This window comes from Oncorhynchus tshawytscha, linkage group LG09 (genome assembly GCF_018296145.1).
Source record: "Oncorhynchus tshawytscha isolate Ot180627B linkage group LG09, Otsh_v2.0, whole genome shotgun sequence".
In the NCBI taxonomy this organism is placed as follows: Eukaryota; Metazoa; Chordata; class Actinopteri; order Salmoniformes; family Salmonidae; genus Oncorhynchus; species Oncorhynchus tshawytscha.
In genome coordinates this window covers 64,301,004-64,372,591 of record NC_056437.1, presented here as the reverse complement: position 1 = coordinate 64,372,591, position 71,588 = coordinate 64,301,004, and the positions used below count along the sequence as shown (strand labels likewise).

General features: G+C 42.4%; 4 protein-coding genes and 1 long non-coding RNA gene across 7 annotated transcripts in view; 2 read left to right on the top strand and 3 right to left on the bottom strand.

Annotated features, from left to right (window-relative positions):
* LOC121847188 overlaps positions 1 to 896 on the top strand; it is a 4,271-nt gene extending 3,375 nt beyond the window's left edge. Inside the window, exon 4 of one of the 2 annotated variants that reach the window (XR_006084136.1) lies at positions 114 to 896. This is a non-coding gene — a long non-coding RNA (uncharacterized LOC121847188). The other variant, XR_006084135.1, reaches the window with a different exon arrangement.
* A 15,854-nt stretch (positions 897 to 16,750) lies between these two features.
* pax10 (paired box 10) lies at positions 16,751 to 21,373 on the bottom strand. The gene is given in 9 exon segments (XM_042327222.1): positions 16,751 to 17,639; positions 17,779 to 17,863; positions 17,865 to 17,918; positions 18,129 to 18,199; positions 18,311 to 18,467; positions 18,683 to 18,765; positions 18,926 to 19,093; positions 19,436 to 19,587; positions 21,020 to 21,373. Coding segments are annotated over 8 exon segments (774 nt in total). The 5' UTR covers positions 19,524 to 19,587; positions 21,020 to 21,373; the 3' UTR covers positions 16,751 to 17,571.
* An 8,287-nt stretch (positions 21,374 to 29,660) lies between these two features.
* Positions 29,661 to 35,642, top strand: rcn3 (reticulocalbin 3, EF-hand calcium binding domain). 2 transcript variants are annotated; one of them, XM_024422987.2, is made up of 8 exons: positions 29,661 to 29,768; positions 30,311 to 30,533; positions 31,886 to 32,079; positions 32,629 to 32,801; positions 32,925 to 32,985; positions 33,353 to 33,444; positions 33,589 to 33,696; positions 35,414 to 35,642. In XM_024422987.2, exons 2-8 carry the CDS (start codon positions 30,319 to 30,321, stop codon positions 35,522 to 35,524), a joined length of 954 nt encoding a protein of 317 aa, XP_024278755.1. In that variant the 5' UTR covers positions 29,661 to 29,768; positions 30,311 to 30,318; the 3' UTR covers positions 35,525 to 35,642. The 2 variants fall into 2 exon arrangements, with proteins under 2 accessions (XP_024278755.1, XP_024278764.1); XM_024422996.2 differs by having other exon boundaries at positions 34,617 to 35,642.
* An 83-nt stretch (positions 35,643 to 35,725) lies between these two features.
* Positions 35,726 to 39,583, bottom strand: LOC112261532 (nitric oxide synthase interacting protein). Its single transcript, XM_024436948.2, has 10 exons — positions 39,418 to 39,583; positions 39,159 to 39,234; positions 38,981 to 39,086; positions 38,799 to 38,880; positions 37,819 to 37,954; positions 37,574 to 37,740; positions 37,022 to 37,138; positions 36,333 to 36,403; positions 36,119 to 36,227; positions 35,726 to 35,987 (listed from the first exon to the last, which is right to left on the bottom strand). The coding sequence occupies exons 2-10, from the start codon at positions 39,226 to 39,228 to the stop codon at positions 35,916 to 35,918; spliced, it is 930 nt and encodes a 309-aa protein (XP_024292716.1). The 5' UTR covers positions 39,229 to 39,234; positions 39,418 to 39,583; the 3' UTR covers positions 35,726 to 35,915.
* Positions 39,584 to 43,760: 4,177 nt separating this feature from the next.
* On the bottom strand, positions 43,761 to 50,706 carry LOC112251997 (serine-aspartate repeat-containing protein F). Its single transcript, XM_024422870.2, has 6 exons — positions 49,300 to 50,706; positions 46,965 to 47,152; positions 46,611 to 46,679; positions 46,169 to 46,220; positions 46,001 to 46,037; positions 43,761 to 44,151 (listed from the first exon to the last, which is right to left on the bottom strand). Exons 1-6 carry the CDS (start codon positions 49,952 to 49,954, stop codon positions 44,118 to 44,120), a joined length of 1,035 nt encoding a protein of 344 aa, XP_024278638.2. The 5' UTR covers positions 49,955 to 50,706; the 3' UTR covers positions 43,761 to 44,117.
* Between the last annotated feature and the right edge of the window lie 20,882 nt (positions 50,707 to 71,588).

Below are 71,588 nucleotides of genomic sequence, written 5' to 3'. Positions count from 1 at the left end.
CATGGGCCCCCTAAGAATGTAATCAATTAAATCCCAAACTACTTTCACTTAAGAGTATTGTGTTAAACAAGTTACTTATGGACTTTAATGTCCCCCACTTTCCTTTTTTTCAGGGGGAACACATACCCTTTAACCATGGAGAAGGTTTTCATTTTCACTTCGGGGGCTTCAGCATTCCTAGGGTGGGATTGCCAGTGGAGCCACAGCTACAGTTCTCTGCAACCGCACGGCAAGCTGTACCTAGAGCACCAAGTCTAGGTCCAAGAGGCTTCTAAACAGATTCTACCCCCAAGCCATAAGACTACTGAACATCTAATCAAATGGCTACCCAGACTATTTGCTGATACTCTATCTATGCATAGTCACTACAATATCTCTACTGTTGCGCCCTGACCATAAAGAGACATTGTTTCTCTATGGTGAAGTAGGTCAGGGTGTGACTGGGGATGATCTAGTTCATTTATTTCTGTGGTGTTCTAGTTTATTTTCCATGGTGGTGATTTGTATGATTCCCAATTAGAGGCAGCTGGTAATTGTTGTCTCTAATTGGGGATCATATTTAAGTAGTTGTTTTTCCTACCTGTGTTTGTGGGATATTATTTTGTGCATCACTTAGTCCCGTTTCTTTATTGTTTTGCTTAAGTTTCACTTAGAAATAAAGATGTGGAACTCAACCTCCGCTGCGCCTTGGTTCGTCTCTACACACTATCGTGACATCTACCTACATGTATATATTAACTTGACTAACCAGTGCCCCTGCACATTCTGTACCGGTATCCCCTGTATATAGGCTCACTATTTTACTGATGGTCTTTAATTATTTACTTTTCTTGACACTGCATTGCTGGTTAAGGGCTTGTAAGTAATTTAATTAATTCATTTACTTCGCATTTCATTCGTTGTTTTTTGTGCGTTTCATTCAATAAACATGTGGAACCCATATCACGCTGCGTTTTGGTCCGAATGTTATTACAACGATCGTGACACTGAGTGAAGTAACTGAGGGCAGAAAAGGATATCAGGGTGCCCAGGAACTTGAAGCTGCTGATCATCTTCATGTACAGTAGATGGGAGAATGGTCAAGTATCACCATCTACTTTGTTTTGCTTATGCTGAGACTTGTCCTATCCCCATTGTCATTTGTTGGGACAATAGGCAAACTGGAGTTGTACATAGTGTAGCACAATCTATTGTTCCAGTTTTTTTTATCGTTATCGACTGGGCTGCAGTGGACACGGTAAGAAGCGGCTCTCCTTCCTATGGTGGCTGAAGACATTTTGCCTGACGTCAAACATTAAGTGTCAGATTGGAAAAAATGTAACCAGAACCATAAGAGCAGATTACTTTCATCTTTACTGGCAGTTTTAAAATGTGTAATTGTAGTCACTTTCAATTGATTCATTGACTCCAAGAACCATTGATTGTTGTTCATAACATTAACACAACTGACAAACGTTGCTTGACTGTAAATTGGGATACATGTTTTAATAACATTGCATATTTGATTGGGCTTAATGTTGTATACCTTGTCTTGTGCATGCATACCAACCAGGTGAGAATCACCTAAATGAATTGATACTTGATGAATCAGGTCTTCTCCGGTGCTTTATCAGCCTCCCCCTTGCCCACTCCAATCTCTTCATGGTTCCCTTCTGCAAGAGACAACTGTGGAAATAAAGCAGTTCTGGGTATATATGCCTGAAGTTATTTTACCCTTAATAAGCTTTGATGGAATATATTTGAAAAGGGAACGTGCACAGTAAAGTCTACTTTGTTCGAAAGCTGACATGTAACGTTCGATGTTAAAAAGGTTTAAGGTTGTCACTAGCCAAATTTGCTTTGTGTGAGCTTTTCTGTGTCTTCATGCAATCGCAAGCTAGCGCAACTAACGCTAGCATTTAAATGAAAGCCAGTCAGGCTGATGTTGCCTACCTTAAAACCTCTTGAGCTTACTTGAGACGCAGACGTCCCACCTAGAGCTCTAGAAATGCACATGCGCGACGCTACATGCTAATAGTATTAGTTAAAACGCAAACGTTCATTAAAATACACATGTTTGGTATTAAAATAAAGCTACAGTCATTGTGAATCTAGCCACCGTGTCAGATTTTTAAAATGCTTTTCGGCGAAAGCATGAGAAGCTATTATCTGATAGCATGCAACACCCCAAAAGACCCGTAGGGGATGTAAACAAAAGAATTAGCATAGTCGGCGCTACACAAACCGCACAATAAAATATAAAACATTAATTACCTTTGACCATCTTCTTTCTTTGCACACCTTGATGTCCCATAATCAATACTGGGTCTTTTTTTGGATTAAATCGGTCCATATATAGCCTAGATATCGATCTATGAAGACTGTGTGGAAAACGGAAAAAAGAGCGTTTCATAACGTAACGTCATTTTTTAAAAGTTAAAAATTCGACGATAAACTTTCACAAAACACTTCGAAATACCTTTCTAATGCAACTTTAGGTATAACTACACGTTAATAAGCTATAAAAATCATCAGGAGGCGATGTAAATTCGATAGCCTGCCGTGTGGAAAAATGTCCGGAAAAACACAGAGACAATGCCTCGGGTCGGTGGTCGGAGAGAATCGGTTCCCTTTGGTCGGATCTACCAAGAATCAATTCAGATTCAAATGAGGAGACTCTATACACCCTGTGGAAGCTGTAGGTACTGCAAGCTTGGCCTCATATATTACGGTTCACCTTTAACAATTCATGGGAGTGGCGCATGGATATTTTTTCCCATCTCCAGTGATCAGATTTTCCTGCGCTTTTCGATGAAACAGACGTTCTGTTATAGTCACAGCCGTGATTTAAACAGTTTTGGAAACGTCTGAGTGTTTTCTATCCACACATACTAATCATATGCATATACTATATTCCTGGCCTGAGTAGCAGGACGCCAAAATGTTGCGCGATTTTTAACAGAATTTCCGAAAAAGTAGGGGGGAAGCTTATTAAGTTGTTTTGCTTAAATACAAGGCGTTGGGCTAAAAACGTACCTCAAAAACAAGCAAAATAAAGACAATAGTCCAAAAATCGAGAACTACCAGGATTGTCCGTTGTCTAGTCTATGTATGCCTGGCCCTGCATGCAAGCAACAATCTTGCTAGTATGTAAATTAATTTACCTTGATAGTATTAACACAGTCCAATGTGTTTCCGTGGCTGTTATAGTTTACATGTTTTTTTCAGCAGGGCTTTTAATAAAACACATGACGGTGCCATTCACTGCTGCTAGTAGTATGACCGTTCGAAGCTACGGTTAGCTAAATTAGCTAGCAAAATATGACTTAGTTTATGCTAAGCACTGCTGATCCTGGTGCGAGATTAATGTTAGCTGAATTGTATTGCCAGTGATGAGAAACAGATCCTTCCAATGTAAACTAGCTGATAAACTTTACGATTCAGTAACAACAAATTTCAAAGACAAAACCGTTACCTTGTAAAGGTTCAAACTCTGCTTGCTGTGGAAAAGCAAGTTCCTTCAAACTGTGAAATCTGGTTGAAATGAGGAGCTAGGGAAATTGGCTAGTAAAATTAGCATATTAAAGGAACTCGTTAAATTAGCGTGTGCAGGTGCATATTTAGCAGCTGTTGGCGTTAACTTGACGTGTGCGGGACCGCTTACAGACGTTTATTTTGCACATGTTGAAAAGCCTGCAAGCACATTTGGACGCGCTTATTTGACGTGTGTGGGCGTTAATTTAACGCCTGCGCCTGTTTACTTTACACACGCAGCATTAAAAAGATCGCGTTTTGACCACGTGCCTTTAAGACCCAAACGGCGTTCCATAGTATCAATTCAAATCAATGAGAGAAGCTAGCAATGCAATGTTGCATTCTTTAACTGGCAGGGTGTTCGTGTCTACCGTCTGAAAGGCACTTGAAGCACGTAGCTAACATGAGGTTAATCCAGTCAAACATTTGCTAGCTGACTAGCTTGCAGATCGAAGCCCATTATGGAATGTTACTAGATGATAGAAACCCATATCCTACTGTAAATAACCTGCATACTGTATGTATATATATATATATATGTGTGTGTGTGTGTGTGTGTGTGTGTGTGTCGCCAGCCAGGTAGAAAAATTGAAGAAGAAGACGGTCATCAGAGCATTTTTCAGTACACCAAAACGCAAAGTAAGAACCATAGTAGTAGCCTAATATCGCAAAGACTAGTTGATAAAATGTTAATAAGAAGAAGTGAAATGCTAATGGAAATGTTGCATAATGATGTCATTTGGCAGATCAGACAACAGATGGCACACAGACAGCAGAGCTGGGGACAGATAGGCAGGGACAGACTGGCAGAGACAGGGAGTCTCAGGTAAGTTTGTTGAGTCTTTGTTTGGCAACATTATGTAAGGTTCTCTTTTTTTTAGACTTGTAAAATAGGGACATAATTGGAAAATACCATGGATACCCCTACTCTCAACTTAAACTGGTGACTGAACCAAGATTTGTTTAGGGTAATGGTATTGCTGTTGTGATTACCCTTGTAATCACAATACCCTTGTGATAGTTTTGGGTACCGGTAGTTAGGAGTATGGCAAACACCTTATTTATTTTCTAGGACACCTGGTGTTGTAGGTGTCCAGGAGGACAGGCAGTGTGCACCTAATGATGCATTTGGTTGAGCATACTGCCCTCTGTAAAACCTTGCAGTCAGTGGTGGTGGAGTTGCCGTTGTGATGCAGCCCAACAGTATGCTTTCGATGGTGCTCCTGTAGAACACCGAGGGCCCTCGGGGACAGACCAAATTTCTTCAGCCTCCTGAGGTTGTGTCACTGTCATGCCGTTTACCTGGCACCACGCCATCAGAGTGCATTCCTCCTCTCTGTAGGCCATCTCATCGTTGTTGGTAATTAGGCCTACTGCTGTCATGTCTATAGCGAACTTGGCCACGCAGTTGTGGGTATACGGTAATTCCAGGAGGGGACTGAGGATGCACCCTTGTGAGGCCTACCTTCACCTACCTTTAAGATTGCCTACCTTCACCAACTGGGGACAACACGCCAGGAAGTCCAGGACCCAGTTGCATAGGGAGCTGGTGATACTCAGGCTGCAGTGTAGGCCTACGGGTTTTCACTACCACCGGACCTTCAGAGACACTCAATCTTTCTACCCTTTTGACAGCCTCCACATAGGAGAGACTCTCCTGCCTTGATTTTGGCAACCTCTCACCCTTATAGGGCTCTCCAAGGATTGCACTTCGTGCTCTCCAACACAGTTACAATATTTTGCTCCATGGCTATTCTCTTCTACTAAAAATGTGAAATCTCCTTCATAGTGATCTTTTCCACATTTCAGCTTCTCTCGTCTGCAGACACTTCTTACATGTCCAAATATTTTACAGCAAGAACATTGTAAAGTTGGTTTACAAAAGCTCTGACAGAATAGTACACATATCACAGCTGCACTAGAGTAGGGCAAGACTCCACATAACAAAAAAACACTAGAACAGACAACACTTCTCCTTCCTGCTATTAACCTTACGATTCATCCTACGCGCATCAACCACTCCTGGAATGTTCATTAATAGAGTAATGTCAGCATTATCCGAGACTCCAGACATTTCTCCATTGAGAGGTGCCCCGCGCCATAGTGCAAAGCATGATACATAATATCCATCAGCTCAATTGATATCCAAAAATTTTTTCTGATCCGCAGAAACCAGAACAAGCCTACTTCTCGTGATCTTCACTGATTCTACTTTACCTAATGCTTTCTCCATACTTTTGGATGTTTTGAATGGGTTCCACAAGTCGGCATGTCACAGTTTAGTGTGAACCCCTTATAACTCCATCCAACACAGGATTTAATGTTCTCAGGCACACAACCCCAAAACAGAAGACAGGACAGGTAAGTTTTATTTTCAATTCATAGGTTAATATGGATTGTACCCCACCTCCCACAGCAGACTGTACGTTTTCCAGGACTGTGTCGACACAATAGACCCTCCCCCTTACTCCCCCAGGTAAATATCGGGCATGTAAAAGTGATACACTGCATTATTCTGATATGGCACTGCAACAATATGGTGAAAGGCACTACAAATCTCACTCCACTGAACACGGAATTATTCTGATGTGGCACCGCAACAAGATAGTTATTCTAAGGGAAGGCACTGAAAACAATATGGTGAAAGGCACTACAATCTCACTCTGGTGCTGCACACAATATGGAACCCTCCCCTGGCCCTGCTCTACTCTGCCAACCTCTCTAAAGGACAAAATAGGGAGGGGGAAAGACAGACAAGACAACATATACAGGGTGGAGATAGGTTCTGGATTTCTCGGGCCCGATGAGAACCATATCCCCACAACAATAAAATAGTAAACGTCTCCATCTAGCGATAAACTTCCGGCGCCGACAGAGATGGCCGCCTCGCTTCGCGTTCCTAGGAAACTATGCAGTTTTTTTTTTATTTTTACGTGTTATTTCTTACATTAGTACCCCAGGTCATCTTAGGTTTCATTACATACAGTCGAGAAGAACTACTGAATATAAGATCAGCGTCAACTCACCATCAGTACGACCAAGAATATGTTTTTCGCGACGCGGATCCTGTGTTCTGCCTTTCAACCAGGACAACGGAATGGATCCTATGCGGCGACCCAAAAAAACGACTCAGAAAAAGAGGGAAACGAGGCGGTCTTCTGGTCAGACTCCGACGGGCACACCGTGCACCACTCCCTAGCATTCTTCTTGCCAATGTCCAGTCTCTTGACAACAAGGTTGATGAAACCAGGGGTGGAAAGACCTTGGATCATTGTTACTCTAACTTCCGCGACGCATATAAGGCCCTGCCCCGCCCCCCTTTCGGAAAAGCTGACCACGACTCCATTTTGTTGATCCCTGCCTACAGACAGAAGCTAAAACAAGAGGCTCCCACGCTGAGGTCTGTCCAACGCTGGTCCGACCAAGCTGACTCCACACTCCAAGACTGCTTCCATCACGTGGACTGGGAGATGTTTCGTATTGCGTCAGATAACAACATTGACGAATACGCTGATTCGGTGTGCGAGTTCATTAGAACGTGCGTTGAAGATGTCGTTCCCATAGCAACGATTAAAACATTCCCTAACCAGAAACCGTGGATTGATGGCAGCATTCGTGTGAAACTGAAAGCACGAACCACTGCTTTTAATCAGGGCAAGGTGTCTGGTAACATGACTGAATACAAACAGTGCATCTATTCCCTCCGCAAGGCTATCAAACAAGCTAAGCGTCAGTACAGAGACAAAGTAGAATCTCAATTCAATGGCTCAGACACAAGAGGCATGTGGCAGGGTCTACAGTCAATCACGGACTACAGGAAGAAATCCAGCCCAGTCACGGACCAGGATGTCTTGCTCCCAGGCAGACTAAATAACTTTTTTGCCCGCTTTGAGGACAACACAGTGCCACTGACACGGCCTGCAATGAAAACATGCGGTCTCTCCTTCACTGCAGCCGAGGTGAGTAAGACATTTAAACGTGTTAACCCTCGCAAGGCTGCAGGCCCAGACGGCATCCCCAGCCGCGCCCTCAGAGCATGCGCAGACCAGCTGGCCGGTGTGTTTACGGACATATTCAATCAATCCCTATACCAGTCTGCTGTTCCCACATGCTTCAAGAGGGCCACCATTGTTCCTGTTCCCAAGAAAGCTAAGGTAACTGAGCTAAACGACTACCGCACCGTAGCACTCACATCCGTCATCATGAAGTGCTTTGAGAGACTAGTCAAGGACCATATCACCTCCACCCTACCTGACACCCTAGACCCACTCCAATTTGCTTACCGCCCAAATAGGTCCACAGACGATGGAATCTCAACCACACTGCACACTGCCCTAACCCATCTGGACAAGAGGAATACCTATGTGAGAATGCTGTTCATCGACTACAGCTCGGCATTCAACACCATAGTACCCTCCAAGCTCGTCATCAAGCTCGAGACCCTGGGTCTCGACCCCGCCCTGTGCAACTGGGTACTGGACTTCCTGACGGGCCGCCCCCAGGTGGTGAGGGTAGGCAACAACATCTCCTCCCCGCTGATCCTCAACACTGGGGCCCCACAAGGGTGTGTTCTGAGCCCTCTCCTGTACTCCCTGTTCACCCACGACTGCGTGGCCACGCACGCCTCAACTCAATCATCAAGTTTGCGGACGACACAACAGTGGTAGGCTTGATTACCAACAACGACGAGACGGCCTACAGGGAGGAGGTGAGGGCCCTCGGAGTGTGGTGTCAGGAAAATAACCTCACACTCAACGTCAACAAAACTAAGGAGATGATTGTGGACTTCAGGAAACAGCAGAGGGAGCACGCCCCTATCCACATCGATGGAACAGTAGTGGAGAGGGTAGCAAGTTTTAAGTTCCTCGGCATACACATCACAGACAAACTGAATTGGTCCACTCACACAGACAGCATCGTGAAGAAGGCGCAGCAGCGCCTCTTCAACCTCAGGAGGCTGAAGAAATTCGGCTTGTCACCAAAAGCACTCACAAACTTCTACAGATGCACAATCGAGAGCATCCTGGTGAGCTGTATCACCGCCTGGTACGGCAACTGCTCCGCCCTCAACCGTAAGGCTCTCCAGAGGGTAGTGAGGTCTGCACAACGCATCACCGGGGGCAAACTACCTGCCCTCCTGGACACCTACACCACCCGATGTTACAGGAAGGCCATAAAGATCATCAAGGACATCAACCACCCGAGCCACTGCCTGTTCACCCCGCTATCATCCAGAAGGCGAGGTCAGTACAGGTGCATCAAAGCTGGGACCGAGAGACTGAAAAACAGCTTCTATCTCAAGGCCATCAGACTGTTAAACAGCCACCACTAACATTGAGTGGCTGCTGCCAACACACTGACAATGACACTGACTCAACTCCAGCCACTTTAATAATGGGAATTGATGGGAAATGATGTAAATATATAAACAATGCTACCTTATATAATGTTACTTACCCTACATTATTAATCTCATATGCATACGTATATACTGTACTCTATATCATCGACTGCATCCTTATGTAATACATGTATCACTAGCCACTTTAACTATGCCACTTTGTTTACATACTCATCTCATATGTATATACTGTACTCGATATCAGCTACTGTATCTTGCCTATGCTGCTCTGTACCATCACTCATTCATATATCCTTATGTACATATTCTTTATCCCCTTACACTGTGTATAAGACAGTAGTTTTGGAATTGTTAGTTAGATTACTTGTTGGTTATTACTGCATTGTAGGAACTAGAAGCACAAGCATTTCACTACACTCGCATTAACATCTGCTAACCATGTGTATGTGACAAATAAAATTTGATTTGGTGTCCTGGAATGCGCCCAGGCTGACACTGCTTGGCGACTTCTCCGATGGCCCCGCCTCCGGTGCTGAACGAGAGGGAGACAGACGGCAGAGAAACCTGCCAACGATAGTGGTTTTCAGTGGCGTGGCAAAACAGCCCAGAGAGAGAAAGTAGTGTAAGAGGATCACAGGAAGAAACACGTCCCTTACTTAGCAGAGCTAAATCTCCTAGATTTGCGTTTTACCAATGCCTCTCTCGGTCCTCTGCTCTCGGATCACCAATCAGCTCCAGTCTCAGTTTGTGGTCAGCACAGCCTCCCACTTCCTCACTCGAATTAGCTGGTAAGACTTCTTGTCCCACAGACAGTGGTCCAGTGCAAACACCCATTCTTTACCTCCTTTTTCTCCCCTATTTCATGATATCCAATTGTGATCCAAATACGATCTCATCTCATCGCTGCAACTCCCCAACGGGCTTGGGACAGGCACAGGTCGAGTCACAGCCTCTTAACACCCGCCTTCTTAACCCAGAAGCCAGCTACACGAATGTGCCGGAGGAAACACTGTTCAACTGACAACCAAATTCAGCCTGCAGGTGCCCGGTCCGCCAGGTGCCTGGCCCGCTATGGGACTCCCGGTCACGGCCAGTTGTGACACAGCCTGAGATTGAACCCAAATCTGTAGCGGTGCAGTGCCTTAGACCGCTGCGCCACTCGGGAGGCGCACGACATGGACACTTGCATTGGGGCTCGATCCCCATGGAGAGACATTCTCCGATCAACTCCCAGCACCGAACAACACAAAACACAGCGCTTTTAAAGGAAATGATAGCCAATTCCCAGCTACCTGTCTGATTAGCTAACTCGCTGCAGGCGCATATGATCAATCAATCAATCAATCAAATGTATTTATAAGCCCTTTTTACATTAGCCGATGTCACAAAGTGCTATACAGAAACACAGCCTAAAACCCCAAACAGCAAGCAATGAAGCACGATGGCTAGGAAAAACTCCCTAGAAAGGCAGGATCCTAGGAAGAAACTTAGAAGAACCAGGCTCTAAGGGGTGGCCAGTCCTCTTCTGGCTGTTCCGGGGTTGAGATTATAGCAGTACGTGGCCAAGATGTTCAAACGCTCATAGATGACCAACAGGGTCAAATAATAATAAGTGGATGTAGAGGGTGCAACAGGTCAGCACCTCAGGAGTAAACATCAGTTGGCTTTTCATAGCCGATCAATCAGAGTTAGAGACAGCAGGTGCGGGACATGGCAGCACGTCCGGTGAACAGGTCAGGGTTCCATAGACGCAGGCAGAACAGTTGAAACTGGAGCAGCAGCATGACCAAGTGGACTGGGGACAGCAAGTCATCAGGCCAGGTAGTCCTGAGGCATGGTCCCAGGGCTCAGGTCCTCCGGGAGGGGAGGGAGAGAGACAGAATTAGATGGAGCATACTTAAATTCACACAGGACACCGGATAAGACAGGAGAAATACTCCAGACATAAGACTGACCCTAGCGCCCGACACAAACTATTGCAGCATAAATACTGGAGGCTGAGACCGGAAGGGTCAGGAGACACTGTGGCCCCGTCTGACGACAGGGCCAACCAAGCAGGATATAACCCCACCCACTTTGCCAAAGCACAGCCCCCACACCACTAGAGGGATATCTACAAATCACCAACTTACTACCCTGAGACAAGGCTGAGTATAACCCACAAAGATCCCCCCCACGGCACGAACCTGGACAGGAAGATCACGTCAGTGACTCAACCCACTCAAGTGACGCACCCCTCCTAGGGGCGGGATGGAAGAGCACCAGTAAGCCAGTGACTCAGACCCCGTAATAGGGTTAGAGGCAGAGAATCCCGGTGGAGAGTGGGGAACCGGCCAGGCAGAGACAACAAGGGCGGTTCGTTGCTCCAGTGCCTTTCCGTTCACCTTCACACCCCTGGGCCAGACTACACTCAGTCATAGGACCAACTGAAGAGATGACTCTTCAATAAAGACTTAAAGGTCGAGACAGAGTCTGTGTCTCTCACATAGATGGGCAGACCATTCCATAAAAATATAGCTGTATATGATGATGATAACATGATAACACCAGCCCCACCACCCACTTATCTACCAATCCATCTCGTGATGGGTATATCATTTTTTTCCCACAAAAAAATTACTCCTACAAGATACAATGGTGTATTATCAGAACTACACATTATTTCCCTTTTTTTTTCAACAATTTTGCTACTTTTCCATTCTTCTGGACCAACGTCCATTCATTCTTATTTCCACCGCCGTGAGGTTCAAGCATCATTACCGCTTCTACCAAACGTAACATCTGCGCATGTCCGCTCTCTTCTTTTTCTTCTTCTTTAAAGTTTTATGGCAGACAACACCTATTGGTGTATTGCCGCCACCTATTGTACGGGGTCTTCTTTGACATTACTGCGGTTCGCAAACAAAAGATATAAGTGCATTCCGCCACCTGCTGTTTTGGCTGTATATCACCCGAAATAATGAACAAAATAAAACTAAACTAAATTAACCAAACAAAACTCAATGTACTCCTTTATTCAGATTCAACTGCCAACACCAATCACTACCGGCTCTGGGGCCTGAGAAGGAAGAGCAACTTCAGACAGTATTCTTTGCAATGTTTCGGCAAATGCTATTATGTCCAGTTTCTTTGACTTTTTGTTAGTTTGTGCAGTACAATTAACCACATGTGCAATAAACACCATAAAATCCACCTTCTTCACAATCAGCATATCAGCTGTTGAACAACATTCTGAATCTCCACAGTCTGCAGAGCATCCATCACCATCTCTTCAGCTCCCTTTGCTCAACAACGGCTTGGACATAAAACAACGGCTTGGACATAAAAGATGTCTGCTCTCAGAAAAAGAAAAAAAAAGAGTGGAAGCTCTTTTCATGTCACTTCGATACAGCTACACCAGCGGTTCCCAAACAAGGGGTCGCGACACTGCGTGGGGTCGCCTGATATAAAAATGGGGTTGCAGGAGAATTTCCAAAATCATTGTGATGTGTTTAAGCTTAAAAATCTAAATGATAATTATTCAAATCTAAAAGATACAATTCAACCAGAGAGAGCCCTTAGATCGTGGGAGAAGGCCGCACTTACCGTTGCACTTCAGTCATTCCCACGGTGAATGACTAGGCCCGCTACGCTATAAACCACACACTATTGCAGAGACTCTGATATTACCGGCTGCAATTGATGTGGTGAAAACAATGTGTGGGGAGGCAGAGGCACAGAAACTCATATCAATACCTTTGTCAGAGAAAACTGGTAAACAAATCATTTATGCAATTACTAGCAATCAAGAGGAAACTCTGATTGAAGGACTCAAACTCCCCAGTTTATGCCCATGCATTGACTTGTTTACTGTACATGTCGGGGGATGTTATTCATGAGGACATATTGTTCTGTCTCACGATTCCCGAGTATGAAACGGCACAGTTGATGTTTGCTGCATGGCTATATTGACGAAAACCATATTCCACGGGATGGAAATGTGGGCTTTGGCATAAATGGGGCTTCATCTATCAGGGAACAGGGGCAGGCCTCTCTGCACTCTACTTATGAATGTGTCTCCTTCTGCCATATGGAGGCATTGTATAATACACAGCTGGTGGCAAAAGAGCTGCGCACAGAACTTCCAGGAGATATACTGCAGCAGGCAACTTCGATTGTTAGCTACATCAAACCACATCAACTGCACGCACGCCTGTTTGAAAAACTATTTCACAATGAGGCTTGGAGGTTATCGAGGGTGAGTGTTGGAAAGATTTTTCGCATTGAGGGAGGAACTGTTGCCTTTCACAATGAATGCAAAAAAAAAACTGGTTGACTTTCTGGGTAATGAAAAGAAAATCTTTCCTATGTAAACGACATACGGTACTTGCAAGCATGCAGCGGAAATACAAAAACCAAGCGACCGATTCAGAGGAAATAATTCTTATTGGAGTCTTTCAAAAGCTAACCATGCCCCTTTCCCTCGGCTGTGCATGTTTCTAACAGAAAACAGCATTATAAGTGTCCCACACGAGTGATCACTCACTGCTCACCTCCAATGCTTGGAAGAGCACTTTGGGACCTACTTCCCAATCCATTTGACTGTGATTCTGGCTCAGTTGACATGCGGGTAAATGAAGTCATTCAACTGATTGAGCTGTCATGTGACCGAATGCATTCAATGGTCACTGTGGAGGAGTTTGTGTTCCTGTCTCAAAGGGAACACCCTGCCGTCTCCCTCTGAGCAATAATGCCGCATACAAAAGAACTGGGAACTCGGAAATCTCCGACTTCAGTGTGTTCAAGACAACTGGGATCTCGGGGAAAAAACTATCTCCGACTGGGAAAAATCATTTTGAACGGTCATTCCAACTCGGGAACTCTGGCCTCTTTCTAGAGCTCCGACTTTCTGACCTGAGGTTCACTGGCGTCATGATTTGACCTCAAATTTTTCAGAGTTCCCAGTTGTCTTGATATCACCATCAGTGCTCTGGGGCCCTGAGAATTTTCATATATCAAAATGGGGTCATGGCACAAAAGAGTTTGGGAACCCCTAAGCTACACACTTTTTTCACAGCACTTCAATAGAGCTAAGGCCAAAAGTGATTTTCGTAGCAGGTTAGGAGAACATTTTCCCTAACCCTACTCCTTTTCCTAACCTTAATCTAATTCTCCAAACCGGCTATGTTAATTATTCTAATCTGATGCATAAATTCTCCTAATCTGCTAGGAAAAGGTCACTTCTGGTCATAGCTGTATCTAAGTGGCGTGAAAAGAGTGTTTCTCAGCTCTTTACATTGCATTCAAAGATCAATCAACATTTTAAAACTATTTATTGGATTTAGTTCAATCTTAGGTTATAAAGTATGAAAAAGTAATTTAAAAAACATCTACAAACAGCACAGATTTTCATGATGTATCATACTATTTATTAGTAACCTGTACAGGCTGTGTACTGCATCAATAAATACATGACTTGTATCTAACAACAATGGCATGGAATCATTGTGAGGTCAGATGAATATTTAACCAATTCTAAAGGTTACCACAAAAAAGCAATTTATTGCGTCTCCCGAGTGGCACAGCGGTCTAATGCACAAAAAGACCCCTCAACACCCAAACACACACGCACAACTTGTTGCAGAATCCTCAGCACGGCCCCCCCCAAACCATGCCCAGCGTCAGCTTAAAATCAGACACTGGTACAAGGATTGGGAGAGACTGTACTGAGAGAGTGAGAGGGAGAGAGAAAGAAAGAAAAGCATGAAAAAGAGAGAATGGTTGAACTCAGACAATGTACAGAGAGAGAGGAGGAAAGGAGAGAGTGAAGGAGAGAGGATAGTTGAAGGGACGAGAGAGAGAGAGAGAGAAAAAGTGTACTGCATGACAGACATGTTTGAAGGAAGAGTGAAAACACTGCTGATAAGACCATGCTCCATCTGAAATTATAGAAACACATCTGACCACCTGCGGGTTATATGAGTTACAAACAAAAGTACATAAACAAAGTACATTCAAAAGAATACTGAGCAGAACATAAAAATAAATGCCACTGCATTGATACGGTAATACATTATAATTAACAAAAACATTATGGAGGTCTCTCTCCTGCCAGCCCATCTCTTTTTCACTAACTGTCTCTCTCCCTCTCTTTCTGTTTTCTAAAGTCTCTGCATGGACAGTTTCCTGACTTGCTTCTTGTAGCGCTCTTCTTACCGCTTACGCCTTCAAAGCCATTTCCTTGCCGTCATGTTCAACACATTAAGTAGTCCTCTCTCTCTTTCACTCCTTTAATTTATTCTGGTGCTCATCTTCCTGCCTTGCCCAATGCCCTGTCTCGTACCCTTCTCCCTCTCTACGTCTCCCGCTCCCTCTATCTATCCCCCTGTCCTTCCCTCCCTATCTCCCCCCAAATCACTGTTCATCTGAGAACCAATGGGGAGCCAGCCAGCAGGGTGAGGCACTTCCTCTGTGACAGGAAGCTGGGGGGGATAATGAGAGAGTGAGAGCGAGAGAGATAATGAGTGAGAGGAGGAAGGAGGGGGTGAAAAGAGAGAGATGTCAATGTTGAAAATTCACCCATGAAATACAACTCTTGGTGGATTGTGTTTGTTACCATCATACAGTAAAAGGGTAGATTATGTATGCTTCTTTGATTACTTTGACTTTTTTTAAAAATTTATTTTACCTTTATTTAACCAGGCAAGTCAGTTAAGAACAAATTCTTATTTTCAATGACGGCCTAGGAACAGTGGGTTAACTGCCTGTTCAGGGGCAGAACGACAGATTTGTACCTTGTCAGCTCCTGAACTCGCTCTAAAACCTGGTAAGCAGCAGTGCTCTTTTACACCAAGGAAACTCTTCCTGTCCACTGGAAATGTCACAAGAGAGTGAATACGAACACATACTGTGACCCTTGTGAAGTCCAAGAGTGTATGTTCAAAGTTGAAAGTGGTTTGAAGTGAGGTCAAGTTTAGCTGGAGAGAGAGAGAGAGAGGTGTTGAGTGGGCAAGACCAAGAAGAAGGGAGTAGAAAGCGGGATGGGAAAGATGAAGTGATAGAGGGAGGGCCATGTTCAAAGACAGACAGTAGATAAGTGCTCTCTTATAGAAGTTGAGTTGGTGGGTTGGGTGGGTTAGGAGGTAGAGACAGTCCATAGGGGATAGTGGTAATGTGATTGTTTGAGCAGGGGTTAAGAGTGTCTTGCGTGCAACATCCTCTCGGAATCTCCACACCTCGTTAACTCTGCTCCTAATTACACTCATTTAAACATTGCCACGGAAACACACAAATAATTGTGTTAGCATATAGGACCTTATATGGGCAGGCTGTAACTGAGTGTTTGTGTTGATTGTGATTATCAAGATTACAAGAACTGTATACGGCATACGTGTGTGTGTGTGTGCGTGCGTGCACATTTGCTAGTTTGTACGAGTGAGTTTCATGTCCCCGTGAGAATTGGTTTGTCAGTCAGTCAGGGCATTATTTACAGTGGGTGTGGTGATGTGAGTAACAAAAACAGGAAATCCACAGTCACATAGGCAGGAAATGCTCCTGCTCAGTGACAGAGTGAGAAATAAACAAAAGCTAAAGGCCATATAATAGACAAGCGCCACCAGACGATTCTGAGGGGTGGTTCACTTACATAGATCAATATGTTACTGACGATTTGGTAAATATTCTCACATTTAAATTAGCCAAAGTCTTTTTGTGTTCAGAAAGAAAGCCACCTCAGGATTCCCCCCTTTCCAGCCATTATTTCCCTGTTTGTACAGTATATGTGGTGTAAATTCACTTATTTCAAAATATAAGCAATGCACATTCCAACTCTTACATGAATCAAGCTAGCCCTCTTATTAATGATAAATGACGGTTAAATAACAGGCATTGTTTAGTTTCACATTTAGAATTTTATTCTTGGTTCAAACAGTTTCACAAAAAGGGAGTACACTAAAATGATTAGCAGTTTAAAGACACACACATACACAAAATGCAGCTACACACATACAAACACTCACTCATGTCTGCACGTACACACACGCACACACGCACGCACACACACAGTGCTAAATGTACAGATGAGGGAAGGGATTTTAAAAGGGGTAAGATTGCAAAAGTCAGATTGACAGAAAGGAAGGGAGAGAGGACAAAAATATGGCATCACAGTAACGTCCTTATTCACTAGTATTGGTTTTTGATTGTCTTATACTCTCCTAGGTCATTGGTTGCATTAATCCCTGCTCGACTGTCATTGGTTAAATGAAATCCATGCTTGACTATGATTGGTGATTTCATTTCAATGCTTGATTGTCTTGTTTGATCTGAACAAACATCAAAAGGAATGAGTGAGTGAGTGAAGGAGTGAGTGAATCTGCTGGGATCCAGTTTCAGTTCATCATTTGATTGCCTGGTGCGCTGAGATCAAGCTTAATTGTAATTAATAGTCCAGTAGCAATACTTGATTGTCAGTGGCTGCTTCAGGCCCATACTAGATTGTCATTGGTGGTTCCAAGGCCATCCATGATTGTTATTGGCTGTGGTAGGTCATTGATACTTTTTTTGGTCGTTTTGTCATTATTAGAACGACTGATTGTAATCGCTTTGGATTGTAACGGATTGGGTGTTTGGGTATCTTAGTCTGTCACAGAGAATAGGTGGATCTTCAGATACTGGCAGGTCTGGTGGTGGTCTAGTGTCATGCCGTAACTGTGTTATTCTCACTGGAGTCTGGTCCAGTACTGACCTAAGTCCTGCTCATTACCCGACACACCAGGAGAGAGATATCCTGGGAGAGAGACAAAGACAGACAGAGAGAGAGACAAAGAGAGAAAGACAAAGCGAAGAAGGATGAGTTAGCAAAGTGGTACCTAAACTAAATACTAGATCTTCACAGACACACATGCACACATGCTGCAGAGACTCACCTGTGTTGGAGCTGGCAGAGTGAGGGGGAGGTAGGTGAGGAGAGGGGTAAGAGAGGGAGTCAAACTTCCGGGGCAGGGGGAGGAGGGGGGGAGGGAGGGAGCATGCAGGGGTAAGAGGGAGTGGACTGGGGGGGCAACGACTGGAGAGAGAGAGAGCAAAGAGAAGAGGAGAGAGTGACAGTAACAGGACAGGCAGGAAGAGAAAAGAGAGAAGATTGTTAAACCAGTGATAAGATTGATGAGACAGAACAAAGATTCAGTGAAAGTTTTTGTTCAAAATGAAGGACTAATAGTCAATGGACGCCACGGGGTTCATAGCACAATAAAAAATAAACATTTGTTGAATTTACCTGCATATTGGAGAAGACTGAGAGAGAGCCGTAGCTTGAGAGAGAGTTGTCACTGCGACTGTGCATCGAGGCTTCATCAAGAAACACAGAAATATGTTTTAAAATAATATTGTATACAATAATACACACACACACACTCTTGTACACCTACAAACATATTGAAAAAAAATATGGTTTCTTACCTGAGCTGTTACCATGGTGAGAGTGATAGACACCTGTGTTGAAGGAGGTGCTGAGGGGGGCATGTGCCTGAGAACAGGAAGTCCCGCCGCCTGACCTCTTCTGATTGCGCAACTTCTCCTCCCTCCTCCATTTAGCTCGCCGATTGGAAAACCACACCTGTCAATCAATCAACCCAACCTGTAACCATTCAGGTGTGTTTGTGTTGGAATACAACAAATATGTGAAAACTGGTGGTCCCAGAGGACTGGTTTGAGAACAACTCAGGTACTACTTTGGTAGCTGCCATACTCTAAACAGACCACTAAGGGGAGTAATGGATAAGAATAAAGAGAAGAGGTTTAAACAGACAGACAGAGTGAACGGTTGGTTACCTGAATGCGAGCCTCTGGAAGGTCGATTTTAGCTGCCAATCTCTCTCTGGCAAAGACATCTGGGTAATGTGTCCGTTCAAACTCTGTGAGGTGGAGAAAAATTTGTCAAGAAGCCCACAATGGTTCACATTAACACACACACACATGCCCATGGCATTAAACTAAGCTTTTCCTTCATGTTTATTACTGTAATTTAATTTAATCTCCACAGGCCTCAACTGAAGCCTGGGGCTGGGGTTAGACCTTTCTCCAGCGCATCAATTTGCTCCTGGGTGAAACTGGTGCGATTCCTCTGGAGCTTTCTCTTCAGCTGGAGGTGATGCTGGGCGTCCTCTACCTCATCCCTCTCTCTTTGCACTCCTTCTCCTCCTCCCACCATCCGCACGCTCACATCATCCACCACACAGCCATCTAATGGAAAGGGGGAGAGAGATTGTTCTAGAACAGAAGGATAATTGAAGCTCTTTTCTTGGTGAAATGTGTGTGTTTGTGTGTCCACCAGTTACTGTCTGCCTGAGTGTAACAAGCGTTTATGCATCCTCCATATCTCCACATGTGCGTATGCATTTCACTGTTTTGTGTTTGTGCACTCTGTCACTGAGTGTGTGTGTGTGTGTGTGTGTGTGTGTGTGTTTTGTAGCTGTTGGCACACTGTTTCTGCTCAGTCATGTGGAAGATTCTCCAGCTCACCCTAAGCTGACTCCACGAGTCACAAACACACACACACACACCACCTCTGTTTCCTATCTGTACCGTGCTGTGTTGGTTGATGGTACCAGTTGTTTGGCCCAGTCCAGCTGGAGGTGTTCTGTAGATTCAGCATGCTGAGTTTCTCACACATAACACTTCCCCTTCACCTCTGACCTCTTACTTCTCTCCTCCAATAAGAACACAGATCAGAACTACTGGAAGACAGAGGGAGGAGGAGATAAAGAGAGGGGGAGGAAGAGGAGAGAAAGGTAAAGGAAATAAGTGATCGGGTTTGGAGAGAGAGACAGACAGACAGACAGACAGACACACACGCTTGTGCATTAGCCTACCACGGCGACACACGGGGAGTTCATTACAAACACACTCAGTAATTAGGAGCTACATCCCCTCCACTCTGACACTGACTATACACACACGCATGAGAGGAGAGAGTAACACTGTCAGCTACCATTAACCACACAGGCAGAACACAACCCCAGATACAAACTACACTAATGATACACAGTCACAATGTAGAAGTAACATTACACACATTATTATACACACACAGACAGAAGGGGAGCGGAAATACGTATGCACAACACTAAAGCTGTACTAGTGATACAGGAGAGCAGAATTACACACAACACTGGCTACACCTGTAATACACAGAGAAGGGGGGAGCACACTCACAACACCACATTACTCTAACCTTAAAGCTAACTTCACATTAATATGGTGCACTGAAAGGGGGGGACAAAAGTACATACAAAAATACACACTGACTACGTATGACAGTGATACCGGCATACAGAGAATTGGGGCAGAAATACTCACAACACTGTAACTACACTTGAATGACACATGATGATAGAGAAATAGAGCAACTAAACAGTCAATGGACTTCGGAAAAACACGCAACAGTAGGCCCTAATACAGTAACGATGAAAGAGACTAACAACTCACAACACTGGACACACATTATCTTGTTTGTGGGGCAAGAAATATGCTCTAACACTATACACTTCACTCCACAGTTTACAGTTGATTCATTGATCCGTTAATCAGTGATCATGATTGAGACTGGAATAGCATAAATAAATCCTGCCTTGTCCTTTTATTCAAAAGCTGTGAGTGTGCTGCGCATTGACGGACTCCCAACTATGACTACAACCAGGTATCATAACCAGCATAGAGTCATACCGGTTATAAGCGTAAGACACCGGACAGGCAGATTTCATAAATCGTTATTAGCAGACCTTTAGCTTGAAAATATACCAAGTAAAGTGGGGAAAGGTTATACATTACAGAAGAAGAGGAGAAACCCTGAGGCATCAGTGAGTGAGAGCTAGTTCTCTGACCATATATTCATGGACCTTGCTAGCGGGGTGTATCTCTACCTGTTTGCCCCACAGTGCCTTTCTGTATCTCTACCTCGAGTCAAAGGTCAAGTTGTCTTGGTTCTGTGTGGATCCACCCTCTTTAGTCCAGTTGGTACTTTTGCTATACCTCTCACTGTCTGCCATAAATAGTTCCTATTTGTTTCGTTCAAATTTGCCTTGTTCTCTTATTTGCTCTCTGTCTGTGTCTGTCTCTCTTTCCCCCAAAATTGATGTTGGTTGACAAGTTTAGTGAAAGGACACTCACCTCAAGAGAGAGGATGCCAATGGTTTTCCAAACTTGATGTTTCTCTAGTCTTTCCACTGCTTCCAAGGTTTCGCTCTTCCTCCTCTTCCTCTCTTTCGTTATACCCTCATCCCTCTCCTCTGACCTCGCTTTTGTTGACTGTGTGTGCAAAGAGAAAGAGAGAGCAGGGAGGCGAGCCAGAGTAGAGATGGAGAGAGAGACAGAGCGAAAGAGAGGAGGCGAGGGAGGGGGGAGTGGGCCAGGGAGAGAGAAACAAGTCTGCAGGCACTCTGGTCCTCGGAGCGATGGATAGAGAGGGAGAGAGAAGGAGGAGGGAGGGAGGAAGAGAAGGATGACACACAGACTCAGTGTCAGTGTCAGGTCTGGACTTAATGCCAGGAAAAGGGGTGATGGAGAGAGAGAGAGAGAGAGAGAGAGAGGAGGGGAAGATGGAGGGAGGGCTGGTAAAGGTATGGAGAGAATGAAAGAAAGGGAGGGTGAAGGATGAAGGGAGGATGACGATCACCTATATCAATTTCAAAACAAGGCCTATTGACACTTCGGTCGGCTTCCAAACATTAATCCATAGTGTACCCATTTTATGTAAAAGCCATATTACTCATGATCTATGAGGTTAACATGTCCTTGTACTGAATGTTTTTAGACATGCACCGGTATGTACTTGTTAATAAATATATAACAAATGATATATAAACGGTCTATGAATAACAACCTATTTAATACAGGCATATAAGGCATTCATAAGAACACCGTAAGTAAAGCTTTAAAACTGAAATGTGTTTGGCCTTATAGTGTTCCAACGGGTTTGGACTGTAGAGAGAAACTCTGACCTTTCGGATACAGAGGACAGGGGGAGAGAGACCACTGGCCCAGTTCTGGCTGGAGAAACTGCATACATTTACATTTGCAAATATGAAACAAAGGGTTGCATTCTAGGAACACACAGTTATAGCCATAGTACAAACACTTTGAGGTATACACTTTCATACACAGTACTTGTTTTTCACACACACACCAGTGACACCCTCACACACCAGTGACACCGTCACGCACCAACTTGGTCAGTCGCTATCCTTACAGACTACGACGTGAGGCCCCTCCCCACATACACACACTCTACACAGTACAAGCTGCCAAATACGCGTGCTACGGAATGTTTGGCTTGGTTTCTCTCTGACTGCACTTTGTCACTCGTGACACCACATTTGCATATTTCATTGGATTAGCCCAGAGAACTAGAGAGTCCTTGACACTACAAAAATGAGAAGAGAGAATGCATCTACAGTTTGAGCAAACTAATGTTGAGTCCTGTGGGGTAATATATCTGTAATACAATATAATATAGTGACGATGTATTGAGGACAACTCTTACTCAAATCCCAGTTATCTATCTTTAGTCTTATTTGGTGTCTGCTGATTTTTTGGGCTCCTGAGTGGCACAGCGGTCTAAGGCACTGCATCTCAGTGCTAGAGGCATCACTACAGACCCTGGTTCGATTCCAGGCTGTATCACAACCGTCCGTGATTGGGAGTCCCATAGGGCGGCATACAATTGGTCCAGCGTCGTCCGGGTTTGGGTTTGGCCGTCATTTGTAAATAAGAATTTGTTCTTAACTGACTTGCCTAGTTAAATAAAGGTTAATTGAATACAATTAGAGAGCTCACTATGTTTTACAGTCATAATACAACACCTTTTGCCTGATATTCTAAAAAATACACTACAAACAGATAATTCTTGGGAGGTAAACTGGATTGGATGATTTTCGTAACACATAAGGTTAATGTCAATTACATTTTAATTCAGGAAGTGCCTAAATTTACTTTCAATGAGGATGAGTTTTCATGTTTTGAATTCAAATGTTCTAATCACCCGAATTGATTGAATTGAAATACAACTGACTCAAACCTTAACAGAAGTGCACCACTACTTCAAGAGCACAGAGAGAGAATGGAACGAGGAAGCTCATGTTATTATTATAAAGACTAGAGAATAAACAAGAAGACTTAAGTATGACTATAAGATCAGAAGAAGAAGAAGAAAGGGGGACAGGGAGGGCATGAGGAAGAGAGAGCGAGAGACAGGGAGAGAGAGATGGGAGGAGGGGGGAGGTGGAGGAGAAGGAGGGTGCCAACATGTTTTATTTCCGGTTGACAAAACTCTGCGCTCTCTCTCTCTCTCGCTCCCTCCCTTCTTTCCTTCCCTCCCTCCCGTCTAAACTTCCTCTCTCTCTGTCATTCTCTCTCTGTCGCTGGCTACAGAGAATCATCTGAGGTAAGAGATAGATGACATAAAAAAGAAGGGATTTTGTTTTCCAGAAACAATGAAGCAAGAATATAAGATATCTCTGTAAAAGTGTTTTAGATGTTTCTATGCATCCTGTCTTTGTATGAGTGGGTTTATGGGCATGTATGTACACTGTATCTTGTGTGTATGCCTGTATGCACAAGTGTGTGCAGGGCAGGCTCCAGGCATAAACTGCATAAGCAATCACTTAGGGCCCCAAGCCAATAGGGGGCCCCCAACTCCCCTAAATATATATATAAAAAAGTTTGGGGTCACTTAGAAATGTCCTTGTTTTTGAAAGTAGCGTATATTTTTTGTCCATTAAAATAACATCAAATTGATAAGAAATACAGTGTATACATTGTTAATGTTGTAAATGGCTACTGTAGTTGTAAATGGCAGATTTGTTATCTACATAGGCGGACAGAGGCCCATTATCAGCAACCATCACTCCTGAGTTCAAATGGCACATTGTGTTAGCTAATCCAAGTTTGTTGTTTTAAAAGGCTAATTGATCATTAGAAAACCCTTTTGCAATTATGGTAGCACAACTGAAAACTGTTGTTCTGATTAAAGAAGCAATAAAACTGGTCTTCTTTAGACGAGTTCAGTATCTGGAGAATCAGCATTTGTGGGTTCGATTACAGGCTCAAAATGGCAAGAAACAAATGACTTTCTTCTGAAACTCGTTAGTCTATTCTTGTTCTGAGAAATGAAGGCTATTCCATGCGAGAAATTGCCAAGAAACTGAAGATCGGGAGGCCCCGATGCACAACTGAGCAAGAGGACAAGTACATTAGAGTGTCTAGTAGTTTGAGAAACAGACGCCTCACAAGTCCTCAACTGGCAGCTTCATTAAATAGTACCCGCAAAACACCAGTCTCAAAGTCAACAGTGAAGAGGTGACTCCGGGATGCTGGCCGCCTCCAACATCGTTTTAGACAATTTGGCCGTACTCACAACCGGCCTCGCAATCGCAAACGACGTGTAACCACGCCAGCCTAGGACCTCCACATCCGGCTTCTTCACCAGCGGGATCAATAGACTGATTTCCTTATATGAACTGTAACTCAGTAAAATCTTAGAAATTGTTGCATGTTATGTTTATATTTTTGTTCAGTATATACACTACATGACCCAAAGTATGTGGACACCTGCTCGTTGAACATCTAATTTCAAAATCATGGGCATTAATATGGAGTTGGTCCCCCCTTTGCTGCTATAACAGCCTCCGTTCTTCTGGGAAGGCTTTCCACTAGATGTTGGAGCATTCCTCAAGGACTTGATTCCATTCAGCCACAAGAGCATTGGTGAGGTTGGGCACTGATATTGGGCGATTAGGCCTGCCTCACAGTCGTTCCAATTCTTCCAAAAGATGTTTGATGGGGTTGAGGTCAGGGCTCTGCAGGCCAGTCAAGTTCTTCCATATCGATCTCGACAAACCATTTCTGTATGGACCTTGCTTTGTGCACGAATTGCCATGCTGAAACAGGAAAGGGCCTTCCTCAAACTATTGCAACAAAGCTGGAAGCACAATCTGTCTACCACTTCGCAGCTGAGTTTTTGTTGCGCCTAGACGTTTCCACAATAACAACACTTACAGTTAACTGGGGCAGCTCTAGTAGGGCAGAAATTTGACGAACTGACTTGTTGGTTAGGTGCCACCCTAAGAGGGTGTCATGTTGAAAGTCACTGAACTCTTCAGTAAGGCCATTCTACTGCCAATGTTTGTATATGGAGATTGCATGGTGGTGTGCTCGATTTTATACACCTGTCAGCAACAGGTGTGGCTGAAATAGCCAAATCCACTAATTTGAATGGGTGTCCACATACTTTTGTCTTGCCAGCTATCTAAACTTGTAGTAATCATGGCCAAATACCGACTAGTCACACAGGGCACTTGCCCAGGGGCCCTGACCTCCAGGGGGCCACCGTTGATTTTGTTAATCACTTTTGCCCGTGGGGTGGGGGGGCCCAAAATGCTAGAGCCGGCCCTGAGTGTGTGTACTGTATATGTGTATGCGTGTGTGTTTGTGTGTTACTTGAATATGCGTGCAGCTTTAGGGCACATTTTTTCAGTCTCTTGTTAGTTCATCCCTGTCACCCTCTCTCGCTCTCTCTCCCTCTCTCTCTTTTTCACTGCTGGGGGGAGGGGGATGGAGGTCACCATAGCAACCATGCCGGGACAAATTAATATCAAGTCCTTAAAACAAAACACACAAGCTTACGTGTGCGTGCGGTTGTGTGTCTGTGTGTGTGTGTCCTTTTCCCTTTCGTGACTCTATTAACTCTGTGAATTTCCATAAAAGGGGAGGGGCTACATTGATTATGAAATATTCATTTCTATATCCATCTCTCTCACTTTATGTCAATTTCCCCCACTCAATTCACTCTTCCCCTCCTCTTCCTTGCTTTTGTCTTTGCTTCTTTCCTCTCTCTCTCTTCCTCCTCTCTCCATCTCTTTGCTGTTGTGTGCCCCCAGGCACTGTGGCACGTCCTCCCTCCATCCCTCCCTCTCCCCTCCTCTCTCACTGCCCCTGTCACCTTCAATTGCTCCATGGAACTAGACACACTGCCTTAGGCGAGGGAAGAGAGGAGCGAGAGAGGAGACCAAAAGAGAAAGAGAGGGAGAGAGAGACGGAAAGGGAAAGACAGAAGAGAGAATGAAACCAAGCGGAGGGAAAAAGAGGCAGACAGGGTATGTGTGAGATAGGGAGATGGCAAGAGAAAGGAGAAAGAAACAGAGAGAACGAGTTTGAATTAGAGGGAAAGAGAGAGAGAGAGGACATAATAAAAAGGTATGGTTAGAGGAGGGGATGAGAAAGTCTCAACTGTGTCGTTCAGCAACATCCTGTGTAAAACTATCCAATAACAGCAACACCTGCTGTCAACCATTGTCCTGACTGAGGAGCCAACACTGAGAACTAATTGATTCCTGTTAACTAAGATAGCGAACCGGTTCCATTCCCAGAATGTTGTGAGAAGGTCTTTCTATTTCTATGGGTGTATGAGAAAATCTCAAGAAAGGACAAATGAAGTAAATTGCACAATTGCGTAAATAATAAAATGAAGTAGGCCTAAATAACACAATTAAGTAGGATCAATTCGGAATAAGTGCGACACTTTTTGCATTTCCGTCTGCTATAACCTCTTTTGACATCTATCTAAAATATTAGCTCAACACGATACATTTCTGAAATCCTCAAGAAGTTTCCTAATCACAGAAAAAACTGTGTTGATATCATATTGACAGGAGGGATGACACACCCATTTGTGTACAGTGAGTCAAAAGCATATTTTCAGTTTGCATTTGGTAGACTGGGACAGCAGACTAAAATAACTGGGACACCATTATTATAGTCCCAATTGTACCCCAATGACAATTCAATTCAATTGTGTGTGATTAGGAAACATCTGAGGATTTCAGAAATGTATCATGTATTGGGCTAATATGTTAGATAGATCTCTGAAGAGGTTACAGGAGATGTAAATGCAAAAAGAGTCCCACTTTTACTGAATTGACTCAAATAACAGTAATAATCCAATCTAATCCAAATCTTATTTTATTAGTCACATGCGCTGAATACAGGTGTAGACATTACAGTGAAATACTTACTTACGAGCCCCTAACCAACAATGCATTTTTTTTTTAATTAATAAGAATGAGAAATAAAAGTAACACGTTACTAAAGAGCAGCAGTAAAATAACAATAGCGAGACTATACACGGCGGTACCGGTACAGAGTCAATGTACGGGGGCACCGGTTAGTTGATGTAATATGTACATGTAGGTAGAGTTATTAAAGTGACTTTGCATAGACGAAAACAACAGAGTAGCAGTGGTGTAAAAGGGGGGGGCAATGTAAATAGTCTGGATGGCCATTTGATTAGATGTTCAGGAGTCTTATGGCTTGGGGGTAGAAGCTGTTAAGAAGCCTCTATGACCTAGACATGGTGCTCTGGTATTTCTTGCTGTGCGGTAGCAGAGAGAACAGTCTATGACTAGGGTGGCTGGAGTCTTTGACAATTTTTAGGGCCTTCCTCTGACACCGCCTGGTATAGAGGTCCTGGCGGTGTCAGAGGAATAGTTTAATCTTCCGCATAGGTCGTCGATTTTATTTTCCAAAGATTTGCATGTTTGCTAGCAGAATGAAAGGAAGTGGGGATTTATTTGATTGCCTAAGGCCCCTTTTTCTGTGCCGTCTCTTCGTACAAATGACGGGATCTGGGCCTGTTCCCGGGAGAGCAGTATATCATTCATGTCGGGCTTTTCGGACTCATTAAAGGAAAAAAAGGATTCTGCCAGTCCGTGGTGAGTAATCGCACTTCTGATGCCCAGAAGTTATTTTCGGTCATAAGAGACCGTATTAGCAACATTATGTACAAAATAAGTTACAAACAATGCAAAGAAACAAACTAAAAAACGCGATTGGTTAGGAATAATTAAAACGTCAGCCTTGTTCTCCGGCGCCATCTTAACAGTACTAATAACAGTACTACAAGAAAGCATTTACAGGGCATAGTACTACAAGTACCAGAGCCCTGCCTAACCTACAGGGGGTCCCAAATGTAAACTGGTGGCTGCGGTCCAAAGACTTCAAAAACACACCCTCATATCCACTTACCCTCGCCTTATGCCCTTGGGGGGATCCCCATCGCCATCTTGGAGGGTGGTCCAAATGATTAGCCAAGCAAGGGAAGTTTGCAACGTAAGCCCCTCAGCCCTAGTTTTTAGAAACTCCCCATAATTCAATTTGCGACGATTGCACATTCGCTAAGAAAAGTCAGCGAAAACTTAAAAACAACATAAATGGAGAAGTCAAGATACAAGTGTAAGTAAAAAGGAATGCAAATAAGTGTGAAATTTTGCTGCTACGTAAAGGTAAATATGTTTTTGTTTGGTTATCTTTTGGAAATTGTAGGAAAAAAATACAAATATTCTTCAGGAGTTCCAGCTAGGCAGGCTAATTCATTTGCTAGCTATCATATAATTGGTATATATTATTAATTATATATTTAATATAGACATGCACTCATAATTGACTGTAGCCATATAAAACACCCACAAACTACCAGTGGCTGAAAACACAATCATCTCGGGATGAACGAGTGACGAATTTCCGGCCAAGGGGAGTCCATTTAAAAATCATTCCTTCCTTCCTCCCTTGCTCATTGCCCTGCAAGTGTATACTCGTCAGACGTGATGAAATGTCCACTTGAAGTGTCCACTTAATTTGAGGGCTGAGTGGATAAGGTGTCGTTAAGTGTTTGGCCAGTAACCTGGATCTCTTTCATCCTTTGGAAAAGGCTATAAAAGTGTCCCACTGTATTTTGATGCACCAGTAGATAGTACGCACATTTACATCACAATTTGGCACAGTGCATTATTTATGACTGTTTTATAGCCTTAACATCAAAATAGAAAAAAAAGCTATTCACCTTTAATAACCAAATGAAGTAGTCCTGAATAACACAATTAAGTAAATAACAACAATTCCAATGACAATATGGAGCAATTGGCTACATAAAATCAATCAATCAATCAATGAATAATAGCCAATTCTAATCATATCAAACTCCGTTCATATGACCAAACATTGAAAATAAATTATGCTAAACCTAAACAAAATACTTCCTTCTCATATAATAAAGTAGGAATGAATTAATGATTTCATCGAGGCATTAAAAGTTAAACTGATGTAACTGCCCTGAAAATGATACTGAGTGGAAATAGGCCAAGGTGGCTCTGGCGGGAGGTATGTGGTAGGAAGGAAGTCGGGAAACGAAAAAGGGGGGATTTTGAAGAAAAAAAAGATCTGCTGTGGTTTCTAGATTGTTCGTTTCAAAAGGTATCCCACTCTGCCCCCAAGCGTTAGGTTTCCAGAACAACATAAGCATACGTTATTCATTTATGTGAAAATAATTCCCCCCCCCCCCATGCTGAATAAATTCCTGAATAAGTAATAAATATCACGTTAGTCTGTCGTTCCCGATATTAGTATGTATATCATTTTCGGACTTTACAGTGGTAAAGGCTACAGTGGTGTGGTTTTCCATCCTCCCTGGTTTCATATGAGTGGGCAAGATGCATGTCAATTGCATTGGGTTTTACCAAACAATGCTGCCTGCCATTCCTTGCCGTATGTTTATACACCTCAGGTGTCCCTTTACATTGCTGATGAAAACTTTCGTAAAAATCTCTTCATGCGCGCTCCGGTATGGAGGTTTGCGCGTTCGCATGTCAACGTGGCGCTTCAAAGCCAATCGAAATCAGTCTCGGGCTCCGTTAATCCCATTTCCTCGTTTCTATTGGTTTATTTTCTTGTCAGCGTGTCTGCGAATGGTCGACTGAGAAAGCGTGGCACCGCCTCCTTTATTGTAGAATTTAAAGAGGCAGGGAAAGTGCCAACGCGTATCTTTACAAACCCAGAAAAAACCGTGATTGAGACGTGTTGCTAAAAATTGGTACGTGTTTTATTATTATTATTATTAATAATGCATGAACGTATATGCTCCAGTAAAGAAATTGAGTGATTTCGGTTGTTTAAAATTTAAATTTAAAAAACGTTGTGTACAGTTTATGCCAAGTTAAAATGATCTTGAAGTAGCCTAAACTCATTGTCTTAAAATATGTAGGCTACCTAACTGCATCCCTTTTTGCTTTAAAACATTTTTTAAAATTCCTTCACAGGCATTATTGATGTAATTTATTGTTGTATTCATTATTCAGAAGTGTTAAAACAACAGACATTGACTGATTAATCCTATAATCCTATTCATGTCAGGACTCAAGACAGTAGCCTATAAATAGGGCACAAAAGTTGAACACACTTTTTTATGACCATATGTATCACTGTTTGCATTAAATAAACAGTTATTGTCTAACCCAATAATGTATTATTTTGAGTGAGGCCCATGTGTCTGGCAAGTATCATCTCTGTCTATTTGTAGGATAAATTCTGTTCAGTCTGCTGTAGTCTCTCTCTTTCTCCTTTTTTCTTTCTCAGGACAGAAGATGCTGCTGCAGTCACTACCTTCCCTCATTCTCATCCTCGGGGTGGTGGTAGCTGTGCCCGCTAAAGAGAAGCGTGTCCATCGCCATAGTGACCTGAGTGACCACGCCCATGACGACTCCACTGGTTTCCATTATGACCACGAAGCCTTCCTGGGCAAAGAGGAAGCCAAGACCTTCGACCAGCTGACCCCTGAGGAAAGCAAAGACAAACTTGGGTACATTATGTTACAGAACTCCCAGGCAGGCAGTGTCCCAAATGGCCAATATGCACTACTTTTGACCAGGGCCCATATTTCCTATGTTATGCATTACTATAGACCAGAGTCCATATTCCCTATGTACAGCAGTACCTTTGACCTGGGCCAATAGGGCTCTGGTCAAAAAGAGGGAACTATGTATGAAATAGGGTTCCATTTGGGATGTAGCCACACTCACTGCAAAGGTGGGCTCCCGAGTGGTGCAGCGGTCTAAGGCACTGCATTTCAGTGCAAAAGACATCACTGCAGTCCCTGGTTCGAAACCAGGCTGCATTACATCCGGCCGTGATTGAGAGTCCCATAGGGCAGTGCACAATTGGCCCAGGCTGTCCGGGTTTGGCCGGGCTAGGCCGTCATTGTAAAAATAATTTGTTCTTAACTGGCTTGCCTAGTTAAATAATAAAAAGTATAAATATGCAATATCCTTATTTGGGTATTATTTTAATGAGCTCTGCCCCAAACAAGACCAAATTTGGTTGTAAAATGTTACGTTCCCCAGCAAGAATCAAACATTTTGACAAACAAAAGGGGATCTAACAAAGACTCACTGACAACAACCAAAACTAAACAGTTTGGGTTTTAGGAGGGGTTCTGAAAGACACTCATGGGGGTGTCCACTGAAAATTGCTTAGCAATAAAAACTGGGACCTAAAAGACACCCACCATGAACACCCACTAAATTTGCCAAGTAAAAGGCAAACAAATGAAAAACCCACACCAAACTTAAAGACCGTAGGCAAACCAAAAAGTTGAGCAAAATGAAAACAGGAAAGATCAGACAAAGGAATGTTTTTCTAGAAATCAAATAGGGAGTGCCAACTAAAAGTGTTGACCCTAAACATCTCTCAAGACAACTGGAGCACTGGGCCAGCTGCTCTTAAATATCACTTGGGCCAGTACAGGTGAAACACCTTCTGACTAACAAGGTGACACCAATCGGTGCACCCTACGTGCTAAAAGTCCAAACTCAAAACATAAATGGAAAAAAGAAAACCTGTAACAAATGTATATACAGTATGCCTTATCAGAAATATACTCTTAGCATTCATTTGACATCCAATTTGATATGCTCCTATGAACTTCACGTTGGTGCTCATGGGTCCTTTTACATGGAAATGATCTTATACAGAAACCCAGCATAAAACCCCAAGGAGCAAGCAATGCAGATGTAGAAGCACAGTGGCTAGGAAAAACTCCCTGGAAAGACTGGAACCAAGAAAGACACCTAGAAAGGAACCAGGCTCTGAATGGTGGCCAAGTTCGCTTCTGTAGGTAGTAGGCTTAGTTGGCTTGTTCTGTCCCTTTGGCAGGAAGATTGTAGATCGCATCGACACAGACAAGGATGGTTTCGTGAGCCATGGTGAACTGCACCAGTGGATCAAACACAGGCAGAGGAGGTACATCGAGGAGAATGTGCTGAAACACTGGAAGGAGTACGACCAGAACAAGGATGGGAAGATCGGCTGGGAGGAATACAAGAACACCACCTACGGCTACTACCTGGGTATGACAAGGGAGGGGGTGTGTGTGGGAGCGTGGGTAGCCTAAATTTGAGGTGAATGAGCGAGGGGGTGGGACTTCAAAAGGGCAGTCCAAATTTACCAGAGGTGTATAGTCTGCATATAATTAGTAGGCTTTATGGGTGTTAAAGATTGTTGGAATGATGGGCAGGTTTTGGCACAACCAAGATACTATTTATGTAGGAGCAAATTTGATATAATTACTATGTAATATAAGGAGAGATTGATCATGAGCTACAAACATAATCCAAAAATGAGATGGGAATGAGAGAGGAGAGCTGAACATGACAGTACAGTAGTGGCCATACAGCTATGCGATAGTGGGTTCATCTTAGGCTCGTATTGTTAATACAAAGGCAGGGGAAGGGGTTAGTGATAAGTTTAGCCTATTAGATCATAACAAGTAACATTACATGGACAGGGGAGACCTGATCCTAGATCAGCACTCCTACACTGAGACGCTTGATACATACGACCCCTGATCTTTACAAAGCCATGTCTTGACTCTGAGAATGTCCTCCGCTCCATTGCAGATGAGGAGTTTGACGACGTGGATGACAAGGCTAGCTACAAGGCCATGCTGACTAGAGACGAGAGGCGCTTTAGGACAGCTGACCGCGATGGGGATGGCATCGCCACCAAGGACGAGTTCACTGCCTTCCTTCACCCCGAGGAGTACGACCACATGAAGGCCGTTGTTATACAGGTCAGTCAGAGGACTGGGATCAGTCACTAGAGTCACAAGATCAATCCAATTCTGAGGAACATCCAGGTGGTGTACTTTTTTCTCCAGCCCACTTCTAAGCTATTTTATTCTGTTTCGCTTCAGGAAACCGTAGAAGACATTGACAAGAACGGTGATGGAAAGATCACCCTTGACGAATACATTGGTTAGTCTCTCCTTCAACTTACTACCCTTTCCAAACAGAGAACATACAATATGTCATCAACCAAATGTAATTGTTTTTTTATACATTTTAATATGAGAACAAAAAATGAAATATTTTATTACCATCTCTGCGTGATATTCTTGGGTCCACAACCAACTATATGTTAAATGAAGTGCTGGTATGCGTACACAAACAGAAGATAACCCAGAGATGCACAGCGTATTGACCAGTGGTTTTTAAACCGCTCCTCGGGTACCCCTAGACGTTTCACAATTTTGTTGTAGCCCTGAACTAGCTCATAACCCCTGGAATATACTTTAAAAATACAACACCTACCGTACAAGCTGTAACCTGTTCTCCATCACAGGGGACATGTTCACACCTGAGAATGGAGAGAGTGAACCAGACTGGGTGCTGACGGAGAAAAAGCACTTCACAGAGATCAGAGACACCAACAAGGTACACTAGTCTGCTGCTACTGGATCACCTTAACATTGACAACATCCTCTCCTTATACATTACTATAACATCAACAAGTTAACAGGTTTATGTCTGTTGTGTTGTCAGGATGGTTTGTAAAAGCTCTATGCGTGTTGTTGTCAGGATGGTTTCCTGGATAACCATGAGGTAGCTCAGTGGATCCTGCCAGGAGAGATTGACCATACTGACAATGAGGCTAAGCACCTCATCCACGAGACAGACACAGACAAGGTACGCATCTCCCCAGTCCTACTGCCTGATCTCACCCTTACCACAAACTGAACTTACCATACCTGTACACCCATTACAACAAATGTTTCCTAATCCACTTCCACACACAATCTTATCCCCTCTGAAGCATCCCTCCCCATCCCTGTACCCCTCTACAACTCACACCTCCTGTGTTCCCCTTTCTACCCTCACCCCACATCTAACCACCGCCATAGCTACAACTATCGTGCAGTGCATACCCCCACCCGTTCACACCCCTTCCAACTCACCCCGTAGCATCTCCCCTTCCTCTCTGACCTCACACCTTCCCCCAACCTCACACCGACTTCTCATATGAAAACCAAATAACACCCTGTTACAACTGACCACTGTATTTGGTGACATGTGCAACGCATAGGCCTATCCTATGTAAATATTAAATTACATCTGTGGTAATAATACAAGAACAGTCTCCTAGCAGTTTAAATTAGGAACTTTGAAAAATAGTAGCTTTTATGCTAAAACAAAGATGTTTACATCCCAAATGGCAACCTATTCCCTGTAGTGCAGTACTTCAGCCCTATTGACCCTGGTCAACAGTAGTGCACTATAGGGAATAGGGTGCCATTTGCGACACTAGAGACATGAGCCCGGGAGCAGATTCAGGGCTCTCTCACATCACACACTGTCAGCCAGCCTGAACACCGCTAATAATCAACATAATGGAATTAATTGGGGGTAATGACCTGTTAATTATAATGAATCTCTTTCTCTCCATCTGTCCTTCATTCACACTTTTCTCCCTTTCTCCCTGTTATCTATCCATTTCTCCCTCAATTTCATTCCACTCTCCCTCTTTTTCATCCTTCTCTCAATCATGACGCAATGAATGGTGGTGGGCGGGACCTGAAACTTGCCTCCTCCGCGATTGGACGAAACAGGATGACAAAATAACCAAGAAGGAGATTCTGGCTAATTGGAACATGTTTGTGGGGAGCCAGGCGACCAATTACGGAGAGGATCTCACCAGGAGACATGACGAGCTTTGATGAAGTCATGCGAAGGCTTAGGGAGGGGTTAAGGGCTCCATGCAAATGGAGCTCCGTTTGCGCAATTCTATGTACTTTTTGTGCAGCCAAATTTTTGGAACGGACCGTATACGTACTCTGTTTGCATAGAGCCCTCTAGGGAGAGGGATTTCCAAAATACATATTGGGGTTTTGTATTGTGAAAGGCCATACACTTATAATGGAGAATACTGTTACTATTATGGAGTTGGGTAGGGGGGAAGTTCTGATGGGAAAAGATCACAGGTCATATTTATACTGTTAACGGTAACTGGTAATGGGAGCATGGAGATGTTTACACACGCGGATACATAACCACAACTACAGCCTCTCACACACACACAACACAATCATGCGTGTGAATAAAGACACTCCACAAGTCAACAGGCTTATTTTTTTAACAGCATCATATATAGAATATACACTTGGTTCACAGGGTGGGAGGAAGGGAGGGGGCAAAATTGAATTACACTTGTGGTGAAACATTTCTCTGAATTTTAAATAAAGCCATGTTGGTTTTTCTACAAAAAGTTTTGTTTTTCTTTGACATGACATTTACTGTCCTAAGCAACTTAATTTGTTTCCTGGTGCTTGAATGGAGTTTACCACACCACTGCCACCTGCTAAATGGTCTGTTAGTTTACCCAGATTCCTTCATTCTCCTCTCTTAGGATGGACGTCTCTCCCTCTCGGAGGTCATGGACAAGGTCGACTTCCTTAAGTCAAGCACGCTGACTGACTACGGAGGTATGTTGGCGGATGAGGGTCACCAAGAACTCTGACCTCCTTGACCCCAACACAGCCAATTTAACGTGATATACGGTACAGGCATGAATTGGTGTGTAGGCTGTTTGATGCGTGTGTGCCAGAGAAATAAAAATGACATTTCTCGGGGCTCTACAGTACGACCATTTTACTTGCATATGCACCTACCCACTATGTGTGGCCAGGATTCTTTTTATTTAGGAGCACCAGTGTGCCTGAAATTAAATACCTCATATTTTACCTTCTAAATTTCTTTGTGTGCACCTATGTGCTTCTCAGAATAGAACCCTGTATAACAAAGCTTCAAAATAGCAGTTGGAATTCTCAGACTCCATACAAGAACAGACAACCGTATGTACAAATAATCAAGTATATGCCTTTGTCATGTTGACCGTCGTCTCTGAACCATCACACCATCATTACGGGTCGAGCCTCTTTAGCTTTCAGTCCCACTCCAGAGCCTGCAAACCCAGTTCCACCCTGGGAAGGAATAAAATAGAAAATATTATATTAACATCAGACGGTCTTCAATTACCCTTACAAACTAAGTACCCTGCTTGGTCTAGTACATACATACTCTTTTAAACTCAAACACACGCTCCAACACTCACCCTCTGTAGTGGGATGATGTCCTTCTCTGTGAGTTTGTCTCCGGTAATCGGGTCCGTCATGTCCTTCCTGATCAGCCTCTCCACACACTCCTGAGTCACCACCGCTCCACTGAGAGGGAGAAGGGAAATAGATTTAAGAAACTGAAGAAGCGAGGGAGAGAGGTAGTAGAGGTGGTCCAGTAAATAAAAAGGAACCGAAGAGGGGTATACTTACGAGGGTTTGAGAACGGAGCAGGGGACACTGTTACCCAGAGTGTCTTTAGTCACGGCACACAGGTACCTCTCCTGGGAACAACATTACACAAGCTATTAACCCAATGAGCCCCACTAACGCCGACGGGTTTGGGATTTCTAACCCCTTTTGAGCTATATACTTCTGGGTATTGGATTTGTCCATTTCTTCTGCATCTGTTGATACCAACAGATGTGTGATTAACAGGGGCTGAGCTAGAACAGTGTTTGTGAGACAAGGATGGATCCCGGTCTTAGAAAAATGTCTGTAGAGTCCGAATGGTTTGAGCTACACACCATTTATGAAAATCATGAACCTGTTACATGCTCTGCTCTAGGACGCTCACAAGCATCATTAGAAGGTAAGGGGTTTTTCTACATAGATCATAGGAGATCCCAGGACAGTGTAATAAGCTTATATAGTTGCTAACTCCAAACAGTAGTCACTGACTAGTTGTACATTTATTTCCCAGTGAGCAAAACATTTCTGTATTTACAGCAATCAAATTCCTTTTGCGCAGGTTTTTACTTTGGTGGACCTTTTTTTATTTTATTGACACTTGTCAAGAAAACTCATGAATGCAACTATTTATGTAAAAGAGGGAGTTGCATGGAGTTAGAGATAACAATGTGTAACAGTGTGCAGAGGTTGTGGTGTGGTCAGGCACTGACCTGGCGTGCGAGCAGGGCCACTCGGTCCAGACTGGGGTCCAGAGGAGTGAAGTGTACATTGGTCAGCTCATTCATCTTCAGAGGCCGGCCAGACATGGGACACACTACAGTCTTACTCTGAGGGGGGGAGAGAGAGCGAGCGATGATTGAATTTGAACTCCCCTTTATTGGGTCAATAATTTGCTTTGCACAAACCCATTGAAATAGCAAACAGCTAAAATGTATGGTGGAGAGGGAGAAGGAAAGACCAACAGATCAAACACCTGGGGACAAGCTGACCTCAGAGAGATAACAGATAATAGAGAGATGGAGAACAACAGGGGACAGACACAGGGAGCACGATGACATTGACATTTGGACAAGAAACCTAACAAGCTCTTGGCAGTGGAAGAGTCAACAATTGTTTCCCTAGGACAAAGGTCAGATCCTCAGTAAAGAAAAACAAGTGACCAGACAGCTGTGTTGAATGAGAGAAATGAAAAGAAGTAGAGTGAAAATGTGGGATAAGGGCATGGGGTAAGTCAACACTTTAGGACTTTGGCTTTCACTCACAGGTTTCTTGAGTATGGTGGGTTTGGCCTCTGGGGTGAGACTGGGGATCCAGAAGCTGGGCAGGGCTTGGGAGGAGCTGGTGCCGGCAGCAGGAGCAGAGGAGTCAGCTTTTGATGTACTGGCTGATGTACCCGCAACACTCTGGCTATCTGACTCTTTGGCCTGGCCTGAAGAGATAGGTTAGGTTAACTCAATCTACTGTTCTCTGTCCTACGTTCCTTCCAAGCTAGTAGACACACACTTACCAGAGGTAAAGGGGTTGATGGGTTTGGACACGATGCTGTTCTCCCGGGTCTTGAACCTCTCTGCTATTCCCCTCTCCTCAGATTTAGACTCCAGACGACTGTCACTCTTCTGAGTCTGTTTCTGCTTCTCGTACGCCTAAGATGAACAGTGAGAGGGTCAGATGAAGACAGATAGAGCTCGGTGCTTATTATTGGATGTATTAGGTTACAAAATGCAACTTTTTTTTATATCATGTTAATGACATGTTAGAGAGACTACACTGAATGATTCAGAACCTGAATAATCATATTTGTCAGCCTTATGAATTATATCATTGACATGATATTTTTCTAAAGTTGGATTTTGTAACCTAATACATCCGATAATAAGCACCGAGCACCTTTGACATAGTGGTACAGGATTCTAATTAACAACTTGAGGACTTCACATGTTGTGGTCGTCATCATCTTCAAAGTTGCTTCTGATGGTCGCAAGAAGCTAAATTAACACGACGAGCCTAATTCAAATGTAAAAGGCTTTGAAAAACAAACAAACTTGGTACACGCTCAGTGCTCCATTGACATTTCAGTGAAAAGTGTATACTGAAATTCTAAATGTCACGTCTCAAAATCGATATCCATCTTACCTTTATATTGTTTGATATCCTGCAGATTCGAGAAGAAATATAACATGTCTAAAGGGAAGGTGAGCCTGTCAGTAGCCTTAAATCTTGCACAGAATCCAGCCTAGCTGAAGCGATTACATTTTCCAGATTTTGTTTCACTTTTTTCTCTGGCCTCCATTGATTTAGTCACCCCAATTCTGGCCATCCTACAACCATTGGTTTCGTTAAAGGATTATGTACACAATTAACATACCCATTGGTCAAAATATGCGATTGGCCACTAATTAATTAAATATCTATCGAGTGAGAGAAATAAAACTAGTCTCGGTGTTTTCTGTACCATTTCCCAAATGGGACCATTTTAAAGCCAGTTACCTTCATTTTCTTGGCGATCTCGGTCTTCTGGTGGAGTATGTACTCCAGGATGGCCTGTTTTTCATACAAGTATCCATCTGGACTGGAGATACAACATTAACGTTTTTACGACACACAAACGGGTTATAAGCGAGTTACACAACAATTATGTATTTGTGTGAGACAAGGGGATTGCGGCTTACGTTACAACGGGGTCCCTGCAAGTCTGGAGAGAAAGGCAACAGCAGTCGAAATCCTTTATGGCATCCTTTCCTAAACGCACACTTTGCGTCCCATAACCCGATGCCGCTAGATAAGAGAGAGCAGATGACGCTTAGCTGGCATGAACAGCTAACGTTAACCAACGTTGTAAAGACTCACCAGTGTCCTTCCTTTTCTCGTGGTAGGTGTAAACGGCTCCCGCCGTACAATTTTTCCCATGCCGAGTCATTGTCCCCTAGAGGTAAAAACACGTTAGAAACACTAGTTATCTAACGTTAAACAACTTGCTAGCTACCAGAAAACATGTAGGTTAACATGCAAGTCTTAGCTAGCCAACGATAATGCTAACCAACGCCAACTGGTCCCACGACCAAACGTCAGCACCAAGCTTTGATAGTAAATAAATAATAATAATTACCCTCTTTGCATGGAACTGGGTAGTAGTTGAATCTAAAGAACAATAATACTATTTTTTTTTAAATAGCTTCTTTATAAACAATATGTGCGTTTCCAACACTGTCCGTTTCTAGCGAAGTCAATCCTGCGGATGTTGGTACGCCAGTGAAAGTTGTTCGAGTCGTCTTCTTCATGAGTTGATTGTTGGATCCCATCCAATTTTTGGTGCATACACCGCCACCTACTGTACTGGTGTATGAGGGCATTCACGGCCTACCTACATTCAATTATTGATACGGTAATACAACATTGGGGAAAAGGAAAATTGCCCAGCCAACTATTAAACCTAAAAATAAAAAAATACTACCCCCATTCCACTATTTAACCCTATCTAATCCAACAGTCTGAGAGGACAGAACACTACCACTCCACACCCCTTGCAACTGTTCTGCAGTAAATCCTCGCAATCCCAAGTACTTCTCTGCCGCTGGCACCACAACCTCCTTTCTGTGACTTCCAATCCATTCCTGCAGTACAATTGATAACCATGGCTATGAATGCTAAAAATCCCACCTTACTGAAGCACATATTCTTTCTCTTTCCCTCTCATACTCCATCAGTACATGCTCCTCTGTTTCCTGGCAGTACACCTTCACACCATCTTGTTGGATGCTTTCCTATCACATTTAACTTCTTATTCAACTGGCTGAGTCCTGCCCTTAATCTTGTAAAGATGGCCTCCTCTCTTTTGTCTCTTCCTGCCGTCCGCCCCTCCATGACATTCCACTGTACTTGGAATAGATGCCTGCCCTTAGGGTCTCTGTTACACTGCTCCTACCATCACTGCACCACCACATCAGGCCTTTTGCCTCTGCCTTGCTCATTGAAACTTCAATGTCCACCACGTCACTGCTAAGGGTGTTTAGCCAGTACATCAGTTTTAATAATGTTCTGAGAATGCAAATTTGAAGTTATTTGAAGGTAAACATTCTAGGAACATTCTCTAAATGTTGTGAATGTTTTGAACGATATGTAAAGGTTATCTTGAGTTTTTTTTTAATCACCGCTAGCTTAGTTTCTGTATTGAACAGATAGGATACATGGAAATTATTTTGCTTAGTTATTAATCATGCAAACACATTTCTTTCTTATTGTGGCACAGCATCAGTGAAATTCAAAACAGTGTCTTCTGTTCTTTATCTATGGAATTAGTCTACTGCAACACCAGGATGGAGCAACCATACCACGTTTTTTTTGAACTCATACAAAGCTGTTAATTTTATTCTAGTCAAATGTGCCCCATTTCAAAGAATACAAACACTTATTAAGATCAGGTGTGGCCAATTAGTGGACACAGCCAACAAAGCTGAACACAGTTAACACGAGAGGATAGAGAGTTTTATTGATGCTGAGAACAGAATGTATATGTTTTTAAATAACATTCTTAGGTCTTTCTTTGAATGTTACTAATGTTTTCTTGTTTTTTTATGGAAAGTTTTCATCATGTTCTGAGAACATGACTTTGTGAAGTTCCTTAAATGCGCTGAGAATGTTCCAATGCCAAGCAACTATCCTGCACCATTACCAGAATGTTGTGGGAAGGTTGTATGCAAAATAACCATAGGACAAACACGCTCTCACCAAGCCCTAAGAAACATATGGTTCTCAGAATGTCATGTGCTAGCTGGGTACTCTGTCTGGCTTGACTTCTTCAACCCACTGCAATGCCATCTGCTCCACCGTGTATGCAGACCTCATGGCTTGGTTTATGCTCTGACATGCACAGTGTACTGTGGGACCTTATATAGACAGGTATGTGCCTTTTCTAATCATGCCCAATCAACTGAATTTACCACAGGTGGACTCAAATCAAGTTGTAGAAACATGGCAAGGATTATCAACGGATACAGGATGCACCTGATCTCAATTTCGAGTCTCGTAGCAAAGGGTCTGAATACTTATGTAAATAAGGTATCTGTTTTAAAATGTTTATACATTTGCAAAAATGTCTAAAAAGTTGTTTATGCTCTCGTTGTGGGGTATTGTGTGTAGATTGATGAGGGGAAAAATATTGAATCAATATTATATTAAGGCTGTAATGTAACAAAATGTGGAAAAAGTAAAGGGGTCTGAATACTTTCCCAAGGCACTGTACATGTAATGTTAGGGTTATGCGGTTGTCTCAACTAGCTGTAGTTGTCTCAAATGAGAACACTTACTGTAAGTCACTCTGGATAAGAGCATCTGCTAAATTACTAAAATGCCAAATGTAAATGTTTTACATACAGATCTCATATTATTGTATTGAATTGTTTCGTTTTTTTTACATTTAAAAAACGTTTGTCACAAATGTATCATTTGTACATTTCATATTAAAAATGTATTTGTCTCTCTGAAATGAAACCATCAAGTGATAGATTTTAAACAGATACATGTCATGCCATGATTAGATATTGAAAATACACAACAATCTCTTTATTAATTTCAGAAATCTATAGCGTTTTGGAATTAAACTCTTCATTGTTTAGAGTTGACATTGACGTTGAGACTAGTGAGTACTGCCAAATTCTCTAAAACGATGTTGGAGGCGGCCAGCATCCCGGAGTCACCTCTTCACTGTTGACTTTGAGACTGGTGTTTTGTGGGTACTATTTAATGAAGCTGCCAGTTGAGGACTTGGGAGGCGTCTGTTTCTCAAACTAGACACTCTAATGTACTTGTCCTCTTGCTCAGTTGTGCATCGGGGCCTCCCACTCCTCTTTCTATTCTGGTTAGGCTCAGTTTGCGCTGTTCTGTGACGGGAGTAGTACACAGCATTGTACAAGATCTTCAGTTTCTTGGCAGTTTCTCGCATGGAATAGCCTTCATTTCTCAGAACAAGAATAGACTGACGAGTTTCAGAAGAAAGTAATATTTTTCTGGCCATTTTGAGCCTTAAATTGAACCCACAAATGCTGATTCTCCAGATACTCAACTCGTCTAAAGAAGGCCAGTTTTATTGCTTCTTTAATCAGAACAACAGTTTGCAGTTGTGCTACCATAATTGCAAAAGGGTTTTCTAATGATCAATTAGCCTTTTAAAACAACAAACTTGGATTAGCTAACACAATGTGCCATTGGAACTCAGGAGTGATGGTTGCCAATAATGGGCCTCTGTACACCTACGTAGATATTCCCTAAAAAAATCTGCAATTTCAAGCTACAATGCCCATTTACAACATTAACAATGTCCACATTGTATTTCTGACCACATTGTATTTCTGATTTGAATGGTAGTGTATATTAGAGTTATGTTCAAATGTTATGCAGTAATAGTATTCGACTCCAACTATGTTGACCTGTGAAGAACAAAGAAATATACTGAAAATAAATATAAGCGCAACATGCAACAATTTCAAAGATTATTCTGAGTTACAGTTCATATGGGGATAAAAATCTATTGAATAAAAATGAATTAGGCCCTAATCTATGGGTTTTCACATGATTGGGAATACAGATGCATGCATCTGTTGGTCACAGATACCTTTAAAATTCCTTTGGATACATTTTGTGCATTCAAATTGCCATCTATAAAATGCAATTGTGTTCGTTGTATGTAGTTTATGCCTGACCATACCATAACCCCACCGCCACCACGGGGCACTCTGTTCACAAGGTTGACATCAGCAAACCGCTCGCTCACACGACGCCATACACATGGTCTGCGATTGTGAGGCCGGTTGGACGTACGGCAAAAGTCTCTAAAACTACTTTGGAGGCGACTTATGGTAGAGAAATTAACATTCAATTCTCTGGCAACAGCTCTGGTGGACATTCCTGCAGTCAACATGCCAATTGCACGCTCCCTCAAAACTTGAGACATCTATGTCATTATGTTGCGTGACAAAACTGCACATTTTAGAGTGGCCTTTTATTATCCCCAGCACAAGGTGTAATGATCATGCTGTTTAATCAGCTTCTTTATATGCCACACCTGTCGGGTGGATGGATTATCTTGGCAAAGGAGAAATGCTCACCAACATGGGCGTAAACAAATTTGTGCACCAAATTTGAGAGAAATAAGCTTTTTGTGTGTATGTAACATTTATGGGATAATTTATTTTAGCTCATGAAACATGGCACCAACATGTTGCATTTATATTTTGTTCAGTATATACTGTAAATTCTGCCCAATGACAGTCAACAATTTACACTCTATGCTTATATTCCCCATTACACAATATGAATCTTCCAATTGAAGCTGAAATGATAAAATACCCCATGTTTGCTCATATCTGACAATATATTTTGTTCTGTTATAGCCTAATTCTAGCTGCATTTTCCATTTAATTTGACAGTGCACATAAAAACATTACAGCACAAATGTTTAAAATGTCCCCTTTTAGTTTATTTCATACAACCCCACTGTGTTTAAGAAACACAGATATGACTTTAAAATATGAATGCATGTTCCTGAGAAGAATACCATGAACCTGTCATCTAACAATTATACACAAACAGCTCAATTAAAGTTATTCTCATCACAACTTCCATAGGCTATCCATTATATCCAATATGTGTATCCAATATCTCTACATCCAGTGTGCATGTTTGTGGTGTTCTCAGTCAACAACAAAAAAGACAGAAAAATAACTTATAACTTATTAAAAGTGAAAATAATGACAGTGAATACAATCCCTTGGTTGCAGTATCTTCCTTGGCCACATGGTGGCGACAGGGGGCTTATTTGTCAGCTTCGAAGACGTCGGCTACAGTCCTAACGGATAAAGGGAGACAAGTGGTTGGGTTATGTTCCATCAATCTTTGATTTTACTGCGCGTCAGTCTTCACATTTCTACTCACACAGGTAGGCCTATTGAAAGGATCACAGGGTGAGGTGTATGTGAATTTGGGTGTGATAAGCTTGCCATTTGGATTTGTTAACTATATATTTTTTCTCACCAATCTACACATAATACCCCACAATGACAAAGTGAAAACATGTTTTTTGACATTTTTGCAAATCTATTGAAAAAGAAATACAAAAATATCTCATTTAGCTAAGTATTCACACACATGAGTCAATATTTTGTAGAAGCACCTTTGGTGGCGATAACAGCTTTCAGTCGTCTTGAGTATGTCTGTATTAGCTTTGCACATCTGGTTTTGGGAATTTTCTACCATTCTTCCTTGCAGCTTTTCTCAAACTTTGTTAAGTTAACGCTCCTGCTGGAATGTGAATCTTCACCCCAGTCTAAGGTAGTTTGCACTCTGAAGCAGGTTCTCAACAAAGATTTGGCTCAATTCATTGTTCCTCTTTATTCGTACCAGTCCCCCAGTCCCTGCTGCTGAAAAGCATCCCCATAGCATGGTGCTGCCCCCACCATGCTTCACGGTAGGTATGGTGTTATACAGGCGATAAGCTGTGCCTGGTTTTCTCCAGACAGCGCTTGGCATTCAGACCAAAGAGTTACATTTTTGTCTCATCAGACCACAGAATATTTTGCCTTGTGATCTCAGTCTTTCACGTTCCTTTTTGCAAACTACAGGCGTGCTGTCATGTGCCTTTTTCTCAGGAGTGGCTTCTGTCTGGCCACTCTCCTATAAAGCCCAGATTGGTGTAGTGCTGTAGAGACTCTTGTCCTGCTGGCAGATTCTCCCATCTCAGCCAAGGAACTCTGTAGTTCTGTCAGAGTGGTCATTGGGTTCTTGGTTACCTCCCTGACCAAGGTCTTTCTTGCCCGGTTGCTCAGTTTGGTCAGACGGCCACCTCTAGGCAGTCCCCTATTTTTTCAATTTCCCTATGATGGAGACCACTGGGCTCTTGGAAACTTTCAACACTCTAGAAATAGTTAGTTTATACCCTTCCCTAGATATATGCCTCATCACAATTCTATCTGAGAGATCTATGGACAGTTCCTTGGACTTCATGGTAATACAATTGCAAATATTTAGGTTTATCATTACGGGGTATGTTGTGTAGATGGGTGAGAAAAACAATCAATGTAAATCCATTTTGAATTCCGGCTCTAACACAGGGGTATGAATACTTTCTGAAAGCTCCATAGCAAGCTACTTCCCTCGCCGTAACGTTAACAGAACTGCAAAGAAAACAGTGCTCGGTAGGCGGAGGCGCAAGACACGGCGTGCCGACATACTGATACAGCTGCCCAGTGGGAAGCACCTTAGGTCGGCAGGCACCTCGATTCAACACCGGTGTCATTTGCTTGTCGTTGAGCTTCCCAAAGGCAGTAATGTTAGCTAATTGGCATGTTACTGTGAAATAAACAGAACTATTTTTAACTAGTGGCTGCCATTTAATGTCTGTTTTGATATGCGTGTAGCCGAAGACATCTTTCCACATTATGTGGATAATTGTTTCTCCATCCATACGATACGGGCCGTACTATTACAAGCAGCCTCATCGGCAGTGGACACGGCATGTAGTGGAGCAATGCTAATGGGTGTTTCATGTGGCGTGCTCCTTGTAGTAACTGCATTCCGCAGATAGATATTATTTGCCATTTTGAGAATACACGTAATTCTGTGTCAAATTGAATGTTGATAGCTCACACTGAGGAATTCAAAAGGTGTTATGTCACTGTGAACGTGTAACTGTATCTTACTTATAGATCGATCCAGTCAGCTCGTCCAGAAAACCACCTTGGGGATTAAAAACAGACAGTGAGCCTGATGTTTCTGCTGCCTGGCTTTCAAGCTCAAACATGCCTCTAATAGCGGCAAGCAGTTCAAACGATCATTCTTTATCAAACAGTCCCACGCCCCTGTCTTACCTGGTTGGCAAAGAGTGCTGCAAACGGGACACACGTAGCAGAAGTTGCAGATCTAAAGAAATAAGCAGAAAACGGGGTAAGCCATCAGAGAAGGATAAGAAATAAAGGAGTATATAACATCATAGAACATAACTGGAGGGAGTAGCTTCTCTGATCTGACTTTGTCGTTGCATCATAACCAGCCCTCTTGATGTCAGAACACATTTCTTTGGTTCCAGGGAGAACCCTTTTTGGTTCCAGGTAGAACCATTTTGGATTCCATGTAGAACCCCCTGTGGAATAGTTCTACAGTTGGAACCCCAAACAGTACTCCTTCGAACCAAAAAGGGTTCTCCCTGGAACCAAAAACAGGTTCTCCTACAGGGACAGCTTAATAACTTTTTTGGAACCCTTTTTTCTGGGAGTGTAGGTTACTAGTGGTTGAATGGGAAGGTCATTTTACCTGGCAGGTGTCACAGTGCTTAGACTCATCTCCCTCTGCACATGGGCACTTGTCGCAGGTGTCACAGTGCTGAGAGAGAGAGAGAGAGAGAGAGAAAGAGATGGGGAGAGAGAGAGAGATAAAGAGATGGGGAGGGAGAGAGAGAGAGAGAGAGAGAGAGAGATAAAGAGATGGGGAGGGAGAGAGAGAGAGAGAGGGAAAAGGTGAGAGAAAAGAAGAGCGAGGGGGAGAATTTTTTGCCATTTTTGCCATTTTTAACAAGGATGGGGAAAATGGTGCAAATTGTTTTACCAATAAATGTAACCACATCCACAAACACCAAACTTGTGTTTCTATCTAGATGGTGAGACCTACCTCACAGTATTCACAGTATGAACAGAGGGATCCTTTGTGATACAGTTGACCGTCATCTTCCTCCTCTTCATCATCATCCTCATCATCGTCGTCATCGTCATCATCATCATCATCATCGTCGTCATTATCGTCATTATCATCAGCTGCAGCCGGCACATCATCATCATTGTCGTTATTACCGTCAGCCTCTGTAAAATAAGTTGTTCATTCCCATCCTAACACGTATGTGTGTATCTGTACATTTTCTGTGATAGTGTTAATTAATGCATTTTTGTTTGTGTAAGCAAGTGTAACAGAATGGCAGTGTAGAGTTCATTCATACTGTACAAAACTAATTTCCTACATACAGTCCCGCATGCACACACTAGTTCTACACGCTCATATACTGTAGACAGACACAAATTCTAACCGCATACCCAAACCAGTACAATGTACAGACTACCTCACAGAAGCTTTGTACATACAAATACACATAGGTAGATTATAATCACAAACACCCATAAAGAAAAGTCCAATCATTTTAAAGATATATATAGGTTCACACTCAGCGTGACCATACAATAAACCATTCCACACTAAGATGACCGTTTGACCTTTTCCTGTTCATTTGTCTCAAACAGACTTTGTTTCAGTACTATCTCCCACCTTTTTCATACTACACAAACGTACTCCATGCATGTAGTCAGTCACCAAACCCATGACTCCAGGCAACAACAGAAGTACATCCATGCAACTCATCATGATCAATTGATTTATTCTATGATTGAAAGTGGGGTTAGAGAGACATGATCAGAGGTGATATTTTGTCACAGTTTTCACAGAAAGGGGTTGTTTCACAGTCAACGAAAAAGAAAGAAAGAAAATCCACATAAAAATAAGAGCAAACTCTTGGAGTAACTGTCATCTCTTGTCAGTTGACTACCTAAAACAGATATATTTCTCTCTTTTTCCCAATGCATTTTTCTTCTCCAAAATATGAAAAACCTCAACATCTACGTCGAGGACCAGGCTAGAGGTAGCCCAAACAAACATAGCTTGATCTGGTGTAGCGAACGTCACCCAAAAAATCTCTGATATCTGACATACAATCTAACTAAAGTGGTATCATACCCAATTATACAAACTAATGTATTTTCAGAATCATTTATATTCCAATTATCCTCTCTAAAGTGAAAAATGACTAATGGCCATATAAATATTGAAAATTAGTTTTTTAAGAAAATAACGGAAGACTCTGTTCTCAGCATGAATGACTATCTTTGTACAAATATAATTGTCTGAGAACCGCTTGAGTGAGTATTACAAAATATGAATGGATACATTCACAGATGTGTTATTAATATGCATTCACAGATGTGTTATTAATATGCATTCACAGATGACGTAAAAACATAGACCAGGGTTGCATATACAGTACATTAATTTCATTGGAACTATTCAACATACAGTGACAAAGAAGGAAGCTCTACAGGGAAAGAGAGAGATTGAGAGATGTGGAGAAAGAGAGAAACTCTATCGACGCTTTTGCTATTACCACTCCTGACTACTCTTATCTACTAAATTCATTCATTCTTTAGCCCTCATGTGCCTCCCCTCACCCCTTCCACCTCCTGTCTGTCTGTCTATCTCTATCAAGCCTCCTCTTTCTACACCACTGTCTCTCTTTCTTTCTCTGTAGGTTAGCATGGAGGAGACACAAATACAGGTCAATCCAATCCATAACCGTGAGAAAGGAAGGACGGAGTGAAAAAGAAGAAACCATTATTTCAAACAAGACACAAATCAAAAGATCTGAATTTTATTATGATCCGATGACTGACTCTATCAAGTCTCTGTGTTACTTTTAAATATATATATATTTTTTCCTTTTTCCTCATCATTACAATGCTTCTGTAGTCCCCAGGTTCATATCTACTGTAGGATGACACACAGTTGGGACTCCAGGCGGGCCAGTTCAATTTCCCCAGAGTGTTCATAACTCTATTTAAGCAGGGAAGAGAACACAGAGAGAGTCAGACAGACACAGCAAATGTAATGGACAGCTGTAAAGGTGTGAAGGAGGGACTTGTGTACTAGTATCTTTTCCTATATCTACTCTGATTGGACAGCTGAACTGAGTGACAGGCTGAGCCGAGAACTAACTGACAAGGAGAGGTTCTGCAGGGCAGGGAGAGGTAAGGAGAGGGGAGTGGCCAAGGTGTGGCTAAGCCCCTCCCCTCTCCCTTTTTCAACGGACATAGTTTCAGACAGGCAGAGAGGAGTGGGGTTAGGGTCACACAAAGATGATGGCGAGGGAAGGTGGATAAAGAATGCAGCATCATTTAAGTGAACTTACCTGTGTGGTCATCATCGTCGTCATCATCGTCGTCATCATCATCATCATCATCATCATCATCATCATCTTTGTCATCGTCGTCATCATCATCATCATCTTTGTCACCGTCGTCATCATCATCGTCATCATCATCATCGTTGTCATCATCATCATCATCATCATCATCATCATCATCATCATCATCATTATCGTCGTTATCATCATCGTCGTCATCATCATCGTCGTCGTCATCATCATCGTCGTCATCATCATCATCATCATCGTCATCATCATCATCGTCGTCATCGTCGTCATCATTGTCATCATCATCGTCGTCATCATTGTCATCATCATCGTCGTCATCATCGTCGTCGTCATCATCGTCATCATCATCATCATCATTGTCATCATCATCGTCGTCATCATCATCGTCGTCATCATCATCATCGTCATCATCATCGTCCTCTTTACTGTCCCCATCATCATCATCATCGTCATCGTCATCATCGTCATCTCCCCCTACCTCCGCTGCATGCTCCCCCTCGTCATCAGCTACTACATCCTGTTGGGGGGCCAGCGGCAGGTCTTGAGCCTTGACGCCAGGGGCAAGAGGGGTCTGGAAGGTGCAGAGCAGGGCTAGGAACAGTCCCAAGAGCCACGTCTTAAAGGAGGCCATGATTAATCTCAGAGCAAAGGGTTGAGAGTGAGGGACGATAGATAAACAAGGAGAGTGAGGGATGATACCAGATAAACGAGGGATCACTCCCTTTGCAGTGCAATGGTTTAGCACGTGCACACGGACACCCCCAGAGTTCGTTGCCTTTCTGTCCCACACACACACAAACACCCACCCACACACACACACACACACAGACCCTAGGAAGAACGGCCCCCAGTTATAAATAAGTGCACACAATAGGCCTGTGTAATGGCCAGTTGAATGATTTCCAAGTAGAAATCCAGACACTTGTTCTCAACTCACAAAACAATGATGAATCAAATCACTCCTGGAAAAGGTAGGTGTCCTTCTCCTTTGGAAAAAAAAAGTAGCCCTCTTGTCCTCCTTAAATAGTGTTTGTCTACCCCACCCTTTAAAGTTTAAGAATGCTGTAAAAATGGCACAGTTCGAAGAGACCCCGTTGCAGACCCGACACAGACGGCACTAATGTGGGACGGGCAGCAGAAGAGAGAGACCAACCCGGGGGGTAAGATGAGAAGGAGGGGGGGCAATTAGGCTGAGTGACAGGGGCAAATGCAGCACCGTTGACCATGCACCATCTAAAATGGAATGAACAGGGAAGAGAGGCAGATAGCGAGAGGGAGGGAGAGAGAGAGAGGGGCAGATATTGCTTGCTTTTTTGCCGTCATCAAATGTTCAAATTTAACTTTAGAGAGGACGGTGGGAGAAGGAGGCTCAGGCCAGGATGACCATATATCGTGAAAGAAGAGAGGTGTAAGGAGGAAGAGTTGAAATAGCAAAGGGGAGAGGGAGAAGGGTGATATCCGAACTATATCAGTGGAACGAGTGAGGGAGAAAAGAGAACGTTGGTGAGACCAGCAAACAGGCAGGTATGCATGTGTTGAGAGAAGAAATATCAGCTATCAATTGGAAACTATTGACCATTGTCAATGCCCATGCCAATTAGTTTTGTACCAAATGTTCCACTCAGTTTTTTCAATTCTCACAATTCTAGCACTGGAGGAACAAGCAATGAGCCAGCCCTTGGCTACTCACACACATTACCAAGCATTTCAGGCACAATGATCAACAATGAATGGCTCGGTCTTCACACTCAACCCATATAGCCTTTTCACTACGTTCCCTCTGAGTACACCCCCTCCCCGGTACCCCTCAGCCCCGCCTGAACATGTAGCCCCCAAAATAGCCACTCTATTTAAAACCCTGCACTCCCAGAGTCAGTGTAATGTGACCTTCCCTGGCACTTCCCTGGCAGTTGACTGACACTCTGAAGCTACCACCGTCTCTCTCTCTTTCTCTCTCTCTCTCCTGTATCTACCTCCTCTTTCTTCCCCTCCTTTTTGACACTCTATACCACCCTCTCTCTACCCCTCTCTCCCTATTTTTCACTCTCTCTCTCTTTCTCTATAATCATCTCTTCTACATCTCCAGCTGCTCCCCATGAGATAAATCTGCAAGAGGAGCCTCTGCAAATTATATCTGCAAAGCCTCCAAAATGAAGCCAAACCCAACCAATCAGGGCCAAATTTACCCAAAGTTTTTGCACTTGTTGCACCTCCCTTTATTTCATCTTTCGTTCAACAAAATAAAAGGTGTAAACTTTCTGCAATGATTAGTGAATCTGGCCCTATGGTCCCCACTCCATTTCTCACTTCTACCAGCCCAAACTTCTGTATTACTAACTGTGTGAAACAGTTACGATTGAGACCCCCAAAGGAGAGAAAGAGAGCGATGTGAGATACAGATGAACAAGAGGAGAGATATGCAACACAGAAGACTGCATGTCGAAGACTGCAATGTAGCTGAAAGTGGAGATGTATGCAGACGTGTCTAAGACATATTTCTCTCTCCATTTGGATGAGCTGCAGTATACATGACCTTTCTCAAGCTGGGTTAGAAACGCTTGACGCAAATATTTAACACTTGGCATCTTTAATAACATCTTCAATGTACAACGTTCCCTGAAAATGTAAGCTCTCTATAACTCTGAAATTAGTGAATGTCAGAGGGCAAGTGTTTTTACGCTGTTTACCTAACCTTCCTTCAGGTTACCAGGTGCTCCCTGGGAAAAGGCCACAGCTGAGGGCAATTGTGGACACTAGCCCTCCGCAGCCTTCCTCCCTCAACTCAGTTAACAGCACGTCTACTCTGACAATAGGTGCTAATAACTGCAAACTGGTATTTTAAATTAGCTGGTTATTAATATCCGTTGTAGAAGTATGGGTGTTGTGGGGGTGAAAAGGCAGTAAGAGTCGGTGAAACCCAGTCCTAATGTACACATTTAGGCTTCGGTCAGTTAGTTAGATCCGACGCTACAGATGTAGGATCTTAATTTGAGCCAGTTTGCTACAGCAGGAAAATAATCCTGCAGCAACATTAAATGTGAATTATTATGTGGATTATAATTAACAGACATTTTTGTAGGGGTTGATACATTTTTCGGGAAAATCAAGTCTGAAATTTCTAAGTGGAGATAACAAACCTCAGAAACCATTTTTAAATCTCAAATACACTACAAGTTTTACATTTTCTGAATTGCAAGAAAGTTATCCTGCAACAGGACATATGTAAAATTCACCTCCAACAACATAACCCAAGCTCTTTCCCTGTAAGGATCGGCTGAAGTGGAAAATAGTGGTGGAAAAAGTACCCAATTGACATACTTGAGTAAAAGTAAAGATACCTTAATAGAAAATGACTCAAGTAAAAGTGAAAGTCACACAGTAAAATACTACTTGAGTAAAAGTCTAAAAGTATTTGGTTTGAAATATACTTAAGTACTTTACACCACTAGTGGAAAATCACTTCCCTTTTCCAAGATAGTGCATTAACGGTTGCAGCAGTTGCAACAGTCTGAACTTTCATGTGTTTTATCACCACAGATACTGGTGAAATTCCTGTGCTTAAACTGTATACAGCAGTTCACTATTGAAAAATCTAAGAATTTACAGGAGGTACTTAAAAGTTTATTTAGCAAACAAATATTATGCTATTCAAAGTTTGGGAAAGGGTCCAAAGACTCCAAATAGCTACATTTAAAGGTCCAATGCAGCCATTTTTATCTCAATATCAAATTGTACCTAAAGCAGACATTGCCATTCGCTGCATGGAGTGGAGCATTGAGAGAAATGCCATGCAGCCTCGTTCCCTATTCTGAACACTGGAATGTGAGTTGTAATCTACACCTCGATTAGGATGATAGACATCCTCATTATTTAGCTTATTGATTTTTCCAATTGAGAGTAATTATTTCTATATAGCCTACACTTCCTGGTTCTGAACTTATAATGTGAGATGGGCAGTTGTGGCTTTTTGACAATGATCACAAGAGCAGCTGCTCACCGATTTGATGGCTCGTAACAAGGCTGCATGCGATTATTACTACTGTGTCACTACACATCCAATGGCAGGGTCCGTAATAGCTATAATGCCGGGAGGCGTGTTTTGATTTTACAGCTCCACCTCAGTTACATCTCCGACATCGCCTTAATAAAAACAATGTTGTTGATTATTACGGGTTAAGGCAGAACTGATTGAATCTATCCCTTAGTGGAGCGTTTTGTTTTGTTTTTGTGTTAAAACAAAAAGCAACATAGAAACAATCTATGTTTTTGTGATTGTGTCAGGTGGAATGTGTTTGTACTTAGTCATGTCATTACGGGGGTAGAGAATTTTGAATTGCACCTTTAGAAATGTGTGTACATATTACATTAAGAACAGATTGGCCATCCATTCTATAACCCACAGGAACAAGATTTCTAGACCAACATAGGAACAACAAAGTGTGACATAGAAGTGCAACAATAGTCCATATACAAAATGCCAGCAGTTCAAATGATCAAAGTTGAAAAACAACATTGAAAGGATGGCTGAATGAGCATCGAGTCCATCTTTGGCATTTCTTGACATTCTTTATGCCTGAGTGAGAGTGATTGTAGGTGTGTGTGTGTGTGTGTGTGTGTGTGTGTGTCTATTTAAAGTGCTAGCACACCCTTACCCCCGATCCACAAGAGGAACATTCGTCATCATCGACATTGATGGAAAGCTAAGAGGTGTGTGTGTGTGCGCGTGTGTGTCTAAATTTCACTGTTCCCCATCAGACACAGGTCAGCTAGTTGGAGAGAGAGGGGTCAGATCTGAAAGAGAAAACACAACAGAAACTTTAATTAGTACATAAAACCAAGTAATACAATTGACTGGGGAGTTAATTTACATTTTGACTGGAAAATTCTCTGTCTCTGTCATCTAGGAGAGGGCACTAGAACAGCACTCCAACTGGGAATGAGAGAGAGAGGGGAGAGAGGAGGGAAAGAGAGTGAGTGAGTGAGTGAGTGAGTGAGTGAGTGAGTGAGTGAGTGAGTGAGTGAGTGAGTGAGTGAGTGAGTGAGTGAGTGAGTGTGAGTGAGTGAGTGAGAGGGGGAGCGAGAGAGAGGGGGTGAGAGAGAACGGGGGCGAGAGAGGAGGGGGGAGGGGCGAGAGAGGAGGGGGAGGGTGGGGAGAGGGGTGACCATGACCGATGGGCTCTGTACAGTGCTGAGCAGGCACATACAACAGGAGCAGTCTAAATGCAAAGAAGAAACCAGGGGAAATAGTGTCTCCCTCTGCGTCAGAATGGGATTCGATAAACTATTAGCGTCCATTGCTATATCAAAGGTGTGGTGACCTAATGAATCGAATTTTGGAGATCATTACAGCCTAAATTACGTTATTTTCATCAAAGCTGATTTCCGCGACAATGTTACGGTTTAAACAAGTTGTTTTAGCTAATAAAATGAAAACTACTTTTGGGTGCCTTGTTAATATTATACCATGTCTTAAACGTTGCTACGCTTCAGAAATGGCAAAGTAAATGTGGTATCTGTTTGACACATTAAAGTTACTTACCTTACAGATCACGAAGTTAATTTCCACTCCATTCCTATGCGAATCCATTTGATTCATACACTGGCTTGTCTGGCTGTCATGTTTATAGTTTAACCTGCCCTTCCCTTATCTACACTGAAATAATATAATTTCAGTAGTCCTCTATTATGATTTTATTTATTTATTATATCTTGCATAGCGCATTAGTACATCCTCGTGGTTGAATATATGGTTCATTTTGCAAATATGGGAACTTTTGGATGTTAAATGTTTTGGTAAATTAAACCTTTTGAAACGGTTTTTTATCTATCAAAATATTTTCTTCACTCTGTCTGGAAACAATATCTAATACTGGCTGAGACCATATTATTTAGAATATAATGATTTTTATCAGTTCCCCAAAAACCCGAGGGGTAATGTCATTTCTGCCACGTCATAAAATGTGCTATTTTTGTTGAAGATGAAATTACAGAAATTGTGCAAATGGTATTTATATAACATTTCACATTCATTGTATTTTTTGTTGTTATTTATTTACTATTTGGACATGTTCTTAATTATATGTATTCATCATTGTCATGTCTAAATGTCCATATATGCCTTGATGATAGTCAGAAAAATGTATTTACAACATCAAAATCTTAATATTTTACATTCCATTAGAAAATATCTAAAGAGCAAGCGTATATGGTTCACATGGGAAAAATCATCAATATCAATTGTAATTTAATGCACCTTTGCCTCAAAAATATGTACCGTAATGGTAATGACTTACTGTTGTGGTAATGGCAGAGTGTGGTGGAAAATACATTTCATATAAAACAACTGATGAAAAATACCATTAAACATTTTAATGTCACAGTTGTACATGTTAAATTTGATTGAAGATAAGGAACAGACCATTGGTTCCAATTCATCCCAAAGGTGTTCGATGGGGTTGAGATCAGGGCATTGTGCAGTCCAGGCAAGTTATTCCACACTGATCTCAACAAACCATTTCTGTATGGACCTTGCTTTGTGCATGGGGGCATTGTCATGCTGAAACAGGAAAGGGCCTTCCCCAAAATTGTTGTCACAAAGTTGGAAGCTAGAATGTCATTGTATGCTGTAGCGTAATGATTTCCCTTCACTGGAACTAAGGGGCCTAGCCCAAACTATGAAAAACAGCCCCAGATCATTATTCCTCCTCCACCAAACTTGACAGTTTGCACTCTGCATTGGGGCAGGTAGCATTCTCCTGGCATCCTCCACACCCAGATTTGTCGGACTGCCAGATGATGAAGAGTGAATCATCACTCCAGAGAACGCGTTTCCACTGCTCCAGAGTCCAATGGCGGCTAGCTTTAACACCACTCCAGCTTGGTATTGTGCATTGTGATCTTATGCTTGTGTGCGGCTGCTCGGCCATGGTAACCCATTTCATGAGGCTCCCGACAAACAGTTATTTTGCTGACGTTGCTTCCAGAGGCAGTTTGGAACTCGGTAGTGAGTGTTACAACGTAGGACCGATGATTTGTACGCGCTGCGTGCTTCAGCACTTGGCGGTTCCGTTCTGTGAGCTTGTGTGGCCTACCACTTCGCGGATGAGCCCTTGTTGCTCCTAGATTTTACCACTTCACAATAACAGCTCTTGTGGAATAAGTCAAGAGGTATGAATACTTTCTGAAGGCACTTGTTGGAGAAAATTTGACATGAGCCTGTTTTAGTTATATAATGAGCCTGTTTATAATTGCATAATCCACTTATTAGTAGTAATAACTTATTGTTTAGGATGTTGGCGATGGAGAGTGTCATTACAGCGGCAAAGGGAAGCAGAGAAAGTGTCTGTATGTCCAGATATGTTTTTGCTGTATATTAAAATCTCTTAGATGTAAAGACCCTGTTTAGGGGACCTGCGTGGTTCTGGTACTGGTTCCAGACAACATTTTTGCTTAGAAATCGATCTGTGGTCACCGCAAGCCATTGCACAAATTCTTTGCACCTGTTTGACATAGGATCTGAAATTTGAAACCACTTGAAGCTGGGATGTCCCTCCTACCATTAATCTAAAAATAATTAATAGATTTAAAACAAAAAAAAATCGTTATGTTTGTCATAGGAGGACAACATATAATATGGGATGAAAGGTGAGTTCCTAACGAGTTCAGGAAGGCAAGCTAGAGCTCTGTGTGTCGTTCACAGAGGTGGGGACAGATGTTTTGATCAAGAGAGAAAATATGAGATTTTCTCTAACACTAAACATACAAACAGGTATTTTACAGTTTTAAAGAAGGTGAAATCTTATAGTTAGTCATTTTATAAATTGATTATCTTCTTATGGCTGCAGGGGCAGTATTGAGTAGCTTGGATGAAAGGTGCACAGAGGTGCCCATATTCAATGGCCTGCTCCTCAGTCATAGTTGCTCATATTTGCATATTATTATTCATATTGGATAGAAAACACTCTGAAGTTTCTAAAACTGTTTGAATTGATTTATTTTTATTTCACCTTTATTTAACCAGGTAGGCAAGTTGAGAACAAGTTCTCATTTACAATTGCGACCTGGCCAAGATAAAGCAAAGCAGTTCGACACATACAACAACACAGAGTTACACATGGAGTAAAACAAACATACAGTCAATAATACAGTATAAACAAGTCTATATACGATGTGAGCAAATGAGGTGAGATAAAGGGAGGTAAAGGCAAAAAAAAGGCCATGGTGGCAAAGTAAATACAATATAGCAAGTAAAACACTGGAATGGTAGATTTGCAGTGGAAGAATGTGCAAAGTATAAATAAAAATAATGGGGTGCAAAGGAGCAAAATAAAAAAATAAATAATAATAAATACAGTAGGGAAAGAGGTAGTTGTTTGGGCTAAATTATAGGTGGGCTATGTACAGGTGCAGTAATCTGTGAGCTGCTCTGACAGTTGGTACTTAAAGCTAGTGAGGGAGACAAGTGTTTCCAGTTTCAGAGATTTTTGTAGTTCGTTCCAGTCATTGGCAGCAGAGAACTGGAAGGAGAGGTGGCCAAAGAAAGAATTGGTTTTGGGGGTGACCAGAGAGATATACCTGCTTGAGTGCGTGCTACAGGTGGGTGATGCTATGGTGACCAGCGAGCTGAGATAAGGGGGGACTTTACCTAGCAGGGTCTTGTAGATGACATGGAGCCAGTGGGTTTGGTGACGAGTATGAAGCGAGGGCCTGCCAACGAGAGCGTACAGGTCTCAATGGTGGGTAGTATATGGGGCTTTGGTGACAAAACGGATGGCACTGTTATTAACTGCATCCAATTTGTTGAGTAGGGTATTGGAGGCTATTTTGTAAATGACATCGCCGAAGTCGAGGATTGGTAGGATGGTCAGTTTTACAAGGGTATGTTTGGCAGCATGAGTGAAGGATGATTTGTTGCGAAATAGGAAGCCAATTCTAGATTTAACTTTGGATTGGAGATGTTTGATGTGGGTCTGGAAGGAGAGTTTACAGTCTAACCAGACACCTAGGTATTTGTAGTTGTCCACGTATTCTAAGTCAGAGCCGTCCAGCGTAGTGATGTTGGACAGGCGGGTAGGTGCAGGCAGCAATCGGTTGAAGAGCATGCATTTAGTTTTACTTGTATTTAAGAGCAATTGGAGGCCACGGAAGGAGAGTTGGATGGCATTGAAGCTTGCCTGGAGGGTTGTTAACACAGTGTCCAAAGAAGGGCCAGAAGTATACAGAATGGTGTTGTCTGGATCAGAGACTCACCAGCAGCAAGAGCGACATCATTGATGTATACAGAGAAGAGAGTCGGTCCAAGAATTTAACCCTGTGGCACCCCCATAGAGACTGCCAGAGGTCCGGACAGCAGACCCTCTGATTTGAAACACTGAACTCTATCAGAGAAGTAGTTGGTGAACCAGGCGAGGCAATCATTTGAGAAACCAAGGCTGTCGAGTCTGCCGATGAGGATGTGGTGATTGACAGAGTCGAAAGCCTTGGCCAGATCAATGAATACGGCTGCACAGTAATGTTTCTTATCAATGGCGGTTAAGATATCGTTTAGGACCTTGAGCGTGGCTGAGGTGCACCCATGACCAGCTCTGAAACCAGATTGCATAGCAGAGAGGGTATGGTGAGATTCGAAATGGTCGGTAATCTGTTTGTTGACTTGGTTTTTGAAAACCTTAGTAAGGCAGGGTAGGATAGATATAGGTCTGTAGCAGTTTGGGTCAAGAGTGTCCCCCCTTTGAAGAGGGGGATGACCGCAGCTGCTTTCCAATCTTTGGGAATCTCAGACGACACGAAAGAGAAGTTGAACAGGCTAGTAATAGGGGTGGCAACAATTTCAGCAGATAATTTTTAGAAAGAAAGGGTCCAGATTGTCTAGCCCGGCTGATTTGTAGGGGTCCAGATTTTGCAGCTCTTTCAGAACATCAGCTGACTGGATTTGGGAGAAGGAGAAATGGGGAAGGCTTGGGCGAGTTGCTGTGGGGGGTGCAGTGCTGTTGACTGGGGTAGGGGTAGCCAGGTGGAAAGCATGGCCAGCCGTAGAAAAATGCTTATTGAAATTCTGGATTTATCAGTGGTGACAGTTTCCTATCTTCAGTGCAGTGGGCAGCTGGGAGGAGGTGTCCTTATTCTCCATGGACTTCTCCATGGACTACAGTGTCCCAGAACTTTTTTGAGTTAGTGTTGCAGGAAGAAAATTTCTGCTTGAAAAAGCTAGCCTTGGCTTTTCTAACTGCCTGTGTATAATGGTTTCTACCTTCCCTGAACAGCTGCATATCACGGGGGCTGTTCGATGCTAATGCAGAACGCCATAGGATGTTTTTGTGTTGGTTAAGGGCAGTCAGGTCTGGGGAGAACCAAGGGCTATATCTGTTCCTGGTTCTACATTTCTTGAATGGGGCATGCTTATTTAAGATGGTTAGGAAGGCATTTAAAAAAAATAACCAGGCATCCTCTACTGATGGGATGAGATCAATATCCTTCCAGGATACCCCGGCCAGGTCGATTAGAAAGGCCTGCTCGCTGAACTATTTCAGGGAGCGTTTGGCAGTGATGAGTGGAGGTCGTTTGACCGCTGACCCATTACGGATGCAGGCAATGAGGCAGTGATCGCTGAGATCTTGGTTGAAGACAGCAGAGGTGTATTTAGAGGGCAAGTTGGTTAGGATGATATCTATGAGGGTGCCCGTGTTTATGGCTTTGGGGAGGTACCTGGTAGGTTCATTGATCATTTGTTTGAGATTGAGGGCATCAAGCTTAGATTGTAGGATGGCTGGGGTGTTAAGCATGTTCCAGTTTAGGTCGCCTAGCAGCATGAGCTCTGAAGATAGATGGGGGGCAATCAGTTCACATTTGGTGTCCAGAGCACAGCTGGGGGCAGAGGGTGGTCTATAGCAGGCAGCAACGGTGAGAGACTTGTTTTTAGAGAGGTGGATTTTTAAAAGTAGAAGTTCAAATTGCAGGCTATCTTTGCAGTAGATTGCAACACTGCCCCCTTTGGCAGTTTTATCTTGTCTGAAAATGTTGTAGTTTGGGATGAAAATTTCAGAATTTTTGGTGGTCTTCCTAAACCAGGATTCAGACACAGCTAGAATATCTGGGTTGGCAGAGTGTGCTAAAGCAGTGAATTAAACAAACTTAGGGAGGAGGCTTCTAATGTTAACATGCATGAAACCAAGGCTATTACGGTTACAGAAGTCATCAAAAGAGAGCGCCTGGGGAATAGGAGTGGAACTAGGCACCGCAGGGCCTGGATTCACCTCTACATCACCAGAGGAAAAGAGGAGGAGTAGGATAAGGGTACGGCTAAAAGCAATGAGAATTGGTCGTCTAGAACATCTGGAACAGAGAGTAAAACGAGGGGGGGCGATAAAATAGCTTCAAGGTGTAATGTACAGACAAAGGTATGGTAGGATGTGAATACAGTGGAGGTAAACCTAGGTATTGAGTGATGATGAGAGAGATATTGTCTCTAGAAACATCATTGAAACCAGGAGATGTCATCGCATGTGTGGGTGGTGGAACTAATAGGTTCGATAAGGTATAGTGAGCAGGACTAGAGACTCTACAGTGAAATAAGCCAATAAACACTAACCAGAACAGCAATGGACAAGGCATATTGACATTAAGGAGAGGCATGCTTAGCCGAGTGATCAAAAGGGTCCAGTGAGGAGTGAGGTTGGTTGGGGTCACGGCGATTCAGACAGCTAGCCGGGCCATCGGTAGCAAGATAGCATAGGATGGAGGTCTGTTTTTAGCCACCTTGTGCGTTTCCGTCGGTAGGATTAGTGGGGTTCTGTGTGGTAGAGGGGATCAATCCAATTCGCAAAAAAATAAATAGATATAGTTATAGAGGACCAAGAAAAAGAAAATTCAGATAGCAGCCGATAAGACAGCTAACAATTAGTGGACCGCAGATGGGCGTTCAGGTAACGTCGCGATGGAGGAGCCAGCTGGATAACTCCCTCGGGCAGACAACGTCGGTAATCCAGTTGTGAAGGCCCGGTGGGGCTCCGCGTTGGCAGTAAAACAGGTCCGGATAGGTGATTGTAGCCCAGGAGTGACTGATGGAACTCTTCAGCTGACTAGCTCCGGAATAATTGATGTTTTCTCCGGAATCGACGTAAGCCGATAGTCACACGGATAGCAGCTAGCTAGCTGCGAGATCCAGGTATAAATGTCCAGAGCTTGAGGTTGAAATCCGGGGACATGGAGAGAAAAATAGGTCCGGTATGTTCCGGTCCGAGCCGCGCCGTACAAAACTGCCGATAGATTTTCGAGCTAAAGGATAGCTGATGACCACAAACCGTTGTTAGCTGAATACTAACGATTAGCCAGTAAAGAAGCTAACTAGCTTCTGGCTAGCTTCTGATTAGCTTCTGGTTAGCTTCAGGCTAGCTTCTGGCTAGCTTCTGGTTAGCTTCTGGCTAGCTTCTAGCTAGCTTCTGTCTAGCTTCTGGCTAGCTTCTGGTTAGCTTCTGGCTAGCTTCTGGTTAGCTTCTATGGAGGATTACAGATTTGAGGTAAATAATACTTATTTTTTTAAATATAAATTGGTGAAGCGGGTTGGAGGAGAGTGTTTTGAAGATGAGTTTATGGAAAAGAAAAATATATATATAAAAAGGTATGCGAAGAAAGTTGTAAATATATATATATACGGGACACGACAAGACGAGGACAAAAGACGTCTGACTGCTAATGCCATCTTGGTGACAGAATTATGTCTGTGAGTATAAAAGAACTCACTTTGCTGGCAAAAACCTGAGAAATTCCGCTTCCTGTTTTTAAAAAAAAAAATTGGGGGGGGAAAAAGATTATCAAACCAAGCTCTCATTGAAATTACAGCGGGATATGGATGAGTTTTCACTTCCTACGCCTTCCACTAGATGTCAACAGTCAATAGAACTTTGTTTGATGACTCTAATGTGAAGGGGGGTCAAATGAGACAGGAAATAGTCACCACTGCCACGAGTTGACCATGCATTCACTATGCGCGTTCAACAGGGGAAGGACCTGCGTTCCACCGGTCATCTGAAGTCATTCTAATTCTCTGGTTGGAACGTTATTCAAGATATACTGTATGTAAACAACATTCTAAAGATTGATTCAGTACATCGTTTGACATGTTTCTACTGACTGTTACGGAACTTTTGGACATTTCGTCACGTTATAGTGGACACGCTTTGTGACTTTGGAATTGTTTACCAAACGCGCTAACCAAAGTAGCTAATTGGACATAAATAACGGACATTTTCAAACAAATCAAGCATTTATTGTGGACCTGAGATTCCTAGGACTACATTCTGATGAAGTGCATCAAAGGTAAGGAAACATTTATCATGTATTTTCTGGTTTCTGTTGACTAATACATGGCGGCTAATTTGGCTACTGTTCTGAGCTCCTTCTCAGATTATTGCATGTGTTGCTTTTTTTTGAAATCTGACACAGCAGTTGCATTTAGGAGAGGTATATCTATAATTCCATGTGTATAACTTGTATTATCATCTACATTTATGATGAGTATTTCTGTTTAAACGATGTGGCTATGCAAAATCACTTGATGTTTTTGGAACTAGTGAATCTAATACGCCAATGTAAACTCAGATTTTTAAAAATATAAATATGAACTTTATCAAGCAAAACATGCCTGTATTGTATAACATGAAGTCCTATGAGTGTCATCTGATGAATATAATTCAAGGTTAGTGATTAATTTTATCTTTATTTCTGCTTTTTGTTGAATGCTATATTTTGCTGGAAAATGGCTGTGCTTATTGTGGTTTGGTGGAGACCTAACATAATCGTTTGTAGTGCTTTTGCTGAAAAGCATATTTGAAATTTGACACTTTGGTGGGATTCACAACGGGAATAGCTTTAAAATGGTATGAAACACGTCTGTTTTAGGAATTGTAATTATGAGATTTCTGTGGTTTGAATTTGGCGCCCTCTATTTTCACTGGTAGTTGTCATATCGATGGCGGGATTGCAGCCATAACAAGTTATACTATATTTAGAAAGCATATTAGTAATCTCAAGCCATATTCATACAGTTTTGTTGAATAGGAAATATGTCATATAATCAAAAAAAATTTGCTCTCAAAAAGCAGTAGTAGCAGCAGTATGCAAATCAGGGAGCCAAATGAACGTCTCTTTCACCGATGTGAAAAAGATGTGTTCAAAAATGGCCATTAATTTGCAAATGACCCATCACTAGTTAGCAGTGTTTCTGTAGCGCACATGTGAGATAGTTCACAAATCAAATGTCCACTTGTGGTGCCAATGGACAGTGAAAAACAGTTAAATTAACCTTTATTTATAGTCATTTAAATGTTAATTGTTTTTCTAGATTATATAGCTACCTCAATCGTTATTTCAAATAATTTAGGTGACTTCACAGCAACTGCTATGTCACGTTCGCTATAAGGATCGGACCAAGGTGCAGCGTGGTATGCGTACATTCTTATTTATTAAAAGAATGAACACTGAACAAACTAACAAAATAGCAAAACGAAACGTGAAGCTATACAAACGAGTGCTGACAGGCAACTACACATAGACAAGATTCCACAAACACCAAAGGGAAAATGGCTACCTAAATATGATCCCCAATCAGAGACAACGTTAAACAGCTGCCTCTGATTGGGAACCATATCAGGCCCCCATAGACATACAAATCACCAAGACCTACAAAAACCCTAGACATACAAAAAACCCTAGACAATACAAAAATTGGCGTACCCACCCTAGTCACTCCCTGACCTAACAAAAATATAAAGAAAACAAAGATATCTAAGGTCAGGGCGTGACATGCTAGCTAGCTAACGTTAGCAGCATAAGGTAGCTAGCTAGCTATACCAATATGAAACTTAGCTAGCTAGTTAGCAAGCTCAGCTAAATAAAAATCCCCCTAGATAATTAACTGCAGTATATGTCATAGCCACGTCTCATAGCCACGCCATGAGATTTGTAAATGAAAGAGTACTAGGTTGTCTCTAGCTATAGCTAATAATATTTCATTTTTTATTACAGACACTGTTTGTGCAGTACAACAGAGTGGAAAATCAGGTCCTTATTAAGACATATTGAAAGTGAATCTAGCTTAGAAACCAGTTAGCTAGCTAGGTCTAATTGTTTTGTGTTGCTTTGCGTTGGTTGTTATTTACATTGGTTCTTATGTTATTTATGTTGCCTTGACTCATACTGTATCGCTTTTTAATAAGCTCATCAGGTAGATAGCCAAGGAAGGCACTGAGCCCAAGCGGTCCCCACAAATCAAAATGCTTGAGATGGAGAATACGGGAGACCTAATATCCTATTACCACTGTCATGCCTCAAGTACCACTGTTGCCGACAACACATGTTACCAGTATTGACAACCAACATTATTTTACTGCTACACAATTGGTCTCTATTACCTGCCCCAACAGGGCACAAACCATCCTCAGTATTTATCGCCACAGCCAATACACACTGTTCACTTTCAAATAACTTCTTAAGACTGCTGTTCTTTTCCAACCGTGGATGTGGATCTTCTCCAGAACTTACAGGCAAGTTTCTATCACTGTACACATTACCACCTACTGACAATGTCTCATCATTGACACTACTGCCGGAAAACACCTACACCCCATTCCGGCTATTAATACATCAGAGACTTTCAACATGGACTACTATTCTACAACCAATTGTACTAGTATACGTATGTGTGAACTTCTCTATATACCACACAGACAATACAGACAATTAAACAGACATGTCTAAGGGATGGCCACTCCCCTCAATCCTCCTAGTGGACTCCAACTCCTAGTCTAACCTATTAGGGGGCTAAACCCTCCTAAGCATATAGTGCCCACAGTGCTTAGTCTAACCTACTGTATGTTGCTAAACCTTCCTAGGCACACACAAGTGCCTAGTCTAACCTATAAGGGGGCTAAACCCTTTTTAGACATAATTTGCCATAGTCATCTAGACCTCAGACCTCACAAATGACAATGATAACTACACAAAATGTCATGGGACTACGGGACTACGGAATAAATCCAAGCTTGTCTCCCCAAGATGTCAGAATGAGTGGTAACAGGTGTAGGAATTTGCTGACCTTGTTTTGTGCCGGATCCTGTTACACTGATTCGGACTCTTCAGTTTGGCTGCAGATTGTGCTGAATCCTGCCGACAACGCCAAATATTAGGTTCTAAATTCTGGTATAAATCCAGTTGGACAAAAAAAAAGAAGCTCAGACTAGATTTATTATACCCAAACTGGATGCTACAGCTGCTTAGCACACATACAATTCACACAACCATATATACCTTCCGATTAGGCGGAGTCACCTCCTTGTATTTCTAGTATAAACAATCAGTCTCTGTTTCTGGGCAAGAAGTGAGTCTGTTCCTCCCATTGGTGTTATTGTAACCCAGTCTGAGTTCAGAACCTTCATAGGCAGGGATGTGTGTGTGTTTGTGTGTGTGTGTGTGTGTGTGTGTGTGTGTGTGTGTGTGTGTGTGTGTGTGTGTGTGTGTGTGTGTGTGTGTGTGTGTGTGTGTGTGTGCGTGCGTGCATGCGTGTGTGTGTGTGTGTGTGTGTGAGAAATGAGACTGCAGTTGGAGTAGTGTTGGGATGCGCCCCTCTAGCCTCCCTCCCAGGGGTTTCTTCTTTCTTCAGCTGTTGTCCTCACTTCAATGTTGAACATCTCTCCCTGCCCTAATTCCACAGAAACTAGCCTGACTTTACCAGGAACTGAGACTTGACTGTGCCTATTCACATACTTAGAAATGCTAATAGATTATCTTAAATGTAACTACATGTCATCTAAAATGTAATTTACGTAATCCACTACAGTAATTATTTATCACGAGAGGATCATAAACAATAACGGGTAATGCTGCATATACCAAGAAAGGTTCAAATCTCACCTTTCTGGTAAAAATAGTTAGAAATTGCTGATGTGTAGTCACTTTTGAGGACAAAGTTCAAGTACACAGTACAAATATGATGAAAATATGAAATCTTATATGACGTTCAACAAAACTGTATGAATAAGGCTTGAGATTACTAATATGCTTTCTAAATATAGTATAATCAAATTATAAAATTACTAACTATAACATTTGACCTTCCTTATAAGTGTAAAATACATGTTTGTATGCTTAGTGTTGGAGAAAATGTACATATTTTCTAAAGATTTATCTTGATCAAAACATCTGCCCCCACCTCTGTGAACATCACACAGAGCTCTAGCTTGCCTTCCTGAACTTGTTAGGAACTCACCTTTCATCTCATATTATATATTGTCCTCCTATGACAAACACAATGTTTTTTTTGTTTCAAATCTATTAGATATTTTAGATTAATGGTAGGAGGGACATCCCAGCTTCAAGTGGTTTCAGATCCTATGTCAAACAGGTGCAAAAGATGTTTCCAATGGCTTGCGGTGACCACAGATCGATTTCTAAGCAAAAATGTTGTCTTGAACCAGTACCAGAACCACGCAGGTCCCCTAAACAGGGTCTTTACATCTAAGAGATTTTAATATACAGCAAAAACATATCTGGACATACAGACACTTTCTGTGCTTCCCTTTGCCGCTGTAATGACACTCTCCATCGCCAACATCCTAAACAATAAGTTATTACTACTAATAAGTGGATTATGCAATTATAAACAGGCTCATTATATAACTAAAACAGGCTCATGTCAAATAGTCTCCAACAAGTGCCTTCAGAAAGTATTCATACCTCTTGACTTATTCCACATTTTGTTGTGTTACAGTGTTACAGTTCAACATGGATTACATATCATCCATCAACACACAATACACCATAATGACAGTGCAAATATGTTTTTAGAAATTTTAGCAAATGTGTTCAAAATTTATAACAGAAACACCTAATTTTACATAAGAATTCACACCCCTTTTCTATGACAGTCCAAATTGATCTCTGGTACATCCAATATCCTTTGATCATCCTTGAGATGTCACTACAAATTGATTGGAGTCCACCTGTGGCCAATTCAATAGTTTGGATATGATTTAGAAAGAAACACACCTGTCTATATAAGGTCCCACAGTTGAAAGTGCATGTCAGAGCAGAAACTACAGTGCCTTCAGAAAGTATTCAAACCCCTTGACTTTTTCCACATTTTGTTACGTTACAGCTTTATTAAAAAATGTCTTAAAATAAGGCTGTAACAATTAATCTACGCACAATACCCCATAATGACAAAGCAAAAAACGTTTTTTTAGAAATATTTGAAAATGTATACAAATAGAAAAAAATATGTATATATATATCACATTTGCATAAGTATTCAGACCCTTTACTCAGCACTTTCATTATTCTGAAAAGTTATCAAAGCTGTCACCACAAACCCTACAGTACATGTACCTCCCCAGTTCGAGGGAATGCTGTAGTAAGCCATTTTTCCAAACAACCAATAGATTCCATTCAGAGCACCTCTGAAAGGGATAACAACATTATAGACCGAAATACCATACGTAACATTAGCAGGTTACCCAGTGTCGGCATTGTTAACAGTTAACTTACAGGTACTGTACAATTCATTGTACAATGACTTTCTAGTTCACCCAAATGATTACCTCCTTCTCCTCTAATACAACAAGGGGCTGTCAAAACTCCTGCTACTGAAATACTTGGGAACAAAGTATTATCTGGTCTAGCAAACGATGGTGGGCCTGTGCAGTTGTGTAATGCAGAGAACGTCATGGGGTCAGGGTTATGTGGCATCTCCACTAACAATAGTCAGTCCATTTGCTTTGTCATATTTACCCCTATGGGAAATACCACAAGCGGTAAACCTTCTCCTACCTTAACTCAATCAATCAAATGTATTTATAAAGCCCTTCTTACATCAGCTGATGTCACAAAGGGCTGTACAGAAACCCAGCTTATAACCCCAAACAGCAAGCAATGCAGGTGTAGAAGCACAGTGGCTAGGAAAAACTCCATAGAAAGGCCGGAACCTAGGAAGAAACCTAGAGAGGAACCAGGCTATGAGGGATGGCCAGACCTCTTCTGGCTGTGCCGGGCGGAGATTATAACAGAACATGGCCAAGATGTTCAAATGTTCATAGATGACCAGCAGGGTCAAATAATAATAATCACAGTGGTTGTAGAGGGTGCAACAGGTCAGCAACTCAGGAGTAAATGTCAGTTGGATTTACATAGCCGATCATTCAGAGTATTTCTACTGCTCTTGCTGTCTCTAGAGAGTTGAAAACAGCAGGTCTGGGACAAGGTAGCACATCCGGTGTACAGGTCAGGGTTCCATAGTCGCAGGCAGAACAGTTGAAACTGGAGAAACAGCACGACCAGGTGGACTGGGGAAAGCAAGGAGTCATCAGGCCAGGTTTTCCTGAGGCATGGTCCTTGGGCTCAGGTCCTCCAACAGAAAGAAAAAAGAAAAGAGAGAAAATAAAAAAAAGAAAGAAAAGAAAGAGTGAGAGAGAGAGAAAAAGAGAGAGAAAAAGAGAGAGAAAAAGAGAGAGAAAAAGAGAGAGAATTAGAGAGAGCATACTTCACTTCACACAGGACACCAGATAAGACAGGAGAAATACTCCAGATATAACAGACTGACCCTAGCCCCCCGACACATAAACTGTTGCAGCATAAATACTGGAGGCTGAGACAGGAGGGGTCGTGAGACACTGTGGACCCGTCTGACGATATCCCCGGACAGGGCTAAACAGGTAGGATATAACCTCACCCACTTTGCCAAAGCACAGCACCCACACCACTAGAGGGATATCTTCATCCACCAACTTACTATCCTGAGACAAGGCTGTGTCTCTCACATGGATAGGCAGACCATTCCATAAAAATGGAGTTCAATAGGAGAAAGCCCTGCCTCCAGCTGTTTGCTTAGAAATTCCAGGGACAGTAAGGAGGCCTGCATCTTGTGACCGTAGCGTACGTGTAGGTATGAACGGCAGGATCAAATCAGAAAGATAGGGAGGAGCAAGCCCATGTAATGCTTTGTAGGTTAGCAGTAAAACATTTAAATCAGCCCTAGCCTTAACAGGAAGCCAGTGTAGAGAGGCTATCACTGGAGTAATATGATCACATTTTTTGGTTCTAGTCAAGATTCTAGCAGCCGTGTTTAGCACTAACTGAAGTTTATTTAGTGCTTTATCTGGGTAGCCGGAAAGTAGAGCATTGCGGTAATCTAACCTAGAATAATAATCACAGTGGTTGTAAAGGGTGCATAAGCATAGATTCATTTTTCTGCATCATTTTTGGACAGAAAGAAAACATTTTGCGATGTTATGTAGATGGAAAAAAGCTGTCCTTGAAACAGTCTTGATATGTTTGTCAAAAGAGAGATCAGGGTCCAGAGTAACGCCGAGGTCCTTCATAGTTTAATTTGAGACGACTGTACATCAAGATTAATTGTCCGATTCAACAGAAGATCTCTTTGTTTCTTGGGACCTAGAACTAGCATCTCTGTTTTGTCCAAGTTTAAAAGTGGAACATTTGCCACCATCCACTTCCTTATGTCTGAAACACAGGCTTCCAGAGAGGACAATTCTGGGGCTTCACCATGTTTCATTGAAATGTACAGCTGTGTGTTGTCCGCATAGCAGTGAAAACTAACATTATGTTTCCAAATGACATCACCAAGAGGTAAAACAACAGTGAAAAAAATATTGGTCCAAAAACAGAGAATTGAGGAACACCAAAATGTACAGTTGTTTTGTCAGAGGACAGAACACCTACAGAGATAAACTGACATCTTTCTGACAGATAAGATCTAAACCAGGCCAGAACTTGTCCGTGTAAACCAATTTGGGTTTCCAACCTCTCCAAAAGTATGTGGTGATCCATGGTATCAAAAGCAGCACTAAGGTCTAGGAGCATGAGGACAGATGCAGAGCCTCAGTCTGACACCATTAAAAGGTAATTTACCACTTTCACAAGTGCAGTCTCAGTGCTATGATGGGGTCTAAAACCAGACTGAAGCATTTTGTATACATTGTTTGTCTTCAGGACGGCAGTGAGTTGCTGCTCAAAAGATTTTCAATTGTTTTTGAGAGGAATGGGAGATTTGATATAGGCCAATATTTTTTATATTTTCTGGGTCAAGGTTTGGCTTTTTCAAGAGAGGCTTTATTACTGCCACTTTTAGTGAGTTTGGTACACATCCGGTGGCTAGAGAACCGATTATTATGTTCAACATAAGAGGGCCAAGCACAGGAAGCAGCTCTTTCAGTAGTTTAGTTGGAATAGGGTTCAGTATGCAGCTTTAACATTTAGAGGCCATGATTATTTTTATCAATGGGCCAAGAGATATAGTATTAAAAAACTTGAGTGTCTCCCTTAATCTTAGGTCCTGGCAGAGATGTGCAGACTCAGGACAACTGAGCTTTGGAATACGCAGATTTAAAGAGGAGTCCGTAATTTCCTTTCTAATGATCGTGATCTTTTCCTCAAAGAAGTTAATGAATTTATCACTGCTGAAGTGAAGCCATCCCCTCTTGGGGAATGCTGCTTTTTAGTTAGCTTTGTGACAGTATCAAAAATAAATGTTGGATTGTTCTTATTTTCCTCAATTAAGTTGGAAAAATAGGATGATCGAGCAGCAATGAGGGCTCTTCAATAGTGCACGGTACTGTCTTTCCAAGCTAGTCGGAAGACTTCCAGTTTGGTGTGGTGCCATTTCCATTCCAAATTTCTGGAAGCTTGCTTCAGAGCCCGGGTATTTTCTATATACCAGAGAGCTAGTTTCTTATGACAAATGTTTTTTGTTTTTAGGGGTGCGACTGCATCTAGGGTATTGCTCAAGGTTAAATTGAGTTCCTCGGTTAGGTGGTTAACTGATTTTTGTATTCTGACGTCATTGGGTAGGTGGAGGGAGTCTGGAAGGGCATCAAGGAATCTTTGGGTTGTCCGAGAATGTATAGCACAACTTTTGATGATCCTTGGTTGGGGTCTGAGCAGATTATTTGTTGTGATTGCAAACGTAATAAAATGGTGGTATGATAATCCAGGATTATGAGGAAAAACATTAAGATCCACAACATTTATTCCACGGGACAAAACTAGGTCCAGAGTATGACTGTGGCAGTGAGTAGGTCCGCATACATGTTGGACAAAACCCACTGAGTCGATGATGGTTCCAAAAGTCTTTTTGAGTGGGTCTGTGGACTTTTCCATGTGAATATTAAAATCACCAAAATTAGAACATTATCTGCTATGACTACAAGGTCCGATAGGAATTAAGGGAAATCAGTGAGGAACGCTGTATATGGCCCAGG

What these genes read in the sequence shown, in the direction of transcription:
- LOC112251997 (XM_024422870.2), bottom strand. Translation starts at nt 49,954, where the DNA reads ATGGCCTCCTTTAAGACGTGGCTCTTGGGACTGTTCCTAGCCCTGCTC. An exon ending in CATACTGTGAATACTGTGAG is followed by an intron (nt 46,680 to 46,964) that starts GTAGGTCTCACC and finishes TCTCTCTCTCAG; the next exon opens with CACTGTGACACCTGCGACAA. An exon ending in CAGCACTCTTTGCCAACCAG is followed by an intron (nt 46,038 to 46,168) that starts GTAAGACAGGGG and finishes TTAATCCCCAAG; the next exon opens with GTGGTTTTCTGGACGAGCTG.
- rcn3 (XM_024422987.2), top strand. Translation starts at nt 30,319, where the DNA reads ATGCTGCTGCAGTCACTACCTTCCCTCATTCTCATCCTCGGGGTGGTG. An exon ending in CACCCTTGACGAATACATTG is followed by an intron (nt 32,986 to 33,352) that starts GTTAGTCTCTCC and finishes TCTCCATCACAG; the next exon opens with GGGACATGTTCACACCTGAG. An exon ending in AGATCAGAGACACCAACAAG is followed by an intron (nt 33,445 to 33,588) that starts GTACACTAGTCT and finishes TGTTGTTGTCAG; the next exon opens with GATGGTTTCCTGGATAACCA.
- LOC112261532 (XM_024436948.2), bottom strand. Translation starts at nt 39,228, where the DNA reads ATGACTCGGCATGGGAAAAATTGTACGGCGGGAGCCGTTTACACCTAC. An exon ending in CATCAACCCCTTTACCTCTG is followed by an intron (nt 37,741 to 37,818) that starts GTAAGTGTGTGT and finishes CTATCTCTTCAG; the next exon opens with GCCAGGCCAAAGAGTCAGAT. An exon ending in ACATCATCCCACTACAGAGG is followed by an intron (nt 35,988 to 36,118) that starts GTGAGTGTTGGA and finishes ATTCCTTCCCAG; the next exon opens with GGTGGAACTGGGTTTGCAGG.